Source organism: Aythya fuligula, chromosome 2 (assembly GCF_009819795.1).
Source record: "Aythya fuligula isolate bAytFul2 chromosome 2, bAytFul2.pri, whole genome shotgun sequence".
NCBI classification, from domain to species: Eukaryota; Metazoa; Chordata; class Aves; order Anseriformes; family Anatidae; genus Aythya; species Aythya fuligula.
In genome coordinates this window covers 133,593,605-133,651,455 of record NC_045560.1, presented here as the reverse complement: position 1 = coordinate 133,651,455, position 57,851 = coordinate 133,593,605, and the positions used below count along the sequence as shown (strand labels likewise).

The 57,851-nt window shown below is 38.6% G+C and overlaps 2 protein-coding genes across 2 annotated transcripts; one reads left to right on the top strand and one right to left on the bottom strand.

Annotated features, from left to right (window-relative positions):
* Positions 1–3,044: 3,044 nt before the first annotated feature.
* NBN (nibrin) lies at positions 3,045–27,852 on the top strand. The gene is made up of 16 exons (XM_032182786.1): positions 3,045–3,154; positions 4,523–4,656; positions 5,219–5,364; positions 6,865–7,024; positions 8,551–8,654; positions 11,951–12,068; positions 12,343–12,533; positions 13,505–13,605; positions 17,864–18,002; positions 18,449–18,712; positions 19,000–19,429; positions 21,353–21,427; positions 22,335–22,493; positions 23,526–23,639; positions 24,922–24,971; positions 27,654–27,852. The coding sequence occupies exons 1-16, from the start codon at positions 3,124–3,126 to the stop codon at positions 27,682–27,684; spliced, it is 2,247 nt and encodes a 748-aa protein (XP_032038677.1). The 5' UTR covers positions 3,045–3,123; the 3' UTR covers positions 27,685–27,852.
* A 9,138-nt stretch (positions 27,853–36,990) lies between these two features.
* Positions 36,991–50,154, bottom strand: OSGIN2 (oxidative stress induced growth inhibitor family member 2). Its single transcript, XM_032182787.1, has 6 exons — positions 50,072–50,154; positions 47,118–47,272; positions 43,352–43,488; positions 41,226–41,417; positions 40,681–40,772; positions 36,991–38,801 (listed from the first exon to the last, which is right to left on the bottom strand). Exons 1-6 carry the CDS (start codon positions 50,113–50,115, stop codon positions 37,754–37,756), a joined length of 1,668 nt encoding a protein of 555 aa, XP_032038678.1. The 5' UTR covers positions 50,116–50,154; the 3' UTR covers positions 36,991–37,753.
* Positions 50,155–57,851: the final 7,697 nt, after the last annotated feature.

Below are 57,851 nucleotides of genomic sequence, written 5' to 3'. Positions count from 1 at the left end.
ATTTTAAGTCAAGAAAGACTGTCTCATGGGCTCCACTGAAAGAAGTCTATGTGCCCTCTACCATCAGCACAGCTCCTCTCAGGCACTCTTGCCAGTTCTTGCCAGGTGCTTTTGGGGAACAGGCATTCTTTACTTAAGAAACATCAAAAGAGCTGTGGGGAAACAGTCTGCTAGTTGGGATTCTCAAATGGGGCTGATACCACACAGTTTGTTTTGGGGTGGGATCGGGATAAGCACATTCACAACAAAGCCCTCCCTGACACAACAGTAGCAGCACTGATGCTCCATCCATCCCACACAAGACCTGAAACAAGGTGCAAGGGGATGATTGAAATCCCTCTCCTTCTCATTTCAAATTCACCACTGACAATGGAATCCAGAAAAGGCCTGAGCAGTTTATGAACATTAAACCCAGATAATCTACACGGGATTATTCTGAGATAACATTTGATTTATTTGTGTAGAGCACATAGACTGGCCAATTGGAAAGGTGATGAGTGACTGATACCAACCCTTTTGTACAGCTTGAGTAAAACAGAAAGCAGGCATTTAAAAAAAAAAAAAAAAAAAAAAACATTAGCACCTGCATAACTCATGATCTAAAATCTAAGTGAATTTTATGAGAAAGTTAAATTGGTCTAATAAGTTATTATTCCATTTTATAACTCTTACTTTGGTTTGGGAGATACGTCTTTATAAGCTTAGGAAGAGTTTAAGAATAGATTATCTGAAATATTCAAGCATCCAGTCTCTGGTTTAAAGCAAATCAGGAGGACTACAAGGCCAAAATATCTGTTTTTGTTTTTTTTTTTATTTTTTTAATCTTGTGAAGTAACCTGAAAAATTCTGAGACTGTAAACCTAGACACATGTAAAGTATATTAATCTGTGAGAAGAAAAAAAAATCATTAAAATCAGTAATACCTAGAAAAGTATGATCTGAAAGTGTCTAACTAGCACTAGCTCTATGCAAAGATAACTGTCTCAGTAATATTTTATCTAAATGTCTAAGAGGTAATGGATAGATGTATAGCAACCATAATTTAGGCTTTCAAGGTTTTGGCCAACTGTGAGAATGTAGTCCTCAGCAGAAACTTGAGTCCTCATTGTAAACTTGCATGCCTATGCTCTTTCTGCCACTCCAACTACCTTAAATACATACTTAGCACCTCAAGATAAAGTTTAAAAATACTGTAAGAAACTTTTGAAACCAAAAGCTATTAAGAAAAAGTCATAAGCCAGAGATAACTATCATCATGGAGAAAATTGGCATGCCCAGACATGGGCATGGTTCAGATCTACATTTCTGTAAAGGGTAAATAATTAGTGGTAGATCACCTCAATATTTTATTTAGATACTGTTTCGCAGGGCTTGGTAAACTATAGCACTATTTTATGAATTATATTTGATTAAGCCTGTAGCCTATATAGTATCTGAAATGCCTCTTTCTGCACTTATAGTTACTGAGGAAACTAAGTTTGGAACCCTGATGAATCATTTATTTATGATCTGAAAAAAAGGAACAAGTAGAGAAACAAAAAATATTAGAGGTTACTTAGATCAATCATGATCAGAGAGACAGCAAGGAACTCAAGAAATCTAGAAGGTAAATATGAATAAATAGGAAGACACAATAGCAGAAAATAAAATGAAATTGGATAAAAGCAGGGAAATGGAAAGTATAAACATTATAATATGGTTTACAGGATTCATTCAGTTTCTTATGATGACAATTTGTCACATATGATTGTGATCACAGAAGTCAAGCCAATAGGATAAATAAGACACAGAATAATGATAATGAACTATACAGAGAACATTTAAGTAGTTATATAGAGCTGAGATATAGTACTATTTAGGATACACTATAAATTTCTGGTCACTCTAGTGAAACTGAAATTGTAAAATTATGAGTGACTGAAAAAATGAGCAACGAAGATGAAGAAAACTTGCATAAAAATAGATTAGAAGACTGTGGTCATTTATTTCAGAAGAAATGTAGGAGAGAAAATCTAAGAAGGTATCTAAGTGAACATTTAAGGACAAAGAATGCTTAATTACACGTGGAGATTAAACACATTAAGATTCCACAAAAATAACATCTCATATTTATGTTTTAATCTCTTCCTATTAGAAAAATGTTGTCCCAAGTTCTCCCATTTCAACTCCATCAGCTTACTGATGCTAAAACTTGCTATCTATGTGCACCCACCCAATGGCTTTTGCTGTTTTGCAAAGATGAATGACAAATAATTATTATCAATACTCATAACCAGAGGAGCACGCTGATGACCCAGTAGGAAGAAATTTTATCTTCAAGTACTGGCCAATATAACCGTGGGCACTGGGGATTTGGCACCCTGCTCCTTTTGAGCTCCACAGCATGATGAGAAACAGGTATTTTGAACTACAGCTCACACTGCTTCTCCATACCTGTTGTCTGTTCCCTGTGGAAAAAAAAATAATAATTATTATAATAATAAAAAGTTTAAGGACATTGCAAATCATCTGCAGTGCAGTGCTGACGTGCTGAATGGTCTTAAAATTCCCATGAGTCCAGGATGTCAGAATCCTTTCGTTACTTAAAACTAGTAAGCTTTTTTTTTTTTTTTTTTTTTTTTACTGTATAGGTTGCTGGGGTTTCAGTTAAGAGAGAGCTGTATTTCTTTATTTCACCATTTCCCTTCCCAAACACAACCCGCTGCTAGGCACACCAACGCGTTTCAGCAGGGCAGGAGGGAGGCCAGCAGCGGACCTCACGGCGCCCAGGGCTCCTCCCGGGCCTCACCGCCCGCACCCGGCCGCCCACCTCCACCCTGCCCCGGGCCCGGCCGCCCCTCTCCAGCCCAACAGGGGCAGCCGGTCCCAGCCTCGGCTTCCTGAGGGGCAGGAACCGGGATCCGTGAACCCTCCACGGCGGGGCCGGGCTGCGGAGCCTCCCCCCAGCGCCACGCCTGCGCGCCGGGCCGGGCTGCGCTGCCTGCCCGCTGCCGCCGCCATCGCGGGGCGCTCTCCCCGCCCGCGGCGCGGCCGGGCGGGCGGCCGGCGGTCCCGGTCCCGGTCCTGGTTCCTTCCCGGCCCGGTGAACCGCAGCCCCTCACCGAGGAACAGCCCCCCGCCGCGATGTGGAAGCTGGTGCCCGCCGCGGGAGCAGGTGAGGGCACGGCGGCTGCAGCCCCCCCCCCCCCCCCCTTCCTCCCCGCAGCCCGAGGGGTCCCGGGCGGGCCTCGAGCCGGGCGTTCCCTTCAGAGCCCCGGGAGCCGCTCCTTCGGCCTCCACTGCGGTGCCCAGCGGGGTTTCCTTCTGCGCGTCAGCCCTGCAGGCCCGCTGCGGTTCCTTGGGGTAGGGCCGGGCGCTTTGGTGGGGTTGGGCAGCTGCTTTGTGCCCGCCCGGTGGCCCCGGGTGTGCTCCTGCCCCTGAAGCAAGGCGGCCCTGCGGCACCCGGGGAGCCGAGCTGAGGGGCAGAAGGCAGTCCCGGGGGCTCTGCCTGCGGGAACAATGCCTGGCTGCTGTGTTTCAAGGAGCAAGGCTCGTGTTATTTCTTGAATGCGGGGTTTTGAAACTGTCTTGTCACTCTGCCTCTCTTCCTCAGCTTATTTGCAGCTTTGATGTATTGATTAGCTCTGAGAGATAGCACATAAAAATGTTTTTATTGACTTAAATGCTTTTTCTTTTTTTCATAAAGAGCACTCGTGTCACCACTGCATCTGCTCGTTATTTCCTCATTCTTTAGGAGTGCCTTCAGGATGTTTGCTTTACTTCTCGGGGGCAGCGGCATGTAATCCCATTGAACAGGGTTTGATCTCTTACTGCCTAGAAAACTCTGGAGCAAGAGTCAAAATGCTACTATTGGCTTTGTAATCAGGGTGATCGGTTCTACACTGTTGGTATTTTGAAAGTTATTCGTCCACAGTTGATAAGTAGCGTTTAGTTTCTAATTCATTCATTTTCATGAATAAAAACTGCTTGTACACCACAGGCTAGTAGGTGACCTACACCTTTTGGATGCAGTCAAGCCATGCACTGTTAGGAAGCTGTGTGATCTAGCTCACAAATACCAAGAATGACCGAAGCATAAGTCAGAGGCAGAACATGCTAAATATCAATTTGGTTTACCTTGCAGATCTTCCAGCATTTGTTAGGGAGGCATTTTATTCTGATAATAATTTAGTAAATAAGTTATGTGCCTGCAAGATTTGTGTACTGTGTACTTCTTTTATGAGGCAGTAAAGCAAGTGAAAAGAAATAACATATTATTAAAAACATACTGTCCTTGATAAAGTGTGCCACCACTTCTGTAACTGCTTTGTGTTTCATGAAATGTATCCTTTTATAATGGATGTAGCAAAGGGGAGAGGAAGAAACAGATGTTGTCCATAAACTACATGTGTGATTCTCATCAGCCTATTAAATGATGTATGACAAGTTTAAGGGTTAGAAATTTCTGAATTATTCTGAAGTATTTTGGGTGCCTTGGAGTTTTTTGTAAGCTTTTTTTTTGTGTCTCTTTTTTTATTTTCAGGGGAGCCATATCGGCTGTTAGTTGGTACAGATTATGTTGTTGGACGCAGAAACTGTCCAATTTTAATTCAGGACGATCAATCCATCAGTCGAAGTCATGCAGTTCTGACAGTGAGTCATCCTGAAACGACCCAGGTGAGTTGCCAACATTTTACTGTATTAAAAATACACTGTGTTGACAGCTCAGTTTACCATGACAATACAGCTGGAGCAGAACCATTGATCACCTTCTTTCCTTAGTCTTGATTTTTTATTTATTTATTTATATTTTTTTCTGGGGTACTTGTCTGTTGAAAAATTTGGTGGCATAATGCTTCTGTTGCAGGCTCCTATCTGGGCATTCCCTTTTACTCTAGAGTGAAAAGATTGGGAACTTTTAATAAAATAATCCCAGTAGGAAAATTATGTGATTAAATTTCATTGCACAGACAAGCTTTAGAGAAAGAAGTCATGGGTCTGAAAAGTGCTGCAGTTTTATCATTGCAGGCTAGGTTCTGGAGTTCATGTTTTACTCCACATCATTAATTAGGGGACTGTGGAGAATAAAAATGTTCCAAGGAGAATTAGCAGGCAGCATTTTACTATCATTTACATGTTGCAATTTCTGTGGACAGAAATTTGAAGACAATCAGATGGAATTTCTGTTATATAACCTGTTTCTGATAAACTGTCAAGACTTATTTATGTTTGTTTTCAGAGCCAGTCTGTCCCAGTCCCTACATTAACTATAAGAGATACCTCCAAGTATGGTACGTTTGTTAATGGATCAAACATGAATGGATCTTCAAGGCTTTTGCAGTCTGGTGACAGGGTCAATTTTGGAGTCTTTAACAGCAAGTTTAGGTAAGAAGAAGTACTTAGACTGATTGTAAAATACTAAGTAAAAAAAAAAAATGCAGCTTTTAAAAAGAGTATTTTAGCACATCATAGAACTTGGCAAGCAATAGTACAATAAAAAAATGTAAATGATGTTAAATGTTTAAAAAGGTTTTAGAAAGCAAAAGAGATGAATAATATTTGTGTTCCACAACCTGCTCTGAAACCTTTATTGAATACGTATTTTTATAATAACGATTCATTATTATAAATTAAGGAATTAAAACTATATATAGTTTAGCATTGGCATTTAGAAGATGTGTCATGTATAGCAAGTACTTTCAGGCTTTCTTAAGTAAAGAACAAAATCTTAGTTGAGAAAATTCTAAAAGCTAAATGGTTCTAAAGGAGGCAGGAAGGTTTAAAGGAGGGACACAGTTCAGATAAGCCCTTGTTAGCTGTTGGTAACTTAATGAGGATAGAACTGTGAGAGCTTTGTGAAGCACTAGCCATTGAATGCTCGTTGCTGTGATATACATGTATGCTCCTCTTTAGGGAACGCAACTTGCTCATTTTTTTCAAATTTAATGTTGTAGCCAGTGTTACCTGTGTGAGCATACAAAGTGCTCCTTTAGGTGAAGTGACAAGTGGATAGAACCAATTCGAATGACCACTAAAACCAACATTAAAGTAACCAGATGTTGGCTTTGTTCCTTAACTCTTAATTTTGTCACTGCTACTGATATTACTTGGCATTAAAAACAGTCAAATAGCCAATAAAAACAGCCTCCACCACTTGTTACAATAAATTATTCTGGATATTTTAGATAGTTCTTGCAACACTTATCAGTTATGTTTATGTCATAGGACCAGATGCATTGTGAATTTTGTAGTAGAAAGGTTATGTAAATTTCTTTCTCCTTTGTAGACTAAACCAAGTCAAGTCATGGGATTTGGTATGCTGTGTGCATATGCTATGTGGGCAATCCACAGATTTAACTAGGTGTATATGTGGATGATCTACAAATATAACTAGGCATGCGGTCAGGTGTAAGGGCAATCTTAGAAAAAAGTTACCTAGCTTGCATTCTTCAAAGCTTGTGTCTTTTAAATACCAGTCTGTTCATGGACTGTTCTGTTGAGCATACTTTTTGCATTTGAAAGCCCATACTGAATTTCTTGACGTATTTCCCAATTTTAAACCTTGAAGTGTTCTTGAAGAAGGTTTTAATTGATGTCTGTGCGCCTTCTTGAGACCAAAAAGTCCTTAGAAACATTTCAAATATGAAATCAAAATGTTGTTAATTTTTCTGAGTGAAAGCTAGTATATATGTTTTTTTTTTTTTTTTTTTTTTTTTTTTGGAAATTTTAAAGCAGTCTTTGATCTATATAAGGACTAACAGGGTCATTTATTTTTTAGTTTTTGAGTGTTCTCTGTGAGACAAACATGATTGTTAAGACAGCTCTGTTTGTCAGAGTGCTTTACCAAAGTTACCAAAGCAATTCTCTTTGATTTGCTCTTTGCAGAGTGGAGTATGAGTCTTTGGTTGTCTGCTCCTCGTGTTTAGACGCTGCTCAGAAAACGGAGTTAAATCAAGCCATCCAGCTCCTGGGAGGTCTTGTAGTGAATGAATGGACGAAAGAGTGTACTCACCTTGTAATGGCATCAGTAAAAGTTACTGTTAAGGTATGTTGAGCTTTTGCATATTGATGGAACTGCTTTGCAATTTTTCTATGAATGTGAATTAAATTCTAGATGTGGTCAAGATCATGGCGAAGCTTTGTTTGGCTTTATCTAGACATTTTTTTTCTCTGTAAAGTCTTCTTTCTCTTCTCTGTAAACTTTTCCTTTTCCAAATTTTGAAGGATACATGTTGGAGGGAGAGAAAATGAAAAAAGTTGAAAAAGTTGTTCAGATAAAGGAGTGAGTGGGAAAAGGATGGATAGAGAAGTTGTGGTAACCTTGGTGAAAGCTTTGATAGAGAAGCTTTTATTCTCAGTTTAAAAGCCAAAATACCATTTTAAAATGAAATAAAAATGGAAAGGGGGAAAAAGTTGTATTTGAAAAATGTTCTTTTGTTTGTTTGTTTTTTCCCTCATAGTGTTGCCATAATGTTTGTGGAAAAGCCAATCCATTGTTAAAAAAGATGGCTTTTTTGTTTGGTAGGTTGTTTCTTTTGTATGCATGGTTGTTTGTTTTGTGTTTTTGTTTTGTGTTGTTGTTGTTATTGTTTTTGCTAGTTCTCTCATATACTACCCTGTTAAGTTTCTCTATGGTTCAGTTCCAAAATCCCTGAGTAAATGTTAGTGTTGAGTCTCCTCCCACTATCCTCCAGCTCCCTCTCCTGTTCTAGTTGTGCCTTTCATGCATCCACACTGTAATTTGGATCAGAGCTAACCTAAACTAGCATCAGCCTAGTTGAGGCTGCTGAGAAATACTAGGATGGTTAAAAAACAAAAAATCACTTTCTTTTGGAGAGAACCATTTACTTTTAAACTATGGAACTTCATATCCAAGTTAATAGAAGCACTAAAGGTAACATAGTTCTGGTTGTGTAAAACAAATCTGTCTAGTCAGTATTTGCTTAGATTTTACTCTTTTAATTACCATTCTAAGTATTTGCCTAGTGTAAAATTTTTATGTATGCTGTTCTTTCATTTCTGCTGGCGTTTTGCATTTTTAAATGAAGGAAGGAATTTTTATTAGCTTTCATCTTCCTTGTCGGTGTCTTCATTTTCAGTTTTTGTGTTAACTTTCAGATAGTTTAGTAGAAGCACACTTTATTTGGGAAGAATTTGTAGCCTTTTTAACTTCCACGTGACTATATTCAATATAATTGTACAAACTGAATATTAATGCTTATTTAGCCAGTCTACGATTTTTAAGCATTATTTTTCGAGGCTTGCACAAGCCTTTTTAGTGGCAAAAACACAGTGTCATTGCTTTGTGTCCTGGAGCTTTAGTTCTTCTTTTGAAGACTCTCATTGATTTTCATCAGCTACCTTACACATTTTCCTAACTTTGGTCAGGATAACAACTAAAAACTGTGCTGTTAGAGGTAAAACTATCCTTTTTTTCCATAGTAAAATCAAGTACAGTTGTATTTGTGTGATGTCTTCCACATCTAAAATACTGCAAAGCTCAAGTCAGTTGGACCATATTCTAGCTGCATTTTTTCCATATGTTAAATACATGTTTTCCTTTCTTTTCAGACTATATGTGCCTTAATTTGTGGACGACCAATTATAAAACCAGAGTTTTTTGGAGAATTAATCAAAGCTGTTCAGTCCAGGCAACAGTTGCCAACTCCTGAAAGGTAAGTATCATGTTTGAAATGTCACAGAATTAAGTTTATGGAAGCTAGATTATCACATAACTGCACATCTGTGTTCAGACTTGACAGAATACGTGACTTACATTAAGTTTATTTGTGGAAGAATGCCTAACATGAAACACATTTTAATCTTCAGGCAATCTTCTTGCTCTCATCCCTAGAGCTATAAAATGAGCTCTTGAAATTGATAATACATTTAGAGATGTTACTAGCTCTAGATAGGAACTTGTTTTCAGAGGTTGGTATAGCAATCTTTATGATGATATATTTGATGCAATGTCAAAACTCTTTTGGGAGTTGATATATTAAAATGAAGAAAATTAGATTTGTATAAACAACATCAACCTCACTTCATTATGAAAATGTATTTTCCCAGTACATGGTTAGTTTTTGAGTTTATTCATAGAAACATTTAGGTTGGAAAAGACATTCAAGATCGTCAAATCCAACCACCAACCTGACCTGCCAAGTTGTATCACTAAACTGTGTCCCTCAGTGCCATGTTCACTTGTCCCTTAAATAGCTTTAGGGATGGGGACTCTACCGCCTCCCTGGGTAGCCCGTTCCAATGTTAGAACAATGCAGGTGCCCACCTGGAGCAAACTCTCGAGTTTCAAGATACCATTTTACATTTGCAAAGGTTTATGGAATAGATCAAGTAGGTCATCTTAGAGTGACATAAAGTGGTCTTCAGCTACAAAAGAAAGGGGGAAACTTCATGAATTGCAACTTTTCCATCTATTTATACTTCTACATTGTTCTACAAGCATGGGAGAAAACTAAACAGAAATTGTTGAGAATCCTGTCAGGAATATTGAACGAGATTTTTTGGCAGATCTAAACAGTACAGGTAGTACAAGCCATAGAAAGGAATCAATTGGATGTGCAGTCTGAAATTTGCTTGATGTAATGTCACCATGCTGTAAGGCTGCTGTTACTGTCTGTTAGAGTACCAAATAGTGGTTGGGGCTCTTGGCACCAGGGTGCATTTTGTCCAGTTTTTTAATAGAGAAATGACAGTAAAATTGAGCTGTTAAATGCTCTGTAAAATAGAATCTAATGAATACGTTTCCCTTTTTTTAATGTTTTTATTAACTGTTAAGACCCCTGGAGGAGTTGAGCTCACTAAATGTCATCGACGCTAGCAAAGTATCCCTTATTTAGCTTTCAAAGAGAGAGTTCTGTGTCAAGCTAAATGAGGCAGCTGGTGAGATCTATATTTAAAATAATTACAATATTTTAAATAGGTGATCTTTTACGGATCACCTATTTAAAATAGGTGTAGCTTGTGGGAAGATACTCAAAATACTCAAAATTTACGTAGCAGCTGTTTGTATTCAGTTTTCTAAAAATGCTTTGAACTTTCATAGGGAATATCCACATTGTGCAGCGTAGCTAGAGCTGGTACATCCACATGACACCGAACAACTTGGGGCAGTAATAGTTTGGATCTAAAATATGAAAGGCATATTAGTGTGGTGATGCAGAGTGACAACTGAACGTTGATTATTACTGTAGAATTGATCCCACCCAAAATCCTAGTGTTGAGAAAGTTGTAAAGTTCAAAAGCATTAAAACTCTTTTTGGATTATATCAAGACTTCACAGAATTGCAAACCTGCAGTTCACATTATCAGTGTGGCTTCTTATTTGAGGCCTTTTATTGTTTTATTATTATAACACTATTACCCGAGTCTTCTAGTAATCTCTGATAAGCTGTGGAAGGAAAAAAATGCCTGAAGAGTTCACGAATGACGGCATAAGTACAGCCCTATATGAAATAATATGAAGTAATGGAACTGTTCTTTCTCCCTTTTTACTCATTCTTTGATTTTTAAAGATGACTCTTGCCAGTATTTATGACAGGTTAATAACTATCTTTATGAGACTCAGTATCTGAAGCCCTCTGGCCTAGTAATTAAAATCTGAGGTGCCCTGTTTCTTCAAATCAGTGGAATTTATCTTATCTATTTCACCTTCAAATGAAGTAATTGAACAATATTTCTGTAAACAAAACTTGAACAGTCACTGACATTTCTCAAATGCTTTTTTGGAACCTGAATTTCATGTTAGTCAGTTGTGTCCATCAAGCTTTAGGAAGTGATTGGGAAGAACACGATAGAACAAAAATGATTTAGAATTGACTGTAAGTATTTTAGTACACTCTAGCCTATCCTCATTGAATTACATATTTGAACATGGGCTTATTCTTGTGTTCAGCTTTACCTATGTGAATATTGTCAGTATCCAAGAAGAGTGTTTTTATGTTTACAGATGGTGAAATTACTTATGTAATAAATGCATAAATTTTTACAGGAACTTTAATATACCAGCATTTTGTGGAGTTCGTTTCGTGCTTAGAACCTGCTAATCTCTGCATAAGTAAGGAAAAAAAAAAAAAAAAAAACTACATCTGTATGTATGAATACATATATATATGTAATTTCTTGGGTTGTTAAACCAGTTTTTGGCATTTCACCATCTTTTTTCTCACCTCCTTTCCAGCACATGCCTTCACCTGTCAGGTCTGCTGCAGGAGTAAATGTGTGGCTCCAAGAGTTGTGAACTGTTGTGAACTTACCAGTAAAATGGTTGTTTTAGAGGCTTCTTCTGATGTGTCCATGCTGCTGTTAACTGAAGCTGAGATCACAGGACACAAAAATTAGAATTTAAGATTAGGGTTTTACTTCTACCTAATCTGTTCCCCAACAGGACTTCTGGTTATTTTCAGACAAAAAAGTTTGAGAAGCTGCAGAGTGAATCAGTTCAGTTCTCAGAGCCACCGCCAAGGAAAGCGTACTTAACTTTCTGTCAGATTAGTAGGCTGTCATCTAGTGTAGCAGAGTGCAATTTCTTGATCCAATACAAGGGAACTGGGGTGGCTGTCCCAACGTGAAGGATAGAGCAAGCAAGATGTCTGCTTTTGTGTGAAGTCCCCTGTTAAGGTAATGAGATAGCAGTCTTGTTTGTCAGGGTAGTTAGTGGAGAGTGTATAGGTCTGGAGAGTGGATGTTTAAAATAGGAAGGCTGACTAAAAACAACTAGAAGTGTTGTTCTTTTAGTTACTGTGGTAGAAAGTCATGGTCTAAGCTTAGATACTGGGAAGTGAAAGGTTCTTTTTCCTCTTATCTCTTGAAGAAATATTTATATAAATAGTTTAAACAGAAACAAAGCAGTGCAGTGTTTTAACTCAGAGCTTTTCCTTACAGTGGGAAGGACTATCAATCAGTACTGATACGTAACTCTAAATTTTGTAACTTTAATCTTCTGTTCTTGCAGCTTTTATCCTCCAGTTGATGAGCCTTCTATTGGTACTGAAAACCTGGATTTATCAGAGCATCAAGAAAGGAAAAGAATATTCTTTGGAAAAACTTTTGTATTTCTAACTGCAAAGCAGGTAATTGAGCTTTACCCTGCAAAGGTGTTACAGGGGCAGCTAAGCACATATTCTGTCCTCTCTGAATTCAGACTCATTCTCGGTTCATCAGGAGAGAAAGATTTCAACAGGTTTATCATTTTACAAGACAGCGGCCTAAGCAAGATGAAATACAGGGGTAGAAACAGAACCCATCACTTCTGCATTAATCTATGAATGATAAGTATTGTGCTTGTATTTAGAAGTATGCTAACCTACTTATTTTAAGATATTTTTATTTTAATTTTTTACTTAGTACAAGAAACTGGGTCCGGCTGTCATTCTTGGAGGAGGCGAAGCAAAATTGATGGCGGAGGGAAGAAAAGAAATTTCTTCACTGGTTTCTCCTGAAGTTTGTGTTGTTGATGTGGGGTTGACAAACTCCCAGATCCTAGGATCCGAGTCCATGAGAAACTGGACTGATTCCATTCTGAATGTCTTGCAAAGGTGAATCATTGTTGTCTTGAACAGTGGTAGGGTAATTTCAGGATTTCTGCACTGATTTAGTCATGATATTTGCATACATACTGAAGCAGTAGGATGTTTAGGATGAGGACATTTTCTTAATTGTTTTATGTAAACAGCACAGTAAGTAAAATTTCTTGAAATAGGAAATAAAGGACTTGGCGGCTCTGAGGATTTGAGGTTTTTGGAGGGGTTCTTTCTTTAACTCATTGTTACTGAATTGATTTGAAGTTACAGAAAGTAAGAGCTCTTTCTTCTATTTAAAATGAGTTAATATTTTAAAAACAGGATAGATAATCTTTTTTTTTTTAAAGCATACTTATTTCAAGGAAAACGTGAAATAGCACTTTGAGATCATACGTTTCATTGCTGTCTAACTACTTGCATATAACGTTTGTGAAAAGCAGCTTGTGTTCTATATAACACTGGTCATTATAGCATTGTAAAAAAACACAATCCCACCCCTTAACCTACTAGTTAAGCCTAGTCCCCATGAATTGCATTGCTAAACAAAGAAAACAACTGCATTCCTGTTCCTTTCATGGCTGCAGTACAGCAGAGGTGTGTGTGCTGATATCTCCTGTAAAAGGAGCGACTTAAGTCTTTGAAGTCACTTTTCCATTCATATACACTAGAGGTACACCACAGTCAGTTAAATTCCCAGAGATCAGGTGGGGAGATGATTACTTAGCCACATTACTGGAACTAGACAGGGGCTACGGAAGCAGGAAACATGGAGGTGTGTATGGACATGTCTATGATAATGGATACTTATGTTGACTTGCCATATCGTGGAAAATAGTAATCTGGACTGAATTTTTTTGTACCTTGACATATCTCTGCTCGTTTGCCTCTTCATCTTTGAAACTGTATTGAAAGATTTTCTTACTCTCTCTTTTTTTTTTTGTTTTTTCTTCAAACTATTTGTGGTGTTTTTATTTTTGTGTTAACAGTAATGATCTCAGGGCTATTCCCGAAGCAGAAATCGGATTGGCGGTTATCTTCAGGTCTACAGAAACATTCTGCAACCCTAAAAACCAGCCTGGTAGCAAAGGTAATTGGAAGAAGGGTAGTAATAATTTAACAGCAATAAAGAGGCTGGTTTTTTTGTTTGTTTTTAAATAGAATGACACTGAAAATTGTATGCAGGTTTGAAAAGGTAATTTTTTAAATGGTTTCCAGTAAACTGCATTGAAAACTGACATATAAATGTAAATAAAAGAGTAACAGATCTAAAGTTAGTGTAAAAAACGGAATCAGTTTAAAGGAAACGTGTTTATAAACAGTCTTGAAGTTCATGTTTTTAATGGCTGCTAAATCAATATCTATATAGTAGTTCTGACTTCCAACCTATTCTATCTTGTATGAAAAGACTATCCTGGTCTTTTCATAGATAATAGATGAACTTTAAAAACTGGAGAGAATAAGAACCAACTTAATCAAGTAAAGGCTTGCTTTCTTTGCACACAAAAGAATTTGCCTTAGGGAAACTCTCCCCACACACTCCCACTTCAAAATCAAACTTAATCATAAAGTAACCAATGAGACAGCATTGCCACATATGCTAAAGTAATAGTTTGGTGTTGGACATTCCATGATTTGTCATGAAACATAACTTGTATTTGCTAATATAATAGCAATAAAAATAGACTTTCAGGTTAAATTTAACGATATTAACCCTGTAGACAGCTGAATAAATTAGGAATGCTGACTCTTGTTTTCCTGTCAGAATAACTCAATTAGATAAAAATTAAATTGCCTTATTAATTTACATTGAAAGATAGTACATCAGTCTTTTAAGATAGTTATGTTTGCAATTTATTTGTCAAGAGGGAATCTGTCCTGGTGTTTGGAGATTATCAGAAACTTCTATGTATGTGTTGCAAATCAAAGGGATTGTAAGCAAGACTTTTTCCTCCAATCTTGCCTCAAAAATAAATAGCAAGATACTGTTACCTTACACGTATAAGTTGCAGTAATCATGTAAGATCATGTCAGCTGCGGTAGCTCAAGGAGACGTGGGTGTCTCTGTAGGTTGGTTGTTCCTCTGTAGGTTACAGTGGAAAGAAAAAAAAATGAATAAATGAATGTATAAAGAATGGGTTGTCTGAAAGGATAATGCTGTCATAGATTCTATGAGACTTAAATGTTAAAATAGCCTTAGTAGCCTTTGACTTAGAGAAGACAATCTGTAAGAGAATAGAGATTTGTGTATGTTCTAGGAGGTTTCTGGAGAGCATGGAAGATAGCTTCCTGACGCAGCTGGTTAGTGAACCTACCGGGGGTGGTGCCCCGCTAGACCTTCTCTTCACAAACAGAGAAGGACTGGTGGAGGACGTGATCATCGGGAGCTGTCTTGGGCAGAGTGACCACGAAATGGTGGAGTTCACTATTCTTGGCGAGGCCAGGAAGGGGACCAGTAAAACCGCTGTATTGGACTTTCGGAGGGCTGACTTTGAGCTGCTCAGGACACTAGTTGGTGGAGTCCCTTGGGAGGTGGTTCTGAAGGGCAGAGGGGTCCAGGAAGGCTGGGCGCTCTTCAAGAGGGAAGTCTTAATGGCGCAGGAACGGTCTGTCCCCACGTGCCCAAAGACGAGCTGGCGGGGAAGAAGACCGGCCTGGCTCAACAGAGAATTGTGGCTTGATCTTAGGAGGAAAAAGAGGGTTTATAAGCTTTGGAAAAGTGGGCAGGCCACTAAGGAGGACTTTAAAGAAGTAGCGAGGCTGTGCAGGGACAAAATTAGGAAGGCCAAAGCTCATCTGGAGCTCAATCTGGCTACTGCCGTTAAAGATAACAAAAAACGTTTCTATAAATACATCAACACAAAAAGGAGGACTAAGGAGAATCTCCATCCTTTACTGGATGCGGGGGGAAACTTAGTTACAAGAGATGAGGAAAAGGCGGAGGTGCTCAATGCCTTCTTTGCCTCAGTCTTTAGCGGCAATACCGGATGTTCTCTGGATACTCAGTACCCTGAGCTGGTGGAAGGGGATGGAGAGCAGGATGTGGCCCTCATTATCCATGAAGAACTGGTTGGCAACCTGCTACGGCACTTAGATGTGCACAAGTCGATGGGGCCGGATGGGATCCACCCAAGGGTACTGAGGGAACTGGCAGAGGAGCTGGCCAAGCCACTGTCCATCATTTATCAGCAGTTCTGGCGATCGGGGGAGGTCCCAATCGACTGGCGGCTAGCAAACGTGACGCCCATCTACAAGAAGGGCCGGAGGGCAGACCCGGGAAACTACAGGCCAAACTGTCAGTTTGACCTCAGTGCCAGGAAAGCTCATGGAGCAGATCCTCCTGAGAGCCATCATGCAGCACTTGCAGGGCAAGCAGGCGATCAGGCCCAGTCAGCATGGCTTTATGAAAGGCAGGTCCTGCTTGACGAACCTGATCTCCTTCTATGACAGAGTGACGCGCTGGGTGGATGAGGGAAAGGCTGTGGATGTGGTCTACCTTGACTTCAGCAAGGCTTTTGACACCGTCTCCCACAGCATTCTCCTCAAGAAACTGGCTGCTCTTGGCTTGGACTGGCGCACGCTTCGTTGGGTTAGAAACTGGCTGGATAGCCGGGCCCAAAGAGTCGTGGTGAATGGAGCCAAGTCCAGTTGGAGGCCAGTCACTAGTGGCGTCCCCCAGGGCTCGGTGCTGGGGCCGGTCCTCTTTAATATCTTCATCGATGATCTGGACGAGGGCATCGAGTGCACCCTCAGTAAGTTCGCAGATGACACCAAGTTAGGTGCGTGTGTCGATCTGCTTGAGGGTAGGAAAGCTCTGCAGGAGGATCTGGATAGGCTGCACCGATGGGCTGAGGTCAACTGCATGAAGTTCAACAAGGCCAAGTGCCGGGTCCTGCACCTGGGGCGCAATAACCCCAAGCAGAGCTACAGGCTGGGAGAGGAATGGTTGGAAAGCTGCCAGGCAGAGAAGGACCTGGGAGTGATGGTGGATAGTCGGCTGAATATGAGCCAGCAGTGTGCTCAGGTGGCCAAGAAGGCCAACGGCATCCTGGCTTGTATCAGGAACAGTGTGACCAGCAGGGCTAGGGAGGTGATCATCCCCGTGTACTCAGCTCTGGTGAGGCCGCACCTCGAGTACTGTGTTCAGTTTTGGGCCCCTTGCTACAAGAAGGACATCGAGGTGCTTGAGCGGGTCCAGAGAAGGGCGACGAAGCTGGTGAGGGGCCTGGAGAACAAGTCCTACGAGGAGCGGCTGAGGGAGCTGGGCTTGTTCAGCCTGGAGAAGAGGAGGCTCAGGGGCGACCTTATCGCTCTCTATAGGTACCTCAAGGGAGGCTGTAGCGAGGTGGGAGTTGGTCTGTTCTCCCACGTGCCTGGTGACAGGACGAGGGGGAATGGGCTTAAGTTGAGCCAGGGGAGTTTTAGGTTAGATGTTAGGAAGAACTTCTTCACTGAAAGGGTTGTGAGGCACTGGAACAGGCTGCCCAGGGAAGTGGTGGAGTCACCATCCCTGGAAGTCTTCAAAAGACGTTTAGATGTAGAGCTTAGGGATATGGTTTAGTGGAGGGCTGTTAGCGTTAGGTTGGAGGTTGGACTCGATGACCTTGAGATCTCTTCCAACCTAGAAAATTCTGTGATTCTGTGATTCTTTCTGTTCTGTAGAGCATTAATGCTGTGCTTTAATAAATAAAGTGACAATAAAGTGACTAGACAGAGCAGCAAACAATATGTAAGGCAGTCCCCTCACTATAGGGATTGTGAGAATTTGGCCGTAGAAGGTATTTATTCTAAGATTTTTTTTATAATGATGGTTTTGTATTATTAGGGGTAATCTGCAGTATAATGACCCCAAGTTAACAGGTCGTGATAAAACACTAAATGTAAAGGGATTGTGGATTTTGTGCTCTGACAGTTTTGCATATGTATTACACGATCTATAAATTACATTATGACCATATTAATAAGTAACTTCCCATGGTGCTTCATTTTTATTTAAGCAAAATTCCATAACTTAATTCAGCAGGATGTTTAACTAAAACAATCCCAGAATTTGGTCATTTAGAGCCTGGTTCTTTCAGGTTGTTTTTTGTTTGGTGGTTATGTTTTGTTTTGTTTTTAAATTACTATTATTAATAGTAATACTATTATAAAATACTAAAATACTATTATATAATAGTATTATATAATAGTATTAAATAATAGTATTTTAAATTACTATTAATTGCATTAATACCATTTTACAAAAATCTCACCCAATCAATTACTAGTGGTGGTAGTGTGATAATACATGCATAGAGAAGCAGACTGGTTACTAACCTTTTAATTCTTCTCTTATGTTGATCTTGCAGCTCTAACTAGAAGTACTACTGTATCAGGAATAGGGCCAGCCATTTCTCAGAGTTTGGCTGTGGATGAAACCATAATGCCAACTGCTGCAGATACCAGTACATTATATGTAGCTGATACAGAAATAGAAGAGCAGCCACGGTAAAGTATGCATGGAAATAGTTTCTAAGCTACTAGTTACAAATAAAGTACTCTTGTGGCAGAGGAACTGCATCATTGCAATGGACAAAGAAATACAGGATTTGAAACTGCACTTAACAAATTGCTATCGGTTGTCTGCAGTAATCTAATTTCTGCTTAGTGGTAGATAGCAGTATGTCACAGGACCTGTGACTCTTTTTAGATACAAATGTAGTTATTGCATATCTGATTGACTATCTTAACTGTATTCAAGTTTTAAAGCTATTTCATGGTTATGATAACATATTTATTGTGGCAGATTGTACAGTTTCAGTTGTTAGCACACCTACATTGCTTATAAGTACGTTGAAGTACAGGTCAGCTTTTTAAAAGTGATATTCTACAACAGTGTGTCTTCTTGGTAACTTCTTGTGTGTTCACCTAATATTTTTTTCTCTCTGCTATAGTATGGAGATAGAGAAGACTTCCAAGATGAACAGAAGAGAAAAAGTAGCTTTCCAGGATGTACCCCCTGTGAAGGAGAACCCTAGCACAAGTGGCAATGTGAATGCAGGAACATTGATATCTAGAGTGAATAGAACATCTACATTTAGTCAAAAAAGTTATCCTTCCTCTCCGTCTAAAATTTCGGAAGTCAGTAAACCTAGAGAGTCCACTCCACGTCAGCAGTCTAACTCAATTACAAATTACTTCCAAGTAGCCAGGAAAAGGTACGTTGAAATGTTCTTGACATTATGTGCCTTATTTTTAAGATAATGCTGTTTCTGGAAAATTATTTTAGCTCCATCGATGTACACGTTATTCAAAAAGAAGCTAATAAAAAGGTAATTTTTATATCAGCTTCTGAAAAGGGAAAGCCATTTCTCAAGGGTATTTACATCCAGATTTCACAATGCCATCGTTGAAAGCCAAGGAAACTGTTGTATTGCTGATGCAGCTAATCATATTCAAAGACGTTTTTGTAATTTCTTCATTTTGTAATTACTTTATGGTTAAGAGAAAGAGACGAAGAAGGAGGAGAAACATCTGTACCCAAACTAGCAAAACTGGAGGAAAGGTCATCGCCTGTTTCCAAGTGCATTGAATCCACAGCTTCATCGGTGTGGAACAGCGAGGAACAGCATCAAAAGGAAAATAACATCCAGCTTACAAAGGAAAGCAACGAACTAGGAAGTGATAAAACTGACACTAAAATTACTTGTAGTGAAAATCCTGCACCAAAGAAAAGAAAGGAGTTAGATGATCTACCTGAAAATACAGAGACACTAGAAATTGTGTTTGAAAGCAGAGACCTAGACTGGAAAAAGCAAATGGCAAATCAAGACCAGGAATCTCAAGGCAATATACGAAAAAAAAGATGTCTGGAAGCCAAAGGAAGCAGAATTGAAGAAGTAAATGCAAAGCAAAAAGAGGACAATGAAATGTTGGTAAGTTATATTCTTCTTAGGTGTCTGGTCTCGAAGTTTACAAGTGTATTCGAGGGATGCAGTAGCTTCTTTAAGGATGAAGAAAGTTGCTCATACATTGAAGTGTTAAACCCATTTAAATGTTTTTTTGTTTGTTTGTTTGTGTTCTTTCACAGCATTGTTTCTTTGTGAATTGAAAACTGCCTCTATTCTGACAGTTTTCCTCTCTTTATCTTTGAAATAGTGCAAGTAGGACAGCAGAATTTCACCATGGTCCAAGAATAACTTCTAATATTGTACGTTGTTGTGTCATTGAAATGCTCACATATATATATGCTAAAATAATATTCAATTACATTTATGTAATGAATTTCCTAAAGAAACCTTAGGGTGACCTCTTCCATTGAATACCCAGAGTAGTGTTCAAGATCTTTCAAGTCAGAATCTAGGTATGTCATGTGGAAGATCTTCAAAGTTCGTGTATGAGGCAATTCAAATCACTAATGTCCATTCAAAGATAAATAAATAGTACCATTAAACTGCATAGACAGAATGTCTGGTCAGGTATGGATGGGCTGAATTTCACTTAGAATTAAAAAAGGACTTTGGTGAAAAATTAAATTCCTAATATTAAACTAAAATAAAAACTTTCTTGTCCAAATGGAAGAAAATCATCAGGATGTGAAACACTTGTACCTATTGTGAAAGAAGAGGGCTTTTTATTTTTTAAAATGTGTTTTTTTGTTTGTTTGTTTGTTTTTAATATTCAGAAACCTCCAAGATCAGTAAAGAACTTTAATTTTTAAGTAATCATAGCCTTTATTTCAGTACATTGGTTTATTTGATTAGAGCTAACACAGGGTTAAACTGATAGTTCTTGGTCAAACATACATGTGTGTGGTGGTAGGTCTTGTTGGTGAAGGAATTCTTTCTTAGTAAAATACTATTTCTGAGAGGATTTTTTTTAATATATTCTTTTATATGCAATCTCTGTAAGTTTGACTTTGTTGGGCAGACACTGTAACTTTATTAGCTAACATTGCTATCTAGTGAAGCATCCACTTTATAGAGTTGTTCAGAAGTCTTGAAAACGTACCACTTGAAAACAAGCCAAGAGCTAGGAAGCAAAATTTTGCATATACTAATACGCTGTAACCAGATGCCAAACTTCAATTCCTGAAGCTTCAAAATTTTTGGCTTTAGATTTATACAGCTTTATCATAGCTTAAACATTCTGATTTCATATTCATTTACCAGTTTGTAAATTGATGTACCCTGCAAACTGTAACTTCAATCTAAAAAACATGTTAATTTTAAACATATGTTGCAGATCATTTTCTTTCCTGTCTAAATATTTATATTGATTTTGAACATGCTTATTCCACCGTAAAGAACAGAAACCAGTTAGACTAGATAGAAACTAAAGAGGAAAGGAGCAGATGCATAGAGTCATAGAGTAGCTTGTAATGAGTTTTCTTGATTATTTCTCTGTTTGTGAGACTAAGGCAATTTTTTTAAGAAAACAATGGATTTTGAGTTAACAGTAGCCACTTTATTGGAAAAAAAAAATACAGATTTGTAGAGGACAACAATATTGAGAACCCTAGCAAAGTAACTAGTAAAAAAAAATCAACAACACAAAAGGGAATAAGAGAGAAAAAACTCGTTTTTCTTCTATTTAAAAATACTTCTATTAAAGCTTACTGTCCAGCTAATTCGTATACAGTATATGTAGTGTTTAAATGCTTTAAGAGTAAAATGCATAATTGAGTAACTGGAGTTTGCAAGACAGTATTTTAAATTTTATGTATAGTGCAGTCAGTTTATTTTCTGTCTCTGTATTTGTATTGATCTGAAAAATGTTTATTCCTCAGGAAAGAGCAGAAAGTGATTTTATGTAGTTGCCATCATAATTTTCATTGAATTTCAATCTTTAATCAACAGAGAGAAGATGAAGTTGGATCAGTTCTAACTCTAGAAAAGAAAAGTGAGATCAAGCAAGAATCTCCTCCAGTCTTGGTAAGAAACCAATTGTAAGTTTGAACACCTTGAGAATCATTAAGAACATGCATCAGAATTTTGCTTTTAAGGATGTAATATTTGCAAATCATATTTCGCGGTAAAGAAGGTGTAAAAATAGATCTCCTTAAAATAATCACGTGTAAATTTCAGTAGTGCAGTCCAGCTTCTTGATTGTATAAAGACAGAACTGTAGTTTAACTACGTGTTTGTGTAAAGCTATCTTGTATGGACACTTAAGGTGACTGAGACTGCAGAAACCTAATGTAATTGTATTAACTCTGCAGTGTGGCTAATACTGGTGCTGATGTTTTTGTTAGGTAAGTACTTAAAGACCGGATAAGAGTGCGATCTCTTCAGCTGCTGTAAGGAGATTACACCTAGAATGGAAAAGACGGACTATGGGGAAAATAGATGTAACATACACTGATTAATAGTAAATATCATACTAACTCTTCGTTACAGGTGAGATGGCTAAGGGATGATGGATTAAGGAAGGAGGAGAGAATAGCTGGGAATGGCAGTGTGGCAGAGAGAAGGAGACAAGGCTAAATGAAACTGAAATGGAATGCTTCTGAATAGGGGAAGGAGAGTGTAGCCAGTTCAAAAGGAACAGGATAAATGTTCTTTGCACGAACAAACAGTGTGTAAACAATACAAACCAAGAGGGAGCGCTATGCAGGTGTACCAGAGTGCAGGGTCAGCTCAGATTAAGACACTTCTAGTTTGCACTTCAGTGTAAAATAGTGGTACTTTGTCAGGGCTGGAGCTGTCCCTGAAGATAGTTAGTCTGGCCCTCAGCTGCGCTCACTACAATTTCTTTCTCTGAAGTTTACACCATTAGGTGTACTCTATGCCTGTTTATACGCCTGTTACTTGAAGTGCTCCATCCTTTTTCTTCCCTCAGAAGGACCACAACAAAATTGAAGATGACTCCAGCAATCTTCCTAGCAGGCTTCTGTTGACTGAGTTTAGATCCTTGGTTGTCAGCCATCCAAGACAGAACAGTCAGCTTATTGGCAATACTAGCTGCAGGGGACAGAAAAATTTCAAAAAGTTCAAAAAGGTATGTTTTTCAAATGGTCACAAGATGGCACTGTTTAAAATATTTCAAAGTATTTCCTTAGTATTTTTTTAATATATTTCATAATATATTTCTACATTAATAGTAACTAGAGAAAGAGACAATTCCAATATTTTACTGTGTTGTTTGCAAATATTTTTCTAACTGACCAAAGTACAGCAGGCTGAGAAAGGCTTACCTCATACCAGATTCTTTAGATACTTGTAGTCTCTTATTCCAAGCTGCTGGTTGGAATATGTCATTAGTGATGCCTATTTTAATCTCAGTAAAAGTGTAACTTCACATTACGCTTCCAAAAACTCGTATTTCAACCTCTCCAAAGATCTATAAAGAGCATATGCTGATTTTGGATCTTGAATTTTATGTAATAAAATTTGGATTTCAAAATGAAACTAAAATTATTATCTTAAAAAAGTGAGACTATAGCTTGCTTGGGGATATAGCTTGCCTGAGGATAATTTAAGAAAATCCATAGTGTTCAGTGTAAATGTACCACTTCAACTCACATTAAAAAACAAACAAACAAAAACATATGTATGGTATAAGATCACTAGAAGTGCATTTCAGTATAATATAGAGAACATTAGTCAGATAATGCAACTTCCAGCTTTCTGGGAGTGTGCAGTCATTTTAGGTAGAATCCTACCCCAAATTTAAAATGTTCTTTTCCACCTTTCTTTAATAGATGTTCATGCATTTTGATGTAAAATAGAATCTATCAGTAAAAACCATTTCAAACTTCAAAAAAACATTTTCAAACTTCATTTAATGTACTGTTGCATTTATTTAGCTTATAAAACTCCTCACCTTTTTTTTGTTTCTTTGGTAAAAGGAGGGACTTAATAGCTTTCTATAAATACTTTTTTCACTTCAGTCTCATTTAAATATCATCTGATAATTGTTATTCAAAGAAAGACTGACTTTCATCCCTGATATATGAATTCTTTTAAAAAGACCTTTTTCTTGCATTGTGCTTGTCTTGTATTTTAACTGTAAGAATGTATTGTCTAATAGGTCACTTATCCAGGGGCAGGACAACTTCCATACATTATTGGAGGATCAGATTTGGTTGCTCACCATGCTAGAAAGAGTTCAGAGCTAGAAGACTGGTTAAGAGAAGAATTGGAGGTAAGGACTTTTTTTTTCCAAGAAGACCAATACCAAAACTTGATTTCTTTAAGTGATCATAACAACCTGTGGTCATTTCTGAAATAATTCAGAATTTTAGTTTTGAAATAAAACCTCTTCCAATTAGCTATTGCACATGCTTATAGGAACACATGCATTAGAAAAGTTACTGAAAGCCAGAGGTCAGTGGTAAGGCTCTCTTCGTTTTTTTCCTGATTATTTGAATTCAGTTTACATTTCAAAATCAAATAATCAGTAATAATGATTTAAAGCAAAATCAGTAACCTTACAGAGAGTGATCTTTTATTTTTAATAATCAAAATAAGCATTATGAAAACTTGTGACTTTTAAAAATGTGACACAAGTGGGAAGAACTTTTATATAACCCATTTTCAAATTGTTATACAGTGCAATTGGTATTCTGTTCTCTTGGACAGAACAGAAAATACTTGAGTAAAATTCTCTTGTAGTATACTAGGAGAGATACTGAGAAGTTCTATGCCTTCTTCTATTATGAAAACCTTCCCCTTCTTATGTAACAGTTTTATATTTCATTGTAGCAGTTTCATTGCACTTTTCCAATATTTTCATTAAAAATATTTGCTGATGAGCTGTATTTTGTTTCCACAGCCTGATGTGGTTTCATCAACACTTTTTAATTAACTCTTTTTTTGTCTCTGAGTGTAGATAATGCCAGTTAAAATCTCTTTTATATACCAACAATCATACTAATTTTTCACTATTTCTATAGTACTTACACACAAACAAACCTTCTGACAAAAACTTAAAACTTGCACAAACTGATCACAGAATGGCTCAGCACCCTCTCAGTGAAGAATGTCCTCCTAACCCCTAATCTAAATCCCCCCCCTCTTTTAGTTTAAAACCATTCCCCCTTGTCCTGTCATTAGCAGACTGTGCAAAAAGTTGCTCTCCATCTTCTTAATAAGCCCCCTTTAATTACTGAAATGCTGCAATAAGGTCATCCTAGAGTCTTCTCTTCTTTAGGCTGAGCAGCCCCAGCTCTCTCAGCCTTTCTTCATAGGAGAATAATAATTAGGAAAATAATAATAATATAGGAGAATACTAATCCATTAGTAGCAGTAGACAGGTTTGACTAATGAGATACATTATCCATCAGGAACATACATTGATTCTGTGTACTTGGAGAAAACTTATTTTTTCAGGGAAAAAATTATTAGTGAAGGAGTATATTGTTCTTCCATATTGTTCATTACCATCATCCCTAACATCAAATGTTGAAAAAATCTTATTTTGTCAGGAACAGAATCGACGTGCAAGAGAAGAATCACTTGCTGATGATCTCTTTAGGTAAGGGTTTTATGTTCATATTTCCAAAAGGTGTTTGTTTATTTTGCATCACATCTTTTTTGGACAAATACCAATTTTGCAAAAGACGACTACTTAGACTATTATTATCAAGATTTCATGTATTCCCATATCTGGAATGTACCCAACATGACTTTCATAAGGATTTTTTTTATGCCTTAAGCTTCCAGTTTCGTTCAGACCTGCTATAAGTTTTTTAATAAGAACATTCTCAAACAGAAATGTTGCTCTTTCCTGTCTCATGCATAAGCCAGTTTGTTCACAAAGGCTGGCAGAGATTTCCAGGGTCAGGCTCTGTGCCATTAGGGTTTGCTAGCACGAGGGAGTGGTTTGATATTACACTTAAGTCAGTCATCTGAATTCCTAAAAAAAAAAAAAAAACAAAACTCTGGAGTTTGCAACCTCTTTCATACTGGCCATGGCACTTGCATGTCCTGGTGTTGAGGAAGCTAAAGCAACAGAATGCTAGTTCTGTGAAACAAAGTGATTGGCAGGACTTTCTTTTTTGATCTTTGAGGTAATGACTCATGCAATTGAAAAATTAAAGGCCATGTTTTCTATGATTTTTGTCATATTTCATTACATTTGCCTCTAAAGTGTTTCAGTAGTTTTATTAACCCTTATTTCAGTTGTCTTACCACTTTCTGTCATCTCTCTTTTGAAAGAGCAGGGAAAACCATCTTATTCAGTTGATTTCTTGTCCAGTTACTTCCAACCGTAATCCTGTTTCAATGTTTTTTAACTACTTTCCAATAAAAAAAGAGAATTTCTAGGCCAAGTTTGCCGCTTTATCCAGATTTAAGTCTGCAATGCAGCTTTTAAATGCATAACAATTATGAAGATATTTATAAAAAGTTACGGTGCAGCTTGATTGCTCTGCTAGAAGATTAAGTGGTCCAAAATATCTTGATTAATTCCAGACTTTCAAAACACAGCAGCGGAAACTTAAATAATTCACATGCATTCGTGCGTAGAAAAATTCTGACCTCAGCTCCGATTTATTTAGGGTATTCGTACATACAGAAGTTTCCATAGTCAAAAATATTAAAACACATAGTTTAACGTTCAGCAGATCATAACCTACTTCTAATTCTGTCCTTAATCCTGACTAAAACTACTTGATGTGATGCTAATGTTAGCAGCTGCAATTTCCCATGAAAATTGCATTTGAAGATGAAATTAGAAGCAGTCATGCTCCAAGGTAAAGATGAGTTGGAAAGAAAAGCTGTACCTTCAAGTACTGCTAATTCAGTACATACAGAGATGGAGGAGGAATGGAAGGAGCTATCATACTCTCTGTTAAGACTGCAAATAAATGGATAATGCTTGGTAACAGCCCTTCATTCTCTATTCCCAGCAAGTTATTTTGTTTCTTTGTACATTCGCTTGCAGTAGTGGAATCCTTGTAGCCCTCTTTATGTTTCAGGCCACAGGCACTGTGTGGTTTTTTTACTTTCTCAGATTTGTAACAATGCTATAGCAATAAAATCAAAGAAATGCTGTGAGACCGAGCATAAGGACTGCATTTTGGTTAGCAAAGGTTTCATTATTTTCTTTGTTTTTATGTAAAGAAACCAGCAACTACTCTGTGACTTCTGACCTGCCATGAATTTGACAAACACTAAAAATTGTGTATTACAGTAGAAAAATGCATATGGTAAAGAAGCATGTTTTAGTCCAAATCAAAGAGACATCATACTGTGTATCAATGTGTGTACAAGCCACTCAGAGAACCTTACTGCTTTATCAGCTTGTGCTTGTCAACAAACAGTTAATAAATAATGAAGCATTGCTTTCAAAAATCACCCACTTCATTTTTGCCAGTAGTCTGAGCTTCATGACAGCAACTTCTAATACCTTTGTAGTTATGTGGTGATGTAATTTGGCTCGCAAGTTGGGACATTTTCCTGCCTAAGCAAAAAAAAAAAAAAAGCAATGAATGAGATCAGAATTAGTGGAAGTAAAACTGCCTGATCATTCAGCTGTGTCCGTAAGTTATTCATGCATGAATACAAAGCGCATCAGAATTTCAAAGAAATGACATAGGATTTAGGGAAGGTGAAGCACAAATGGAGAGAGAGAAAGCCAAGGGATGACAGTATGAAGCAGAGGCAAACTGTAAGCATATTGCTGTAATGTTGATATCTACTTTCTGGATTAAAAAATAGTTATTAATAACTAAAAACCAATCCAAATCTGTACAAAAGGGAAGATAAAGCAAGTAATTACTTTGTGGGAGTAGGAGGCAACAGAAAGGTTTTCTGTGAATGAGTTGTGGCCAAATGTTGTATACATACAGTACCCTTTGCCCCCGTGCCTCCCTACTTTTTGGGTGGAGGAGGCAGGGTGACGAGTGGACCTTACATGGAGACATTACAGGCTTGGAGAAGCTTTCTTATGCATGAAGTAGGTTTAAAGTAGCTAGGAAGGCGGTGAAGGCTTATTTTGGTAAAGGTTCTTCAGTTCATGCACAGGTACTGACTTCTGCATCATCCAGTCAAATTTTATCAACTGTAGTTCTCAGAGGTGCGGTCTGGGAAAGGACTGATGAATGCTGTCCAATCCCTTGTTATAAATATATAATAAAATCAGTTGCATAGCATGCTTAAGTTTAAATATCGTGGAGCCATAGTAATTTGTAATGAATTTTCTTTTCTGTTGCAGATATGATCCTAATGTGAAAAGGAGAAGATAAATTGTCACTTGAAGTTACAGTGATTCTCTAGCAAAATTTACTGTCCTATTCTGTAAATGTTTGCTGATGACAGCGTGTAATATATAGTTGCGTATGACGATTCAAGTTCCTTGTTACAGTAAGACTAGTTTGTATATCTTGCTTTTATTAAAGAAAAAGAGAAGTTTCTTTCATTGCTTGGTGCTTATGGATAGCACGTGTTAAGGTCTTGAAGATTGCTTTAGAGCAGTGCTCAGTAAAATATCATATCTATTTAGGATTTCGTTTCAGGCTGTTTCTTGTCAGTACTATTACGGGGAGAAAAAAAAAAAGGAAGCGAGCACCAGGCTTTTTTCTTTTTAGACAGGCATTGTTAATTAAATAAATTTTTGCATATAGTGACTTTTTTCTTGAGGACTTTATGAAGTTTTTGAAGACTTCGTAAACAAGACATTAATAAGCTACACTGAGCTTTGAATTTGTGCCTGAATAGACAGTAAATATTTAATGTTAATAAGCTCCAACTTCTTCCCGTTTTTGAAGTTAGTAACAAATTTATTTCTAGCTAACCACCAATTCTATGTGATGGCAGATACTGGAACAAATATTTGTTTTTAAAACTCAGTGGGTTTTGTCCCATTGTCAGTCATCAATATTTGTTTGAACAGCCTACAGCTAGACTAGAAACGGTCTTATAAACACAGAAAAATTTTGCAATAGCAATAAGCAGTGTATTTCCTTTAGAGAAAGGAGAGAGGCAAGTATAGTTTCTGCTTATTTCCTTTCCTTTGCAAATAAGGACAGAGCTGTGTTTGAAAATGGCTATTGAGGAACAATTTGTGTTATGAAAGTCTAAAAGCTACATGATGACAGTCATCAACTTATGAGACTTCGTGTACTTTTCCTTTAGTATTACATGAAAAACAGCCTTCTGTGCTCCTGAAGTGTAAATTTAGATATAATGTCATCTCGTAACACTGTAACTTGTGTTCATTTGCATTGAGTCTCAATTGAGAGGGGGACAGGCTGGATTTGGTGGGCCAGGAGTCCACAGAGAAAAACATAAAGAGAAACACTTAGTGGTTCAGGGAATTGGATGTCCACCCAGGACTAACTGATAAATGCAAGGTGCTATTTGTTTACATCCAATGGCCGTGGCCACCATTGCCATGAACTTGGTCATAAGTCCTTAATTGTTTTATTTTCTTGACTAATCAAGACATTTTTTTCAAGACTCTACTGTTTGTAGATCTTTAGGATTGGACGAGCCCTTCTCCCCCTCTTTAAACTGGCTCTCTGGCAGGGGGAGACGTTTACTCTGCAAATAAAAGAATAAAAACTTGTAAAATCCAGATCAAGGAGTGGCAGAGAAGCCAATTGAATGACGTTGCTATGGGAAATGATGTTAATTATCCTGTCTTGACCAGGTGAGCTGGGCTATTTGAAGCCACTATGTCGTGTCAATTTGAGGAACAGAATCTTGAAATCTCTGCATGTCAACAGCAATTATCATGAAGTCAACCCACTTACATGGTACCAGACAAAAAATACTTTGTCCTCAGAAAGTCTTTCATCAGGCTTTTCTTGACAGTCTTGCTGCTTAGTCAGGGATGTCCAAAATGGTACACAAATCACAAAGGTACACAAATTCTGGATTCAGCAATGAGGGTGTTTTGGTATCGTGATGTTTATCACCACAGGGTCAATTCCTGTCCACCCACCACCTTTATAAAGACTGTTCTTCAGCTGTTGAGGTAGTTCCTGGAGGACTGGAGATATACTTACTGCTGTTTGCTGCACTTTCAGGGTGAGTTTTTGTACCATCAGAACCTCTGTGTTTTCCTGTGAAAACCCACTGCTCCAACAGACAGCCATTGTAGACTGCTGAGGATAACATTTTTGATAGTTGTTACTCAACTCAAGCAAAGAGCTCAGCAGAATATCAATGGAGATCCTTCAGAATGATTATTTACTTTTTTTTTTTTTTAAAAAAAAAGGCAGAACATTTCATCTGAGAAATGCTTAAAACATGATGTACATGACCCTGTAAAAACTAAGACCTTTGCAACTTGCACTGTATTCTGCTAGAGTTCAAGCCACCCCAGGGGCACACCTGTGATCACTCATACATTATACTCTTCAAATCCAATTCCCCAGAGAGATGAATCAGCAGTTTTTATATTCATTTTCAGTTTTTTAGTGACAGAAGACCACAAGACTCAGACATCATCTGGTGAACTAGGGGGTGGCATCCCTGCCCGTGGCAGGGAGGGTGGAACTAGGTGGTCTTTGAGGTTCCTTCCAACCCCAGCCATTCTATGACTTCATGAGCACCTGGGTCTTCATAAATCTTGAAATGTCTCCTTTTGTGCCAACATTTCCAACATCCAGTTTCTTTCAGTCTTTCACAGACAGCTGTGAAACTGTTTTTGTACTGGGAAGGCAGTCATTGGACTATTCCTCATTTCTTCCCTTGACATTAGAAGCTACTGCTCCGTAGCAGCTGCTGGTCTCTCCTTGGAGAGGTCCTTCCCTTGTACACATTTCCTTTATTTCCCTGCATGACATCTATGTACAGAGTAACTTTTGAACACTACACATTTACTGAGTAGTCTGCAGTTCAGAGTTGCTGCTGCCTGCTTTGTATTTGTGTGCCCTGTGATTTCAACATTCAGCTCACCGCATTGCTTAAGGAAGTTGTACAGTGTTGACTTTCTTTAGAAGATTAAAACAAAAGTTCAGTAACTCAGACATCTAAGGTTTCTCTAATCTACTACTTCAAACCACAGCGTGCAAGTACACCCACATCTTTTTGACAAAAGGCTGTTCTTTATCTAAAAATAAATCTAAGCAAAAGCTTTATCTGCAGATCTTGTTTCTTGTATTTCTGTGTAACAAACATTGAGGCTGTGTGGGGACTGCTTTTTTTTTTTTTTTTTAGTACCATGTATTATTTTTGTTCATGCTGCTCACAGGAAGGAGATGCACACAATATACAAACTAAATATACTTTTTATTAGCAAGGCTTTTAAAGTACAGTCTTGCATCCATCAGCTTAGCTGAACACAGTTTCAAGCAGGTTGGATTATTTCATGCACCACTGGAAGGGAGGACAGATGCTGTTTCTGTACAGAAACACCATCCTCAGCTTTAGCTTGCATCAGTTTCAGCTGACTTCCTGTCTTTCCCCCATCAGCTGGAGAAGCTAGGGTATTTTTTTTTTTTTCTTTTACAGGACTACCAACGTATTTTCCTTCTCACTGCTGAAGATTATGCTCTATTTTTGACCTCTCACACCCATGAGAATCCTCCCAGCTTTCGTTGTACACTTACTAGAGTCTTCTCTCAGGGCTGGTGCAGCAGGGTGGGTGGCAGGGCTGGCCTCTCCTGTGTCATTGCACTAATTCCTATAATCTAAAAAAGCATTTGTCATCAGCTTCAGTGTCCTGTCTGCTGACCTCCAGTCCTTCACCATGTTCCACATGTAGAAGCCTCTACACCAACTTCACCTGGTACATCAGTTGTAAGATCTACCCCCACCCAGATCTCCTAGCATCAATCCGTTCTGTAAAGAAAGCTTTTTGTCCGTGATGATTAAACTGTCTCTTCCCCATCACTTTCCCTCCCATACAACTTCCCCTTCTCTTGCTCCATTCAAGTTCCTGAATCTACCCACAACCACATTTGGCCACTCCAGTGTTTGGCTACTTCTGACTGCACCCTGGTTGTGCTGCTGTCTTCAAACCTAATCCAAACGTGGCGAAACCTGCATCAGCTGCCCTACCACTGTATTCCTCACTCCTCTTTGTACAAGTCTTTCATGACCACCACATTCTAGTGAGGTAAATCTGATTTTTGCCAACCATTTCCCAGTCTCCCCAACCAGCAACTTGCCCTGCCACTTGCTTCAGCACTCTGCTCGCATCCTTCTGCCCCAGCTTTGACCACTGAAATCTCTCTCAAGCATCCACTACAGCACCAGATCCATACAAAAACTTCTCTTCCCCCTTTCTGAACACAACAGCACTCTGAACGCCTTTGCCTCTCCACAGTTCCCTCCCCCCAAGAGTTCCCCACTTCTCTGGACCGGTAATTGCCTTCTTTCAGCTGAAACTCTTCCCGTATTATTCCTTTAGACTTTCATCTGTCATCAGTTTTCACACATGAAGATAAAACAAGCTTCACATGCATGCCTCTGGTAGGTTCTATCATCTAATCAAGGCTGAGGTTTTGCTCACAGTTCAAAAGGAGAATATATTTAAATTGACAGCAGATATTCTCTACAAGTTGTTTACGCTGAACATCTGAAAAAGGGGATGACCCAAACATACTACAGCAAAAGCAGAAATAGCAAGGCACGACACATGGAAATGTTTACTTAGTACCTCAAGCTCCAGATGCATCATGTGTGAGCAAAAAAAATAGGGTGGGAGAACATAAAATGTTAGCTCATTTAGAACTGCAATTCAACAACCAGAATACCAGAACCAGCAGCAATGGGCCAGGCTGGAGTACTGACTTCCCAAATTTTGCCAAGCAGATATAAGGTAACAGGATCAGTTCTTGAATTTTAGTGTTCACATAGAAGCTGATCCTAGAATTAAAAGTGAATCACTTCCTTCCACTCAGAGCAATCCCCAGAAGTCTACCACCAAATCTATCATCTTGTCCCTAGCTTTAGATTGTGGGCAACTTCTTTATATGTCCATTAAAAAAAATATATATATATATATAATAAAATGCTGGGATTCTATAGTATTTTGTGAACTAGGCTTGTTATGTTTTCATTGTCTTCATGCTGGCATAGAGGTCTGCAGAGGGTGTCCAGGAACAAAGCTGAATTTCAGTTTGGAGCATCCACTGTAGACAATGCAGGCTGATGCATGCACATTGCTACTGATCCCATAATGGGGAGAGAGAGGAAAAAAATGCAAATTTGATAAAATTATGATATTGATGATATGGATCCATAATGGATCTCCAGAACAAGTTGATTCAAAATGATAGGAGAGCTAAGAATATGAAGTCTTTTTTTTTCTCCTCTGTACTATGGTCACCAGGTTGTAACAGTTGGGCTTAATATGCCTGATGAGCACAAAATAATCTTTCATGGAAAGTCACCCAATATGTAGATGGGTGTAACGTGAAGTCAAATTCAGGGTAATAAGCCTGCTTGAGCTGAAATGTTCCATAGTGCCTGCAAACACAAAGCCATCTTTAGAAGAGTGCTTAGACTCACTGTAATTACTATATTATATTGTAGCTCCTCCCAATCCTTGTTCCTTACACCAGATCTGTGGTCCCACACTTCCTAGTGCAACTCAAGCTTTGAGAATTAGCTGAACTCGACCAGCCCAGAAGTGCACCATATTCCCCAAAAGACAGTGTTGTCTTTCAGAAAAACAGGAATTCATAACGCAGCACCGAACTTCAAATTTGTCACCCCAATTGTCACCAAAGCCTTGTCTTCTGTCAAAAAAAAATAAAAAAATAAAAAATTGTTTCTACTAAATAGAACGTATTATGGTCATTTCAAACAAAGCATGTATTTTCTTTTGGGTTAGGCAAGAAAAGGGAGAAGTGGATATCTAAAAGACACTTTATCAGTTGAACTACTGTGCTCCCATCTTGCTCTCACCCAGAAAAAACTCAAACAACAAAAAACACTGATAAAAACCATCATAGCCAGAATGTTCTAAAATATGACCTAAAATAAAACCTAACAGTATAAATCTTCCAGCATTTTTTGTTCCATAACTTTTTCAAAATGAAATCATTACTGGGTTTTATTATCCATGTGATCAGCTGCCCTTAAGGTACACGTGTGCTACCTCATGCAGTTTAGAAGCAGCTGTGCTCTAGCAGCTTTAAAGCCAAGACTCCACTATTGCATGAAAATACCAGCTTTGTTTCTCACAAATGGAAAATACGGCATTGTATCAGAGCAACCAAGACTCGTCTCTTTGCACATCACCTTTCGGATCAAGGCTTAGGGCTTCCCACATGTTGCACTTCAGCACAACCTCCCTTAGGAGCCCATTAAAAACATATGGCAACAGATTAGACTAACAAATCCAGCACAACTCCAGCTGGATGTCACAGCTTGCATATCTGGATAGAAGAGGATGGGAGGAGACCAAGAGCCTATGAGTACTACAGGGGCTTGCTTTGGCACCTATAGTTTTTCAGTTAATATTGATCAGGTTCTGTACTGCTTTCCTGCTGCTTCTTCACTGGTCATTACTTGCTATTAGAGAGGACTCAGGAGTTAACAGATCTTACACCCTTTTTCCTCTCAAGAGCAGCTTGCCTAAAAACAGCTTTTAATGAGGTAAATTCCTTTCCTCCCCTTCCATGGGCTGTGCAAGCCAGGCCTTCCTCAAAGTCTGGGCCTTGTTCAAAGCTGGAAGAAATTAAATACTCCAGTTTCCTGGCTCTTACCCTTTTTTCCTCATTCTCAAGCTGCATGAAAAACCTACAGCCATCTCCTTCTACAGAATTGATGTTTTTCGTTAGGCAACCATCACACTGAGATTAATCATTAAAGAGGCACCTACACAACAGGCCATGGCGTACCCTGACAACTCCTGCAGTGCTGAGGACCCGTGGCTGTGGGATGCTCTTTGGTACCCCTTACTCAATGTATAGGCTCTGTTTCTGGAGCCTATACACCTGGTTCCTATGCTCGCTCTTGGCAAGCCAAGGTTGCGAGCTCCAGGCCATGCATTTACTTCAGAGCCAGAACAGGCTGATGTTACTGTCACCGCTCCGTGGGCTGCTTGCAGAAAGGACTCCTGCACTGATTCAGCAGGGCAAAATGAAGCCACGCTTTTGTGGAAAATGCTTTAAGCACAAGTCAATCAGCTACTAGATGCCAAAAGCTGTGCAATTTCTTACCACGGTTAGGTGCCTCCATGAGGAGCTGCCCATTGTTAAACAACTACATCCTAGATGGATTGTTAGGGAAATCGACTATGACAGGCCTTAGCCCCCAGTCCAACACAGCAGGATACTAATTAAAATAATCTTAATAATTTAGTTAGGAGATGCATTCAGCATTAAGAACCAAAAGTCAACTACAAAAGATATTTTCCCACTAGCCTTTTACAAAATACACAGCATGATTAACGTACCTTTATAAATTCTGTAAATCCAAATAAAATTCCTTTAGTTAAAAGTTACATTTTTCCTGTGTATCAGTAATAACGCTGAAGTAATAAGCATCCTTCTTATTCACACAGTATTTGAAAGCTTATCTTTCCCACTGAAAGAAGAGCTGAAGGAAGCACACAGTTTCCCTGTTGGGAACTATTATAGCATAAAGGAAATTCAAATATATATATATATACACATTCTTTTTGAAATCTGAGAGAACACGTTTCCCCAAAAGAGCTATCCAGTGCCAACATCTAATTCATAATAAATAATTATCATAATGCTTTAGGTAAAACTATCTTAAGGTAAAGCTATCCTAACCAAGTTAAATTAATTTTTACATCTTATTCTTATAGCCATACCTAAGTGGAGAGCAATGGAAACATCTCCCAGATAGTCAGAAACCCAAATGTCAGAAAGTCCAGCTGCAACTTTAAAACTAGCAATTTCTAGAAGAAACAGGATGATTTTTAGTACAGCTTCAGTCAAAAGTAGTTTTATACTGGCAGACTAACAAACACGACCACTGAGAAAATTGCTCTGCCCAGCTAACATGTCTTCTTATTTAATCTCAGAGGTACTGAGAAGACTGACAAAAAGAGGAAAGCAATTAAAGCTCAAGGTATTATAACATTGCTGTGAAAGTTACCTGTACAATGGGCTGGACAGAAATCGCTCACATTGTTTGTTTCTGCCATGAGCACAGCCCATAAACAGCTGCAGCAGCTGAAGCTAGGGATTTGGCTGTTTGGACCTCTCCCTTCTTTGCTTCCCTTGTTTTGTTGGCATTTTGTTTCAGGTGACAAAGGGATATGCTCTAACATGCTGCAGTATGTTGTATTTAGAAATTTATATTTATACAAAAACTGAAGGAATTTAATCACAGTGCAGATGTATTCCCGATATATTAACTGCCATAAAGTTCTGTAATCAAATATTTATCACTTGCAACACCAATTCTCAGTTGAAATGATTAGGTATCACAGTTTTAAGATAGATTTATATATACATACAGTTTCTGCTAAAGAAGGCTAATTATAGAATTTCAATTCATTTATAAATAAGCCTAAGATTTAGCATAATTAAAGCCAGCTCAAATCAGTATAAGAAAATCTTAACTACTGAAAATGTATGGTTAAATTCAACCTTGTAGGCAATGCAGAAAATAAAGTCTGCCTTCCTTATGTTTGCATTTACGCAATTCAGTTGGCTCTAAACTAAGATTTATCAGTAGTAGCATCATTTCATAACGACTTTTGCCCTCCACTGAAAAAAGTCATTTTAATCTTTGCATACTTAGCCTTGTCAACTAAAGTCTGTGCAAGTCTGATTACCTTACTCAGACGCATAAAAGCCAGCAGTAGTCACAGAACCCAATAGCTCAGTTGGCACAGAATGCAGGCATTTGTTGCATATAGATACCTACAACTTGGGGAAAATAAGCTGGGATACCAGCAAGCACTAATAGTTTCACAAAGTCTAAGCCTAGAACTTATTTCCTTTAAAAATCTGCTCAAGTTCTAACATGGAGATTTTAATCATGCACATACAGTATCTTAAACTAACGTGATATTCTTCAACACAGAATGAAAATGAAAACCAAATGAAAAACTAGATGTAGTACCATCTGTTCGATCACAATGGACCTGAATTAAAGTGTGTGGTAATGAATCAAAACCAAGCAATTAATCTACTGAGAGTTCTGGATGGTAATCCTCTAACTGGCTGTTGCTTATCTTACTACAGCCAAAAACCCTAGAGCATGTTTAGGTAAACAAAAATCCAGGCCTTACATTATGGAGCAGAAATGCAAAACTTCAGAGGTAGGTACACGTTAGATCTTTGTATTTTATAGCAAACTAGTATTTTATATGAACTATGTTTGTTTTCTTTAAGCTGGCTGTGAGTATAATCCTTTTCCATGACATTAAAAAAAAAAAAAAACAACAACAAAAAACTGCAAAGCAAAATAGTTTGTGTTACGTGCTGATCTAGGAGGAAAAAACAACCAGTACTTGGCCAAACGGGAGACACTAATAACTACCACCCACCTTCATCACTCAAGTGATCCCATTCAGTCTTCCTGAGCTAAAAGGCAAAAAATTGAAAAGCTTTCTCATGTACTTAGATTTCTTTTTCAGTAGCACACTATTCATTATATTGACACTGTAATAAGAGCACTTACATCAGTACTTTATTGTTTATGTTGATGAGTATTCTCAGAACATACACATCACTGAAGGGGAACATCTCATGTCAGTCTTTCTGCACTCACCAAAATCTAGGCATAGTGTGAAAAAACATGAATGAATCGTCAAATCATGCACTGAAGATTAAACTGGAATGCCTGTTCTTTTATTCCAATTTCCAAGTTGAATAATTTGGAACTGTTGACCAATACTTCTCTGCTTAGAGAAATCCTTTGTATTAAAAAAACATTTTACTAAGTGCTCATTCTTCCTGTGTTACTATGGCAAATAAATAAAACCCTCACTTCAAACAGAAGGCTCCAAATTTGCTTTGGGACCAAGAATCACTTTGTACTAGGAGTCTTCTGCTTTTAAAAATTATCTTAATTTCAGGATAAGAATATTTTGTCAGGTTTGACACTACAAGATAAACCCACTCTGGCATGCATTGCTTTTCCCAGAGGAAGTCTGCTCTTTCAAGCTGAGCAAGAGATGACAGGCAGGTCAATAGAAGTTAGTCTCATTTTCTGTTTCTCTGGAAGTAATTCCAGTGGAGTAGAGATCAGTTGTAACAGCAGATCACATTTTTGTATTTTGAAAAGGAAGTATAGTGGTATTAGCATCCTTTACCAAACAGTACAAGTACAGGTTACTTGTATACAGAAATATGACTGCTAACAACTTTTGCTGTCAGTACTTTGTTAGACTACGTCTAATTTCGTATGTGAAAGTTTCTATAGCCTTATTTAAGGTACCCCATCACCTCCTCCATCCCCACTTTCAATCAATTCATGTTTCTTCTTTTGTCTTATTGCCAAGCATCGTGCAATACCCAGTGCACCTCCTTTTAAAAACCGTACAAAGTTGTCTCCAACCAGAGGACCTAAAGCAAAGAGGTTTGCTTCTTTAGTGCATTCATAAGTATATGGATCAATCTCTATAGGATTCCCCTTGCATGTGATGGGCTGATTTGAGTGATGACCTATGCTATGCCCTTGGTCCTTTAGGAAGAAAAGATTTGGGTGAGAACCTATCAGAACTAAGGCTACAGAAAACTTCAGAATTTTCTTCAGTCCAGAGGCACTCTGAAGAACACATTTCATTTCAGGCTTGAAGGAAAGTACATTGTGTTCAGGGAAACTAGTGTAAGCAGAATGCAGATTAGAGTCCACAGTGTGTGACTGAGTACACATCATATGATAGACCTTATGGTATTCAGGGTAAAGCTTTTTAGGTAACTGTTTGAAAATCAGGCTTGTATCAGTAACTCTTCTACGAAACACATGAATTACTGGGATGTTGTTGTTGTAGGCACACAGTACTGCATCAGCTGCTGTAAGTCCGGCACCCACAATTAATACAGGGTCTGCTTTCCCACGCAGCTTTCCTTTGCTGATAGCAGCCCCAAAGTCAGACATGGAATGAAGCACAAAAGGGAAATCTTCTCCTTCAACTTGCAGTCGGCCAGGAGAATCAAAGCTTCCAGTGGCAAGAGCCACATTCTCAGCAAAGAGGCAGAAGGGCACATGAGAACCATCCGTTGCTCGCTGATAACCTCTAACTTCCCAGTTTCGCTTGATCAGTGATTTCTGTCCATCTTCCATTTCCAAATGCTGCGTTGAAATATCTTCACTAAGTTGACTTCTATTTTCATCATCCTCTTCTCGATAAAGCCTGGATACTGATGTTATATAAACATTGTCTCTGAAATTCTTCTGGAGGCCCATGACTTTAACATAGTGTTTATAATAGCAAGCAATTTCTTCTGGCATTACACGGTCACTCTTTATATTTCTGAAATAGAATCGAATGGTTCCAGTTAATATTAACACCTTAGCAGTAGTTTCAACATCATATATGATATAATACCTGACAGTCAGATGTAAAAGGATTGAATCTGTTCCGTTTAACTACAGAGTTCAATATATTTGAACTTAGTTTTATTCGCTGTCTTGATTCCTGATATACAAGACAAGCTTTTTTTTTTTTTTTTTTTTTAAATAATCAACTCTTTTAATTGTAAAGTGCTAAGGTGATGAGCAAATTAAACATGAATACCCTGTATCACAGTAGATCTATGTGGAAGCATTTTACAAAGCCAGTTTAACATCATGACCACCAACAATATAATACTGGCTAAACAGTACTCAACGACAACATACAAATTACTTAGTTACTTGAAGTACATGCTAACTTTGAAGTATATTGAAGACTACTCAACTCAAAAGACCTATCCTTTTAGTACAGGTAAGTTCAGTTAATTCAGTTAAGGATCAAAATAAGTAGTTCCATATCACAGAATTAAGTCCCACAGAAATGAAAAAAGCAAGCCTCACACAGAACCTTAATACACACGTGAATAGGATTACGATAGTCAAATGCCCAAAAAAAAAAACATTCTTGCATTGGAATCCTGGTATTACATCTATGCTTTTCATGTTTACTGCTGTATTTACAACAAATTTAAGCTGAAGGTATAATTGTTTTGAACAGTTGCATGAATTCTGCTGCTTCTTTAGAAGCAAGCTCTAAGAAGCCAAAAGCAGTGAACATTGGGTAGCCACAGAATTACACTCTGAAGCACATTTACAAGAGATAGGGTTACTTACCCTAACAGATTAACAAAACAGTAACCTGAACATTTAGAAGTACATACACTACTCTGAAAACCTGATGAGATATTTATTAGAGAGGTTGGCTGCAAGTGTCACACCTGTTTTAAGGAAACCATTTCACACGACTACAAGTTTTAATTATCTATGTTTTTTAATATGCTTGTTTAATTGTAGTAAAACTGGTCAGCATTTCTTTTTTTAGTATTGTTGAAAATTATAATATCAACAAATTAGCTTCAGATAATAAGCAGCTTATGGGATTTCAGTTCATACGGAGGCAAGACTACTGTCATTATCTAAGAAAGCGATTAAAGAACAAAGGTACAGTTTCTCTCCACTGTGTTGTCCTGAAACGAGTAACAGTCTGCTCAAACACACATGCCCAATTCAAAACAACAGCTTCCTTTAATTAGAATTACGTCAGGAAAATTGAAATTTTATAAAGAGCCTATGCACAGTTCATCTATTGACACAGGCATTTGTGAACTAATTGTATCCTTGAAGCAAAGGCCATGGAATCATACAAGACAGAATTTTTTCTTTAAAATGTTTTTTCCAAGGAATTTACAAGAAAATAATATTGAGAAGTAATAAATTATTCTCAACAATACAACTGATAGCAACATTTTAGATGCTGCAGCTTTGTCTGTAAAGCAAAAGCTGAAAAATACTGACTTCCTGAATTACAAGAAAGCTACCGTGCACAGCAACTTAAGTGACATCCACAGTGAAAGAGGAACTTGTGATACTTCTGTAGATTTTGAATGCCTAAAACTACTTACAGTAACAGCACTTATTTGAGAAATGTTGTTAAAACACAACATTGCTAGTATGTATGCTTTTGATGCACTCAAAGCCATTATTCTGTTCAACCACTGTCAATTTTCTTTCAGAGTGCACACAGCAGTATCGTTTCTAGTGCCATCAGGCAATTAAATACACTAAAAAAGAAGCATTCCTGTAAACAATGAAGCTTGAATGTTTTCCAGTTCTTAAAATAGTGTTGTCTATCTTACAGCAACTGTATGTTTCCCAAATGCATTATGCAGCATCTCTACCTGCGCTTGCTAGCTGCCCACTCCTTAAAGGTGAGCCCGGGAAGTTCCATCCAGTCTCCAAAACTGATGGTTAGCATAGAGCCTTCCATGGACTAAGGAAGAAAAACAAGAGGCATGACCAGATAAATTTCAAACGGATACTTTTATGTAAAAGTAGAACAAGTGAAAGGGAAAATTATTAATAAAGTTATTTATAAAACTTATTTATAGAAGTTATTGTTATTTATAAAAACACAAAACAAGAGAAAAGCATAAAAGCAACAGGATGAATACATTAAGATTTAAGATTTTGTATAACAGCAGCTGAAAACAATACGAAAAAAAGCCAGAGAATACTCCTTAGTATAATTAAATTTAAACTAATAAAAAACGTAAGACAGCAGTCATGGTGATGATTCCCAAAATTAAGGGTAATGTTTCATCTCTAACATACTTGACCTTTGGTAAATGAAATTGCCATTACCATCTAAAACAACCTTAGCAAGACAATTCCTAGACCATAAAATTATCAAGTTACCATCCAGTAATATAAAATATTTACTCACATGCCAAGCCCCACCAGGTGGTCCTTTACCAAGCACTATATGAGGAATATAATTATGTTGCTCTAGCTTCCAGTGCAAAACTGGTGGGTAGTCATACCCAAAGTCAGCATCAGGATGCAGGAGTGTATCAAAAAGCACAGCAACTGGGTTTGAAGAGCGTCCTTCGAGGCCTTCAGACAGGTACTCTAGATCCTGAAGTACGAGAGTTACAACTTTCACTGTTTATCATGCTGTTCTGATGTACAGAAATTGAATTTGATGTACGAACACCACAATTAGTTCAAGTTGCATTTTAAGTAGAAATATGTAGTGTAGAAATTAAATCAGAAGTTTTTAGAAATAACAACCATGATTCAGTTCTTCTCTAACTTTTTATATTATAGATTTCTGCCATTTGAGAATTGTGTGCTAGTGCAGTAATACCAAGGCAGGTCATTATTTGAAAAATTGGGACAAACGTTCAGAGAACAGAGTAACTTAATAGCATTTCTATTTATAGGTAACAGACTGCTTTTAACAGAGAATTGCTAGTATTTCTAGGAGTCTCATTTTGACAAAGCAAAAAAGGAACCTAAAAACATCGTTTCAAAGATCAAGCAGAAAAGGGTCCTCTGACTGCTCGTGTAGTTCTAACAGCAAGTTTATTTTATTTTGAAATAATGGCAGTACTGGAAATACTGATTTTAAAAATTAATTAGAATTAGACTTGTTTTTACAAAGCAGTTCATCTTGAGAACTATTTCTAGAACATTCTAAAATGTTTTCATATTTCAGCATCTATTAGCCAGCCACATTTTCCTATTTCAAAACACTGTGATGCAGTGGCAAATGTTTGAAAAAGAGAATAAAAATCTGAAGAGAAAAATGTCTTTTTGCTGACAAAGACAAGTTTGGCTTCCAAAACTGCGAGAACATACAGGGGAGTGAGGGAGGATGAAGTATATGTAACACCTATAGCCAAAAGCTAAGTCAACCTACTTTCCAGCCAAAAAACAAACCTTGAAACTGCATTGCATGCAAATGGCAGAGTACTAAAACCAAAAAGCCCCAAACCAAAGTCAACCAACCTTAACTTCCCCATGACGTGTTTATATTTCAAAAAATTTATAGTCACATGGGCAACACACTCGCTGACTGCACAGTGAGTAATCAATCAGCAGTGTGATGAGATGAGTAGAAAATGATAATACAGAAAACAAATGGGGAGAAAAATAAAGGAGAAGATTTAACTGTTCAGATGGAATGGGAAAATCAGATGTATGCAAGTATAGCAGATACCAAACAGCAGCAGTTGTAAAGTTGTGAACGCAAACAGTTAAGGATGCATACTGTTCAGAAAAGAAAAGTGTCCCTAATGGTACAAAAAAAAAAAAAAAAAAAAAAGTCTTAATGAGAACTGTATTATTTGGGAATATTTTAATTTAAAGACCAAAGAATACATGTTGCTAATGTACTTCAACAATAGTGCCCAAATGTTCCAGGACATGAAAGCAGGAATTCCTGAGTCAGCTATTCACTGACCAAGTAAGTGATGCTTTAGACACTTTTGGCAAGTAATAAAAACACAACAAAGGGCAGATTGTAAAACCAAAAGCCACCACAAACAAGGAAAAATTCCTAAAGGACCAAAAAAACACCACAAACACACACCAGCCTTGGATCAAGTGATTATGAATTAATGTCATTTAAATCAACAGAAGAACAAAGTAACTCATTAATGCTTTAGAAACATGATAATCTAGCTGGGCTGGTTATGTATAATTTTTTTCTGCAATCTACTTTTTTTTTTTTTTTTTTTTGGATACCCACTTCTTAAAATGTACTGTTTTTAAACTGAAGTGTCCTATGTGTAATTTGTTACAAGCCACTGAAGAAGGTATATACTGCTCTTTATTTTACAGGTAAGAAAAGCAGAGGCCAATGAGTGAAGCTAGTTGTTTGAGGCCACACAGCTTTAATGTTATCTAATTCTTTGTGGGGTGAGAGTGTTAAGGCCTTTTTCATCTACAGCACTACTTGTGTAAGCTGCAAAAGCATTTTAAATAGGATCATTACAGAAAGACTACTGTTTCATAATCTAACTTGTAGAATGGAAAGATCTGGACAAGATGGCAAAAAAAGCTTACCTGATCAACAATGGAAAGATGTCGAGCTTCTTCTAGTTTTGTATGTAGAATGGGGTTTGGATGTACAGCTTCAGGAGACAAATATGGCCTGTACCCAGACAGCAGGTACGAAAGACAAATTCCTGAAGGTCCATTTCCTATTAAAGAAAGAAGTAACTGTTTTAGAAACTCTAGGTTATTGACAGTTTTACTAAGTACTGAAATCTTGTTGCTGCTTATTCGATGAAAGTAGTATAATGCAATACCATTTGATTCAAAGCACCTTATAATCCTCACAGGAAAATAAAGCCTGACACAGGAATTTCCTCCAAATAAGCCAAGCACAATCTTTTTCAGGTAAGAAATGTATGTATAACCATTTTACGCTACGAAAAAAATGCACATAAAGTGATTTAGTAATTCAGTATGTCAGATTCACTGATCTTGTGTGAAAGTGATCTGATGGAAGGGATCTGGTCTACATGTCAATCACAGTATTCAATCTGAGTATTGCTACCACCTTACAACTTTATGCTCCCACTTACACTACATACTGTAAGACACAAAACAATGACAACCTGGAGTATGCACTCTTTAGGTCTACCCATAAAATAAAAGGAAAAAAAAAAAGCAGAAAGCTGAAGATGGTACAAGTCAGCATGAGAAATTATATATACAACATAAGGTAAAAACATAGATGTAGTAAAGTACAAGAAACGTTTAAAACCACATTCAGTAGTATGTTTAACAGCAACAATATAAATTTAAGCTTTCTATATCCCCTCCATTTTACAGCTTTTTACAATTCATTTATGTGAATTATTATAATTTTAATAGGTTAACCTACTTGCAAATGGTTATTAAAGCTGTGAAATGGATGGAACCAAAATGTTACTGTACGGTAAATATTTCTATTTGTTTGACTAGTATTAGACAAAGCAGGGGATCACATTTTAACGTGTGAATATAGAAATAACGTTCATGTTGCAAGGTCAAATATTAAAATCTAGGGAAAGCTTATGTCATAAAAGAATACTTAAGTTCTGCAGAATAGCACAAGGGATTCTATCGCTCCTCTTCCTCATTAACTGAATGAAAAGCCCAGTGTTCTCCTAATGAGGCGCTATTCAGTATTTTGCATTTGTTTTCCATCTAGAGTGGCATGCATGGTATTTACTACACGCTATTCAAATTCTAGGCTAAAGTTAGCCATTTATTCATGCTTTTATATAGCACTCATTGTTAGGATGCTAGCTTTTATTTCCTGTCATTCCAACTCTTGATCTCTAGAGTTCACCCTTTGCCTCCTGTTCCCCATTATCTCTGGGCACGTTGTTTCCATCTTCTGTTCCCAGTCCCACTTCAATGCCTGTCTCCTCACTTTTCTGATTTTTCAGTCCTCAAATTCCCCAACAGTTTGCTCAAACCTTGTTTCACCTGTTCATTCCCAATCTTTGTACATCAGATCTTTCTCCCTTTTCCACCATGCTACAGTCATCACCCTGGTCCCAAGTAGCAGGACATCCCATACTTGATTGCAACACTGTTTAAGTACTATTACAGCTATTGTCCATGAGAAGAAGGCTTACTAACAGGTGAAGTCAAAGGCTGATTCTTCTAGTCAGCCTTCAGTGAAGATGTTTTTCCATGAACCTAGAACCTGCACTGCTATGGAAGGCTGCAGGGTGCCTTAACAACTCTTACACCAATCTATTTTATGCACCAGTACATGGATGCAAAAATGCCTGTTCACTGTAAGAGCCATGAGGCAAAGAAGGAAAGCTGTAGTTTTCCATCACAGGGATCTTCAAGCTGCTATTTATTGTTATACACCTAAATCAAAAGCAAACAATCAACTTCAAACACAATTGCACAGACTTGTTATTCAGGTGAAAAATTAAGACTATATCATGTTTACACAGTAATGATCAAAACCAGTGCAGATGACAAAGTTTAGCACAGAATATCTTCTAGATTTAGCACTCTAGCATCAATTTCTAGAATTTCAAGTCATTCAAATACAATTTACCAGTTTCTTCCCAATTTCCTGAGCAAAAGAAGTACAAGCCAGAAGCTACTTACAATTATCAGAGTAGCTTAGTACTCTTTACAGAACTACAATATACTACAGAGCACAAGTTTAAGAATTGTATCTTAAACTGGTCATCATACAGGGGAGAAACAGGATGGTAAAGTTACAGAGGGCAATAGAAGCCTTGTTCCATGATGAGGTTAATTTATTACACATGCCATCGTTTTTCCATCTAATTACTGAAATAGCACAAGGAAATAGCACTAGGAAGCTCAAATAAGGAACGTTTAACTCCAGCTACATAGGAATAGCACAGAGAAGATTAAACCAGTAGGCTGCACTTGTGTGCATATATGTATGTATGAGGGACACATACACAACTCTTTGTGTGGTTCTACTACAATATTAAGACCCGTTTAGATCCCTTCTAAGGCTTCTTCAGACAGCCAAACTTGGGATAGCAGGCTGCCCACGGAGATCAACCTGAGAAACTTCTCAAATGCATCTGTGAAACACCATTTGGGTAACGTATTTGTGTTTTTTACACACACACACCTCAAGCAGAAATAGTCAAAGCAGCTGTGTTTGGTACCAGCACATAGGAAAGCGTTCTAGGCAAAATAAGTATTGAGCACAGGTATTTGCATAACTTGTATTTGCAAAACTAAACAGTGAAAACTGAGTCATTAGCCATATGGCAAACCTATACTAAGGTTGATGAAATGCCAGGAAACTGTTGCTCTTCAATTATGATGCAGAACTCAGCAAGTGATTCACGTCTGTCACATCCACGTAAATGCGTTACATGAGCACTATTTTGAGCTGTCATGGAGAGCTCTGAGAACAGGCACTGTACAAACACCAGCCTTTCAAAGCTGAAGAGATTTACTGTGAACACATTGAGTCGAAACATTATTCTCTGGAATCTCTGCTTGTTTGCAGGTACAATTCAAGCTGTTGGTTTGCTTCAGTACCAACAGCTTTGAACTAGATTACTGAAAACCTCTTTTACTTCAGATCTTTTCTTTATCCTTTCATTGAGTCATGGCAGTAAGGAGCTGGTGAACAGCTGTTGCTGAAAGACCTTGGCCCAATACAAGTCACCCTGGCAGTCTCAATTATGCTGTGTACCTAGGGAGCCTGCTCCACTCTGCTGTGCTGTCATTCAGCAAGATTTTACAGGTACAAGCCTTTAGCTATTTAATCAAGACAACGTACATTGCTCTCAACTGGTTGAGCTGACACAGATTCGCTTTGGAAAAGATGAGACAACATTCAGATGTCAGCGATGGACGCAACAGCAAAATGCAGCTAACGAGCAAAGTTAGCATTTAACCAATACACAGCACACATTTCACATTACGCTTTTGACTGTTTGTGTGACTCCACAAGTCTGTGGATCATTGCAACATCAACAGTCACCACGCAACCCGATGTAGACGTGGTATCATGTTAATCAAGCCCTACATTATCAATGCTAGGATCAAAACAGTTCTTCTGTTAAGACTCATGTATCTGCAGCCAAATAACACAGCTCATTTTGCCAAGTCACCATCTGAATTAAAATACACTCCGGTAGCAAGACTTTTAATATAATTTGATGTCACCGTTAATCATAACAACTTTACTTCTCTAATGAGCTTCTTCGGTGTAAGTACATTAAGCATTATTTATTTTATGATAAATGACTTCATGTAGCAGGTTTATAAAAGCAACGGCAGTGACACAATTTCAAGAGTTAACAAAACAACTTACCTATTATTACTACAGGCAGAGTAAGGAGAGAGTCCCCAGGCAGAACAGTTTCTTCTATTAAAGGCATTCTTTTAATCTTCCTCCCAAGGCTGTCACCAAAATACTGGACAAAGGAATTCAAAAGCTGTCCTTCAGTTTCAGGGCTGCTGTAATTTCTAATTAACAAGGACAGATGGAAGAAAACTAAAAATGAAACAGTTGTAGTCGGAACAATTTCTTCAAAAATAAAGTTGCTTTTGACACTTTATTTGAAGAGCTACAGAATTAATGAAAACAAAGACTAAAACAGATATGCTTCATCCAATCCACAAAATTTTTACTCTTCAGCACAGCTTTTCTAACAGCAGATTTAAAATAAAAGTCTATTTTCTCCTAGAAGGTCTACAGCAAGATAACAAAAGGGACAGATGGCTCCACTGAGACACAGATTCCCAATTCGGTTTGCACAAAGACAGAGTATAACCAACAAGCATTATTTTGATCCACCACGCAGAAAACCTCATTTCTCATTATCCTTATCAAAAGGGGAGGCATACACTGCCTAGCCAATTAACAACAGTAAGGCCAGCCAAAGACTGAAGGAGCAGCTGAGATACAACAGCAGGCATTCACACACCTTCCTACCTGCTGAGCAGCATGGAAGACTTCACTTCAACAAATGTTTGGAAAGGTAGAAGTGAGGCTACTCGGAGTCGGTAGAGATTCAAAAATTGAGAGAATTGAAATTCCTACAAACCCTAGATGCAGCCTATGGTGTTTTAAGCACTCTAAGAAAATCCTTTAACAAAAGGAATCATCTAACCATGAAGTTAACAAAAGGAATTACTATGCCCCATTCAGGTCAGCTATTGTAGGATAGACTGTTTTCACCACTCGTCATTTTCTTAAGATTTGTCAGCTCTATGCAACACGCACTTGGGTTCCTCTCATAGTTCTTCACTCTAAACATGTTTCTATACTATGAAGACTTGTTTTTGATCATCTACTGCTTATTTAGTAGCTCTCTCTCAATTCTTTCCAGGTCATTGAAGAAGCACAGACTTCATCTGCTTAACTATAAAAGCAAAGACAAATTAAAAATAATCTGTTATTGGCAATTATTTTACTAAATCTTCAAAATACAGACTTGACTTCTTGATAAAAAAAAAAAAAAAAAAAAAAAGCAATCTACAAGCCTAAACAGTTTTAATAAGAAATGTAAAGGAATTAACTTGAGTACAAGCACTCTTACTTATTTCCTAAGAATCTACATTTATTAAAGCCATTTTGGAATTTCAGGAATTATTTTCTACATGGGACCAAAAAGCAGAAGATATCAATCCAACTCCCACAGCCACATAAGTGACGTACTGCCTCAACTCCCACAGCACTGAAAGTTCCCTTATGTATTTCAAAAAGACTTTCCTCAATGGAAATGGAACTAAAGCTAGAGAGAGCTGTAAAGGAATAGCAGCACCAGCACACAGTGAATACAGCTCTGTGATGGTTACAGTTCCTATCAAGTGGGGAAGCTATTCTGAAGTTGTATTTATTTCTGAAGGCAAGTACTCTATATCTGTATTTCCTGCACTACAGGAAAAAGAGTTTGCAAATTAGTTATTTGACTGAATTACCATCACACATTAGCTTCTCATGATAACAGAAATGCATAAAACACAAAGTCCAAGTTAGATTAAAGTAAGAAGAAACCAAAGAGAAGACATTTAGTTATCATACTGCTTTTTTCATCTCTCTCTCTTTTTTTTTTTTTTTTTTTTTTTTTTACACATAGGTACAGGCAGCCTGTATTATCTTCCAGCCTTTGCTCAAAGTTATCTGAGGTAACGCTATTCTATGCCTTGCAAAAGAGAGGCTTACAGAGAGTAGGCATGTTTTAGTGCCATTTTAATATACCTCCCCTGCTAAATGGAAGCTAGAAACACAAAAGAAACACTTCAAAACCTCTCTTACAGGATGCATGTGCAGCTTTACAGAATCTCTAACAATAAAAACACTGCAGCTTTGAAAGCTGGCTGCAAACTACCCGACAGGTTTAGTGAAACTAACCTCGCACAGAAATGCCTGCATACAACATGCGGTTCCTCAGCTATTGTGCCTATGAAGCAGCAGATGAAGCACTGCTGTCAGGCGCGTGTTCTTCCTTTGTAAGGACATCATAACCCAAACCCGGTCAGATACAGAGTTAGGATGTGAGTTTGTGGTCCCTGAGCCTTGAACAGCACAAGCCAGCAAGTACTAGAAGTTTTCATCTTATAAAAACTAATAGGCAGCTTTGCAGCGGTGGGGATTTGGTGAAGATATCACTGCCTCTGGTCCTGCAGAGATGCCAGAGGGCACGGGGGTGACTCAGTGCCAACGCCGGAGCTCGCTTCAGCTTCTGGTCGAGCCTCACCGCTTAACTGCAATAACTGCGCTACCGGGGTTCCGCACCTCGTCGTCATTTTTCCTTTTTAGTTAATTACCTTTAATTGATGCGGGGGAAAAATAAGTAGTAGAAAATGCATAGTATACATGTAAACACTCTTCTCCCTTTGGAAGAAAACCGAATTAGCCTTTCAGCTGCCACACTTCACTGCAAGGCACAGCGCCGGAGGAGCCCTTTACAGGGGGCACTCGTGCCGGACCCCAGCCCCCCGCGGACTTGGAGCAAGAAACGCACAAACCGAGCATCCTGCGGCGGCCGGCTCACGGAAAACCCGTCACGGAATAAAATAAAAATAAAAATAAAAATAAAAATAACCACGGTTCGGTTCCAAGCTCACGCTCCGCGGGGAGAATCTAACACCTCCGGGGCTATTATTTTATTTTATTTTAATCAAACGACTGAGGAGAGCGCTGCGCACCGCCAGCACCGGAGCGAAGCAGGAGCCGAGCCCCGGCCCCGGCCGAGCCCCAGAAGCCGCCCGGGGAGCGGGCAGCCCCCAGCCCCTCGCCCGCCCCCCGTCGCCCCTCACCTGACGGGACCGGCCAGGGAGCAGCGGCAGCACCACACGGGCATGGGGGGCGCCGGCGGGGCCCAGCGGCGGGGCTGCGGGGAGGCGCCGGTCCGCGGCTCCCGCTCCTCCTCCTCCTCTTCTTCCTCCTCCTCCTCCTTCTGCTGCCGCCGCCACCACCTCCACCACCACCACAGCGGGCCCCGCTCGGCGCCGCGCCGCCCCTCCGCCCCGCTCGCCGGCGGCTGCGGCTCGCACGCCGAGGGAGGAGCCGCCGCCAGCACCGGGAGGGACGAAGGGGAAGGGATGGATGGAGGGAGGGAAGGAGGGCGCAGCTTCCTCCTGCCGGCCCCGCCGCGCCTCCCCGAAGGAGGAGGAGGAGGATGAGGAGGCGGCGCTCAGCGCCTCAGCGGCGGGTAGAGACCGCGGGCAGGGCCCCCTGAGCCCGCAGCGGTTCCCTCGGTACCGGAGCAAGGCGCGGGCGCGGGCCGCTGCCTGCCCCAGCCCATATCGCCGCCCGCGGCCCCTCCTCCGCCGCCGCCTTGCCCGCCCTCCCCGCAGGCCGCCCAGGGTGGCTGGGGCACGGCCCGGTGGCACGGGCACACCTGCGGGCGGTCCTCGGCCCGGAGCCCCCCGGGCGCCCGCCCGTCCTCGGGCCGTGAAATGGCGGCCGCGGGGCCCCGGGCTGAGGGACGCGTGAGGGGTGGGAAGGAGCGCCCCGTGCCCCGGCGTCTGGGCCCGCAGGCCTGTGCGAGCTGACAGCCATGTGCGTAGGGAGAGCTGCTGCCGTGCTTCTGCTCGGAAACTTTAAAAAATAATAAATAAATAAATAAGTGAGGTGTTGGTGCTCTTCACACAGATTTTGAATCGGTGGCAGGTGAGGGACATACAGCGAGGAAGGGCTGTGGTGTTCCTGAATTACCCAACGCCGCAATGCCAACAGCCATCACCCAGCCTCTCATCCTGTCCTGCGTTTCTGTTTGTGGCACAATTGGGTTTCACGTGTGAAACGCACATGGGGGAATTAACAGAGCAGAAAGCTGACCAGATTACAAACTTTCCCAGCCACTAATACCAACCCATGTACAAGTACTTCATATACTTTATGTTATCTATTTCAAAATTTATTTTATCATCATAAATATTTTGCAGCTCCATATGCTTGCTTCGTGTTTGACTAGTCAGAGTTGGTGGGACCTCCCCAGTCCAAGCCCTCCTAAACCCCAGTACCACGTCCAGGCAGGTTTTGAATATATCTCCAAGGACGGAGGCTCCACAGCCTTTCTGGGCAACCTGCTTGGTTGTGAAGAGCCTGGCTCTTCATTCCCTCTCATCTGGTATTTAAACACATGGTAAGTTCTCCTGAGTGGTATCTTACTCCGGCCCAGGTCTCTCCACCTCTGCTCATTGCAGTCAGCCTGCTGTTCGAGACTCCCATGCCTTCCACTGTTTTTCGTAAAATATTAAGAAGCATTAAGGAAGAATGCTTATAACATCTCTGTTTATTTACAAAAAATCACAACCTTTTGCAGGGTTAAACTTGACAATTTGAAATGTTATTTTATGTGAATCTGTCTCATAAATCCATAATACCAAGACCTTAAAAGTCTGTAGAGTTAGCATGCCTGAAGTGGCTGTTGGTAGCTGACAGGCCAGTTCATCTCCAGGTTGTTTGTTCAACAGAGTGCCATGCCTATAGTGAGCAAATCATTACTGTTTAGTGGCATCGTTCCAGTTTCCACTAGAAAGGATGGCTTTGGATTTGGTAGATATACGCACTATAAAAACTTGAGGCAAAAGAACACAGTATCTGGGTTGTCCCACTGAGGAAATAGAGAATCTTGACATAAAATCACTACTTACAAAGCACGAAACACATCCAGTTAAACACATTGTTCTTCACATTTACCCAGCGGAGGCTGTCATGTGTCTTTAGACCAGAAATATGAACCTGAAGCTGCTTTTTTTAAATCGGGACTTCCATAAAAAATATTGTCATCAGGAAATTACTATTTGTGTGTGTATGTTAATTAGATAACTCTCTCTACTTGAATATTCATAAGATTTTATGAAAACTGTGTCCTCTCTTGCAACAAGAAATATGCAAAAGAAACCTCACGCATCCAGGAAACTAGCTATGGCCAAGAGAAAGTTTTTCAGATGTCACTAGCAGGGTCAGGTAACATTGACTTCAAAATCACCACATTAAGGACGTGTTCAGCTTTAAGTACTGCACAGCCTTTGGTCACAGCTTCTTTGATTTCTGCCCATCAGCAGGTCTGGTTCCCTAGAATATAACACAGAACCTCACCTATTATTAGTGCTATTGGTAGAATTAGTACTATTACTAGTTTGTGCTCTTCTCTTTGTGGACATAATCTTGAGTGAAGGAGAAAAACAACCACACCTCTGTCCACTCCTACACACAGGAGAGGTCTTGCCCCAGCATCCTTTTACATTTAAAATTGAAAATGTTATGCTGGACCTTCAGTTTTTAATACAAATGAGGTAGTTTGGAAAAAATGTATTTTAAGAACCCAACAAACACTCATGGAACTTCTCTGGAAATAGCATTCTGCATAGACTGCTGGAGTTATAATTGATTAGATGCTTCTCTAGAAATAAAATGTTATGTTCCCTTGAAATTCTACATGTTAGTCTGGCTTTCTCAAATGTCTTAGCTAGTTTGTTTGCTTATGTTTGTTTTATGGGGATTTATTTCAAATCCATGATTGCATCAGGATAAAGTGTGTTTTTTTTCAGATGTAACTTTGTCATAGTAAAAAGGGATTTAATGCTAAGGAAACAACAAAAAAGAGGGTAATAAAACATACCAAGCCATAGCAAACATTTCCACCCATATAGAATCAGTAAGCACATTTTAAAGGGGTTTATTTGCATTTACTGTTCTGGTCACTTCTGTTAGTAAATTCAGTAAGGTATTGGGTGCTAGGTATATTCCAGTTCTTTACATTTTAAATCATAGTAACCAATTAGCCAGTTTAAAGTTCCTGTATTTCACTAACACCCATTATACTACAATAGGTAATAAAATTGCACATTTGTGCATAATTTTTAAACTCAATTAAATTTAAAAGATCTTTTCCCAAATATTAAGTGATACTGGAAAATATGTGGAACACCACTTTTTTGTTAATCACAAAGTTATTTTTAACAACATTTTTACCATCATCTTCCTCTTGATCAACTTGATTGATAATTAAGTATGTTTAGTACCAGCTTGACACTGCAGAATTCCTAAAAATCCTGTGGGCACATAAGATGGAAGCATCAGAGCAGGGGACTGGTGTCTCATGCCATGATATATGACATGGAACAAAAGGTCTTCATCCTCTTCAGCAGATGCAGAATGATCAGCGAGTAATTGAAGAAGGCAACAAATGCACAGAAGGCAACGTGCAACCAGCACATTGTAACATGGCATGGGAAACAAGGAAAATGCCTGCAATATGTTGGTAAGATTCCTGTGCTTCCACCCACTGCAATATGAGATTAAAGTTCAACCTGGGTAGCAAATAGAGCTGGAAAGCTTCAGATGTCACTACAGGAGTATGATCAACTCTCTGTCCTGATAAATAATGCAGTATCTCAGTGCTGGAATTCACCCAGTCCAGTTGTCTCATCGATAACAAATTTGTTCCTTGTAACATTAAATGCCTGAAAAATGTATGAACTGCAAGGCCCGGTAAGCTACAGTGTAGTGAAACTACAAGATGAGCAAAGTTTGCTGCAAGCCTGTGGCACTCCGCCTAAAGTACTGAAGAAGGACAAAGAGAGATTAGGGAGGCTTGAGGTTATTTGCTCTCTTGTTAAGCAAGATGGCAACTAGGAAAACTAGCAGTAAAACAAGCCTCTGCCTTTCCAAGGGGAAAAAAAAAATGAAGAGAGAGGAATCTCAATCAAGAAGTTCTGTTCAGATGCAACAGATCCTGCCAAAAAAATTGAGATTCTTGCCAAGAGGGACAAAGAAAAGACACTGGAACAAGCTTAAAGGAGTGGGTGTGACAGGTTTCTGGGATCTTTTAGTCTCCTGTTGAATAGGTCTTTTAAATGGTTTTCTTCAGAAGTTTCAAAGTGCTAATAAAGTAATACTTGCTTGGAGAATAAAGATGCAGCAAGTTCTATGCCAAAGATTTCTTTTAATAGTACAGATGAATTGACGGGAGTATCTAACTGCCTTTTTTCTCTTCAGAGAGAAATTTGCCTGAATATCTCAAAGGGGGTCAACGTAGTGTTCTGGGTTGTCAGGAAATGAGAAAAGTTCTGATGGTGCAAGGTCAAAGCTCTCAGCCAGTGGTAGACTACATAGCTGTGATAACATCATTAGCACACAGAAGAAAATATTACTGAACGCAGGCTGCTTTGACAGATGGAGAAAGCCTGGAAGATATGACATGACAGACAGATACAGGCATAAATGATCTCTGGAAAATGCTGCACTTGGAAGAGATTAACCACCCGGAGTCTGCTGGTGATGTCAGTCTTCCAGGCATTTAGGATGAGAGCTCATAGATCCAACCCTCCTTGCAAGCATATAATGTTTTATGCTGTGTATTATTGGAAAAAAAGTCGATCAAGATCATATTTTGCAAGACAATTTGCTACTTAGGTAGGCATTAGATGGTAGTGAGGTAATTAGGGTTTTTGCTACTTGACTTTGGATAAACTGGAAGAATTCTTGCAGAACCTTCTCCAAGGTGGTTGACTGTTAGGGAGTTTGGGGACACCAGTTTCCTAAGACAGGAACACTGGCATGAAAATCTGCTTGTATACTTGTAAAAAAAGCCATTAAATTAGAAAGGAAAAAAATAAAAAAAGTATCCAGAGAGAAGGATGAATAAAAATGCAGAGAAAGCATGTGAAGATAACTTCAGATGTTTCAAATACAGATGTTACAGCTTTGTCAGTCTCCTGTGCAGAAGCAAGTGGCAGCTATTGCCTTGTTCTCATGGCCAAAATTCTTGGGGGCAGCTGGCTGCAGTTGTACCCAGAAGGGTGGAGAGGAACCAGTCTGCTCCAGACTGCCAAATCACCCACAGTCAGACTCTGCACCAATTGTTGCAGAAGCATGGGTATTCCTTATTGTCTTTCAGTATTCAAAGGTTTAGTTAATTGTTTTGCCACAAGAAGTACACCTCACATGTGTTTGAAAGATAATATTGTTGGGAGGGAGAATAGCTATCAGGGATTTAATTACCAGTGAGTGGGACTGGGAAGCGGCTAGATGCCAGAAAAGAATTATGGAAAGGAGCAGGTATCATCCAGTGCTTAAAAGATTAGTGAGAAGTGGTCAGACCAGAACTTACAGATTGTGGGAAATGTAGAAGTTGATGATTCAAACCAATGTGTGGAATTAAGTATCTTGTAAGGTCTGTATCAAACTGTGTGACGTAACCCGGAGTAAGGCAAAAGACATATATTCAAAACTGCCATAGATTTGCTTGCAAGAGTAATTTTTCGGAGTGGGGGGCATATTTGTCTGAAGACAGATGTTATGGCATGTTCTATACCTGTTCCATAAACTTGATGAATTTAATCCCTAAGGCCCTAAGGCAACTGGTTCAGCAGTAGAACAAGTGAGCCTTTCAGACAGGTTGTATTGCACTTTGGGCTTGTGAGCTGCTCTGGTGTTAGTGTACCAAATTATCCATGGTAAGGTAATACAAGTATGAATAAGGATCCTGGGAAGTAAAAATCGTGTCTTGCTGCATCTTTAATGGATGCATACATTTAATTAGCTATAATCCTTAATGAATATGAATATTTAGAGAATTTTCTGTTTCTGGGAAAAATTGCTGCCTCCTCTCTGATTATAATAATAAATAGACTGTAGATAAAATATGCCAATGGTATTTTGGAAATATAATTAGTCTAGAAATTCTGTTTCCTTTTGTACTTCTACAGTTCTCTAGTGTGACCTGTGAAGGATCCTTCAGCACTATCTGCATATATAAAAGTAACAAACACTTATGAAAAATACACTTCAAAAGTATGTGAAAGTTATTTTAGATTGCTATATTTTTAGATTACAAAAGACATGGTCAGTTTGTTGAATACTGTGGCATCTGGTAATATATTACCAGTTCATGCAAGTCTACCTTTGTTCTTATAACTATCACCTTTGTTTGTCCCCTGTGTTTATTATATGAGTTGTTGTGCCTAGATATGTTTAATCTATGTTTTTATTAATTCTAACATAAAATTAAGCCTACCTGGCTAAAGCATTCATAGAAAATATTAAATATATGGATTATTCTACTAGTACAAGTACACTGTTTCTGTCCAAGCAGTCAGAGAGCTGAGTCTTTTCTAGATGTAGCTGTAACTTTAATCATCTTTGGTAACAAGCATGAGATGCTTGCTGTATGCTTTCTGTTTGTAAGTACAAAAAAGAGTCATTTCAATGTTTATGATCACAGATGAACATTTGCCCTTCCAATTTTAGGTTATTTTTGTATAAATACAAAAGGAAAAATAGCAATGACAAAACATTCTGCACAGAAACATGAATTATTCAAACACATTCCGTGGCTGATCTGAAATACAAAATGCTGCAGTGCATGAGCAGGTTCAGAAACAATAGAGTGAAAGTAACTGTGGACTCCTGTTACTTAAAACTTGGACTAGTGACTTGCTTTTAATCATTTTGCTATCAAACAATCTCTAAAATATGCTTGCAACTATGCCAAAATTGTGGCGCTTCTAGGTCACAGAAGCAAGGTGAAGCAGTTCTCTTGTGGTAATCATCCCACTGATACATTTGCAATCGTGTTCTTCAGATAGGTATTATGGAGAATATATATTTGATATTTACTCTTCACCTCTGTGGTAGTGCACAGTATATTTTACTTTGCTCTAAGAGCAATGTGATACTGAATGTCCATTCTGTAAAAACTAGATTCTCCATGAAAAAAAACACAAACACAGAACATTTAACAGACTTGACCCTTAGCATTGGAAAATACCCTCACAGAGCCCACTGGTGTAATTCTGGTTTGATGTCCATGCGTGCTGTGGGGCCCTGCCGGTCTCTGTAGGTTCCAGGATGGATGCTGCTAAGCACCTGGCCTGCATGAAGTGCAAGCATGCTTCCACTCTGTGACAGCATTCCAGTAAAGATAGATTCCTCACACAACTAATAGTTTAATAGTTCTCATCTCTCTCTCTCTCTCTCTCTCTTTTTTTTTTTTTTCAAAAGTCTTATTCTGTAATCCCGTCAAAGCTTAATGATAATATTAACATTAACAACTAATAGTGCTACTTGCTATCATCTATCCCTGTCTAGTCTATCATCTATCCAGATGCATATTCATTTTGAGGGAAACAATTCTGTAATTGTTTATTGGAAAGGCTTCCTATTACCTGAGACCTTTTCTTATATATAAAAAAATAATGTTAGGACATGGGTTTTCATTTATAAATCAATATATATACATGTATATATATATATATATATTTTAAAGAGTAGAAATTCTCTACCCAGTTCTACTAGGTCTTTCTCTGTGTTTGTTATTTTATCAAAGTCCATCTCCTGGAGACAAATTATTTTGTATCCTCTTTCCTGAAAAAAATCTGAAAACATATACGATTCAATCATATATCTGATGCACAAAAACTCTTTCAAATGTAAGTCCTTACATATAAATGAATTTCAGCTGCATATAAATTGTGGTCTTCCTCATAATTTCTTAAATACTTCAGGCTAGCTCTATTGTGTTGCTTTAATTTCTCTTAGACATGACAACAGGATGTAAAGAGCATTTTCAATAAAGGCAACAAT

Excerpts from the sequence above, each read along its gene's own strand:
- OSGIN2 (XM_032182787.1), bottom strand. The coding sequence starts at position 50,115 with ATGCCCGTGTGGTGCTGCCGCTGCTCCCTGGCCGGTCCCGTCAG. Across the intron at positions 47,273-50,071 it reads TCCCTGGCCGGTCCCGTCAG|AAATTACAGCAGCCCTGAAA; the intron begins GTGAGGGGCGAC and ends CTTGTTAATTAG. Across the intron at positions 43,489-47,117 it reads TCTGCCTGTAGTAATAATAG|GAAATGGACCTTCAGGAATT; the intron begins GTAAGTTGTTTT and ends TTTCTTTAATAG.
- NBN (XM_032182786.1), top strand. The coding sequence starts at position 3,124 with ATGTGGAAGCTGGTGCCCGCCGCGGGAGCAG. Across the intron at positions 3,155-4,522 it reads GGTGCCCGCCGCGGGAGCAG|GGGAGCCATATCGGCTGTTA; the intron begins GTGAGGGCACGG and ends TTTTATTTTCAG. Across the intron at positions 18,713-18,999 it reads TTCCAAGTAGCCAGGAAAAG|AGAAAGAGACGAAGAAGGAG; the intron begins GTACGTTGAAAT and ends TTTATGGTTAAG.